Source organism: Podarcis vaucheri, assembly GCF_965113315.1.
Source record: "Podarcis vaucheri genome assembly, chromosome: 1".
In the NCBI taxonomy this organism is placed as follows: domain Eukaryota; kingdom Metazoa; phylum Chordata; class Lepidosauria; order Squamata; family Lacertidae; genus Podarcis; species Podarcis vaucheri.
In genome coordinates, this window is record NC_138759.1 from 15,606,172 (window position 1) to 15,678,260 (window position 72,089).

The 72,089-nt window shown below is 45.2% G+C and overlaps 1 protein-coding gene across 1 annotated transcript; it reads right to left on the reverse strand.

Moving 5' to 3' along the window:
- Positions 1–21,410: 21,410 nt before the first annotated feature.
- Positions 21,411–51,496, reverse strand: TNFAIP2 (TNF alpha induced protein 2). Its single transcript, XM_082217749.1, has 12 exons — positions 51,371–51,496; positions 45,901–46,270; positions 42,748–43,387; positions 39,951–40,065; positions 35,699–35,821; positions 33,791–33,891; positions 33,133–33,231; positions 31,251–31,371; positions 29,155–29,277; positions 27,557–27,712; positions 25,076–25,197; positions 21,411–22,738 (listed from the first exon to the last, which is right to left on the reverse strand). The coding sequence occupies exons 2-12, from the start codon at positions 46,259–46,261 to the stop codon at positions 22,600–22,602; spliced, it is 2,100 nt and encodes a 699-aa protein (XP_082073875.1). The 5' UTR covers positions 46,262–46,270; positions 51,371–51,496; the 3' UTR covers positions 21,411–22,599.
- Positions 51,497–72,089: the final 20,593 nt, after the last annotated feature.

A 72,089-nucleotide genomic window follows, 5' to 3' on the forward strand; every position in this document is an offset into this window, starting at 1 on the left:
AGTATGGGGGAAGAAGGTGAACCCACCAAATTTTCAATTTCTGAAATAGATATGTGAACCGAAGCCCAGCCCCCCTTTAAGGCAGCACAGCAGGGAGTTGGGTTTGCAGGCAGATAAGCACAGAGGGAGACAGATGCATGGATGGGATTTTCCACCCAGCAGTCACAAGACGCTTACTGGGGCAACCGAAAAGCAAGAGAAAACAAAGCTAATGCCTAATGATAGCAGCAGTCATATTGTGCGGCAAAACTTTGGAACGGTTGTCAGGAGTTTGCTGAATTTTTATTTTTGTAAAAAACCCCAACCAACGACGTTATTGCCTCAACAGATTTGCTGACAGACTACTGTACACTTATTTACATAGGGCTGCTTGTCACAAAAGATTTATCCCCCAAAGGACTTTGCAGAAGAGAGCCTTCTGCACACACACAGTGTACGCACCAGTGCTCTGGCAAAGAGGCACTGACACGACTGATGTGGCTCTTTATCCACTGCCCACACAGTGTGCCTGCAATACTGTTTTGCCCTGTCAGTGGAGAACCTCTGGTCTAATCCAGCCTGCCTGACCCCACCAGGCGATTTCTAGCCAACTCTGCCCTACCACCAATAAGGTGACACCATTTTGATCTGCCCCACAACTTTCAGTCAGCTCTGCCCTGCTACTTCCTTTGTGCCAGGCCTACTGTTTTGTGGGTGAGGGACTGACTATTAAACCACTCTGAGAAGTGTAGCTCTCCGCTGTAAACTGCTATAATAATAATAATAATAATAATAATAATAATAATAATAATAATAATAATAATTTATTTATACCTCACCCATCTGGCTGGGTTTCCCCAGCCACTCTGGGCAGCTCCCAACAGAATATTAAAAACACAATAAAACATCAGGCATTAATAGTTTCCCTAAACAGGGCTGCCTTCAGGTGTCTTCTATAAGTCAGAAAAGGGGGTGGGCAGGAAAATGTTGACAGCTATGCTTCTGGGTTAGCGGAGTTTGTAACCTGAAGCATTTGTAGCCCAAGGTACAACAGGCCCAGGAATACCATGTTGTAAATTAAAAAAGACATTTTCTTTGGGGGGGGGGCATTTATCTAAAAATGTAAACTGGCTTGCTTAAGCCCTGCAGTTCTCTTCATTGCTGTCACTGGTCGTCTTCAGAACATCTCTCCAGCTTCAGACATACCTGGAAGGGAAAAAACCCCAGGACAATTAGTGGGATAACTACCATCTGGCAGCATCACCTCATTTGGCTTCTTCCTGGTGACTTCATCTGCTAACTTCATCCATTCATGAATATTCACCAGTTTCCTTTCTCACACACCCTGTTTTGTCTTTCACATATCACATCAGCAAACACCAGTCACCTCAAAGCCTCCCATGCCCTCACACATACAACATTAAAAAAACCTTCCCTATACAGGGCTGCCTTCAGATGTTTTCTAAAGGTTGTACAGTGGTGCCCCGCAAGATGAACGCCTCGCGAGACGAAAAACTCGCAAGACGAAAGGTTTTTTCGTTTTTGAGTTGCTTCGCAAGACGAATTTCCCTATGGGCTTGCTTAGCAAAACGAAGCTTGCCCCCGCACCCCGGACCTCTTTTGAAGCAAGGGGCGGCGGGGAGAAGATTGCTTCTCCCCGTTGCCAGCCCCGCAATTTCCGGGGACAGAGGGGAAGGCGCGCACGCGCCTTCCCCTCTGCCCCCGGACCCCTTTTGAACCAAGGGGCGGCAACGGGGAGAAGCGATCTTCTCCCCTCCACCCCTTCCCTTGCTTTAAAACAGGTCCCCTCTGTCCCCGGACGGTCTCCATAGGAACGCATTGATTGATTTTCAATGCATTCCTATGGGAAACCGTGCTTCACAAGACAAAAAACTCGCAAGAAGAAAAAAACTTGCGGAACGAATTAATTTCGTCTTGCGAGGCACCACTGTATAGTTACTTCTCTCCATGTCTCGGGGGTCAAATAACCTCCATACGCTCCAACATTTCCCCAGTGAAAATGGGGACATCCTAGGGAAAAGTGGGATCAAATCAGAAACCGTGACGGCTTCTGTAAATCTGGGACCATACTTGGAAAACAGGGACACTAGGAGGGTCTGTGGCTTCAATCCACAAATATAGCCACTGGCTTCTGTTGACTGGCTTCTGAACTTCAGCCAGCTGAGATCCACAAACATCAGTTTGCTTCTGCAGCATTCACTGGCTTCCAAATGCAAACGCCACCAGCTTCCACCCACCAACTCCTGCCTGCTTCCATGAGGTCCATCGCTAGGCACCAGCCAGCTTCTGACGATGGTTATCAGCAGCCTTCAAGCCACAATCTCCCACTCAGCAAGCGAACTTGCCCTGTTATCACACCGCAGCATCCCATTGCCGGATGATCACCTCCTTCCATTCACAGGTTCACCTCTTCCAAGTGGAAGGAAATTGGGCACAACTGATGGTCACTGTCGTTGCCAGCTTTGTCCTGCTGGGGAGGGAGAAAAATGTCTTTCTCCTTGGCCTGCCTTTTTATCAACTCAGCTGCCAAGTGCAATGGCAGCAGCTTGGCCTTCATCTCTTTGGGCATCGCAGTTGTGGGAGCATCTCAGTAGCAATTTAACTGTCTGCTTGTTTATTATGGAAAGAAATTACAGCCCACTCTTCATCTACCCTGATAACGGGCCGGGGGACATCATAAAACTGGGGCAGGGCATGTTTTCCAGCACAAGGGCCACATTCCTTTGCAGGGAACTTTCCAGGGGCCGTATGCAATGACACACAGAGTGGGTGTCATTCCAGCTTTGCAGAAGCCAGAGGTTTCCATGCTCCCTATAATCTCTCAATCCAGTTAAGCAAGAAGCATCATCACAGTTGAAGGAAACTTTCCAAGCAGGCATCAACATACCCAAGGAAGAATCTATGCTTCCTGCCTCGTGACATCTTAACCCACATGTCAGACCCATCCATTGGCATCCTGGCTTTTCCCAGGTTTATCTTGTCATAGTTCCCATCAGAAACTCTGTCTGAATCTGAAACTATGTTTGCTGAGCATATCGCTCTGTGACTTTTGAACTCACATGTCCGATCCAATCATTAGCATCTTGGCTTTTTCCGTGTTTGCCTTGTCACTGTCATCATCACCAATAGGTGCCTTTGCCAAATACCCATATTGCCTCCCCCTTTTGCTTTGCCCTGAGCACTGGTACACCTGACCATCTTCGTGTCAGACATCAGCAATCTGGAAGACCCAGGCACACATCCTGCATGAAAAGAATGGTTATCAGACATAACGTCACACATCCCTCCAACCTTCCCACCACCCCCTATGTTAACATCACAACAGAGTAAGAAGAAGAAGCCATTTATAATGTCGCTTTCGTTCTTCTGGATGGTTTCACTCTGTTTGCAGCCTGAAACAGAACAGCCATGCTGCATCAGCTGGGCTTCTCGACCTGGAATGAAAAACACGTTAGACATCACAACGTTCATAGCCGTCAACTGTCCCTTATTTGGTGGGAAAGTCCCTTATCCCAGCGCTTTGTCCTGCTGCTGTCCCTTATTGATGATGTCCCTTAAATTTCCTGGGTTTCAAAGGAAGCAGCTCCTCTCCCTCCCTCCCTGCCAGAGGAGGGAGGCTCCAACTGTGTTTCTTGGCTGCGTTGCTCACCCAATAAGGAGTTTAAGAACGACTGGGGGGGTGGAGCTTGCATGCCTTGTGCCGATCAAATCGGCTGCGTTGCCTGGGGACTCACTTTTGCTCAGCGCTTCCCAGCAGAGAGGTGATGGTGGTTTTCCTAGCTGCATCCCCTTTGCCTGGTTGCTGCGCTGTGGGAACCACCGCTTGAGGCTTCATTTGGCTGCTGGCTGGGCTTTCTGCCTTTAGCTCGGAGGGGCTCAGAAGTTGAACATACCTGTGCTCTGAAAATCCCTTATTTTGGCTGCTAGTCCCTTATTTTCAAATCTGTAAGTTGACAGCTATGCACAACGTTACAGCTTTTCAGTTCCACGGTCCTGGTGCTGCTATGCACCTCCACGTAAGAAAGGCTGGTGAGGGACACGGCGTGAGGAGCAACCTGAGGAGAAGAAAGAGTGGCCTCTGTCTCACAGGCTAAAGTTTCCTACCGCTGCCATAAAATAAATGATAACTCTACCTTGTTCTGGTCGCTGAGAGTTGTTGGGAGATGCCTTTACCCCTCGCAGAGCTACATTTTCCAGATTTCCCCAGGAAGAGGGATCGATTGAAAAACCAATCAGGGAATTGTAGCTCTGTGAGGGGAACAGGGATCTCCTAACAACTCTCAGTGCCCTTAATAAACTAGAGTTCCCAGGAAGCCGTGATTGTTTAAAGTGGACTCTCCTTCCTTGGAGGTTTTTAAGCAGAGGTTGGGTGGCCACCTCTCATGGATGCTTTAGTTGAGATTCCTGCATTGCAGGGGGGCTGGACCGGATGACCCTTAGGGTCCCTTCCAACTCTACAGTTCTATGATTCTATGAAATTTGATTGTATTTACAGGGATCCTGTCAGCTGCAGGAGGGTGAAAACATCCAGAGAAAATGCACCAAGTGCCATCTAGTGGAAAAACAAAGGCATACAAGGATGAATGAAAGAAATTGAAAAGTTGGTGCTTTCATTTTGCATGGGTAGCCTTCTCGACATTGTGGACTATGTTCTGCAGTGTTCCTGGCACTGGGTAATGGGGACACATTAAGTATTCTGCTGGTTTACCACCGGTCTTGCTGCCCTGCAGTCTCCCTGGCTCAGCTGACAGAGCTGGTCTCAGAGGAGATATGGATGACTCCCAGACTGCTGGTTTTGGGGAGACTTCAACATCTATGCCAAGATGACTGGCTTTGGGGTAGCTCAGGACTTCATGGCTACCATGACAACCATGGGGCTGTCTCAACACATCATCGACCACACTCTAGACCTTGCTTTCTCTCTCTCTCTTTTTTGTATAATTTTAGTAAGTTTTCCTATTTGACATTTTAGAATATTCATTTAAACAACCTTCAGTCAATGACTTCCCTTCTTCTCTTTCCGTGGATCAGTTTACATACCATAAATCCCTGCATATTTTACATAAGCTAAACCATTCAGTATTCCATTATTACATCCATCAAAACTTATCTACACTGGTTTTTTGTGCACTGTTCCTGGAGGTACTGCAATCCCAGGTCGATGCATGGAGTGGATGGAGCAAGCCCCTATTCCAGGGGTCTGCAACCTGCAGCTCCGGAGCCGCATGCGGCTCTTTTACACCTTTGCCGCGGCTCCGGGGCGGATACTAGCGAGGGGAGGAGGCGCATTGTGCGCCCTGACACTCCCCACTGTGGTGGGCGCTGTACTGGCTGTGATGTTGCATGGGGGCGGTGCGTGCATTAGTCACGCACCGTCCCAACGTCACCTTCCCGCCCGCTGTCAGATTGGAGGGCAGCGGCGTGCATGTTTTAAATGTCACAATGGTTTTGCGGCTCCCAGGTGTTTTTTTTCCTTCGGAAACGGGTCCAAGTGGCTCTTTTTGTCTTAAAGGTTGCAGACCCCTGCCCTATTCCATCTTCCAGCTCTAAAAATCCATTTAATATATAGTCCTCAAACAGAGGACATATCAGATATTAAACTGATAAGAACAGATACTACACTTGATCCTAGCCAAAACTTATCTACACTGTTGAATTGATCTTAATGCTGCCAGCGTTTTTAAATGTACACATGTCCACCCATATATTCAATAAACATTTTCCAATGTTCTTCATGTTCTCTTATTTTATATGTTAAATCAGCAAGCTGCATATATTCCATCAATTTAAGTTGCCATTCTTCTTTGGTTGGGACCTCGCTTGTTTTCCATTTTTGGGCTAACAAAACACAGGCTGCAGTAACGGCATACATAAATAACCTTTTTTGACACTTGGGAATTTCCATCTGAATTATCCCCAACAAAATGGACTCTGTTTTTTTTGTTTTTTTTTTAAAGTACTTTAAAACATTTTTTTTTCAATTCATTATAAATTATTTCCCAATACATCCTGGACCTTGCATTCTCATCTGAGCAGGAAGAGGATGATCTGAAATTGACATCAGTCCCTTGTCATGGTCAGATCACTTCCTGTTGAGCCAGTTATTGAATAATGGACTGTCTGTTGGACCCATTGTTCAAGAAATGCTGGGTAGACAACCAAATGTATATAGCATGTTCTTGGGTCAAGGGCAAATACCTGAAGAGGGAACTTCCTCTTGGAGTGTGTGGGAGGAGAAACCAAATGTGGTTTCCATAGGCTGAGGACCACACCATAATATGCCCAGTTCTGGGTGTCACAAGTCAAGAAGGATATTGACAAATTGGACTGTGTTCAGAGGAGGGCAACCAAGATGAACAAGGGTCTGGAAGCAACATTTGAAAACGTTTGTAGGTCTGAGCTGAAATATTTTGTAATGTTAATATTGGGAGCTGGTTTACATTTAATGAGGTGAATTTTATTAAGAAAGAAAGAAGGTAAATAAGTGGTTACAGAAATGCTAAGATGTAAGGGATTATTTATGAAAGCCAGAGAGTGGGATGGGGGGAAGTCGAAGCTCAGTTTGAGCATTGTTTTTTGGTTATGAGATTATGGAATGGAATGCGATTATGGTACAGTGGTGCCCCGCAAGACGAATGCCTCGCAAGATGAAAAACCCGCTAGACGAAAGGGTTTTCCATTTTTTGATGCGCTTTGCAAGACGAATTTCCCTATCGGGGACGTTTCCCTAAAAGTCTTGCGAGTCTTGCGATTTTTTTCACTCCCCCCCTTTTTCTAAGCTGTTAAGCCGCTAATAGCCTTTTAGCCGCTAAGCCACTAAGCCTTTAATAGCTGCTAAACCACTAATAGCGCTAATCCGCTAATAGGGTTGCTTCGCAAGACGAAAAAACCGCTAGATGAAGAGACTCGCGGAACGGATTATTTTCGTCTTGCGAGGCACCACTGTAAAATGTAAACTCAATAAAGTTTACATTTACATTGAGTAAATGTAACTCAATAAATGTAAACTCAGTAAAGGGACGCAGGTGGCGCTGTGGGTTAAACCACAGAACCTAGGGCTTGCTGATCAGAAGGTCGGTGTTTCGAATCCCCGCAATGGGGTGAGCTCCCGTTGCTCGGTCCCTGCTCCTGCCCACCTAGCAGTTCGAAAGCCCATCAAAGTTCAAGTAGATAAATAGGTACCGCTCCGGCGGGAAGGTAAACGGTGTTTCCGTGTGCTGCTCTGGTTCGCCAGAAGCGGCTTAGTCATGCTGGCCACATGACCCGGAAGCTGTACGCCGGCTCCCTCGGCCAATAAAGCGAGATGAGAGCCGCAACCCTAGAGTCGGTCACGACTCGACCTTAATGGTCAGGGGCCTCTTTACCTTTAAACTCAATAAAAATTATTATTAAAAAAAAGAGCAAGGTTCTGGAAGCCAAGCCTTATGAGGCGCTTTGTATGTTTAGCCTGGTAAAGAGGAGACTGAGAGGAGATATTATAGGCATCTTCAGATATCTCAAGGGCTGTCACATGGAAGAGAGAGCTAGCTTGTTATCTCCTGCTCTGGACAGTAGGACTTGAACTCATGGCTTCAAGTTACAAGAAAGGAGATTCTGACTAAACATCAGGAAGAACTGACAGGAAGAACTGTTCGACCGTAGAATGGTCTCCCTCAGGAGGTCGTGGACTCTCCTTCCTTGGAGGTTTTCAAGCAGAGGTTGGATGGCCATCTGTCGTGGATGCTTTAGCTGAGATTTCTGCATCGCAGGGGGTTGGACTAGATGGCCCTTGGCGTCCCTTCCAACTCTGCAGTTTTATGATTCTGTCCTTCTATGAGTAAGCAAGGATCCCTGGCTACTGGACTTAAATAAAGCCAAAGTGCCTGGAACCTGTTTCAAAGACAGACGGCCCTGCTGAGCAATGACACAGATAATGAGCCAGATGGATCAATCTTCTGACTCAGTATAAGGAATTTCCTGTGTTCCTGCGCAATGGGGCCTCAGATCCTGCTCTCAACTTTATGCTGCTATAGAAACCTAGCAAACTGCCTTATGCCAAGGGCACTGCACAGACTCCTGCCTCCTAAATACAGCACATCGGACCATTTCCAAACATTTTGCTCAGCGTTGCCCAGCCATGCTGCAGTGTGAGCACATTTGAAATCGAAAGCATGGAAAAAGAGTGGCTGACTTCATGAACAGCAGTGAAAGATAATCCCTCGTGGTGCAAATAAAAGGTCACTTGGCTTATTTATTTACTTAAAAAAAGAACAAGACCCTGAAGTTATGTCATGGTTCAAGTAGAAGAAAGACTGATGTTGCCTTTCATGGGGTTCTCACAGACATCTGCAGCTCTTTAAAGAGATGATTATAAGACGTAAGGACGATGCCCTTTAACTCTCCGTAGGACTTTCCCCAAATTAGCAAAGGGTAATATCTGTGGTTTCCAGAGCTGGCTGGTTTCAGTTTTGGTTCTCTGAAGGGAGGCCATACAGTGGTACTTCAGGTTAAGAACTTAATTTGACCTGGAGGTCCGTTCTTAACCTGAAACTGTTCTTAACCTGAGGTACCACTTTAGCTAATGGGGCCTCCCGCTGCTGCTGTGCCGCTGTCATGCGATTTCTGTTCTCATCCTGAAGCAAAGTTTTTAACCTGAGGTACTATTTCTGGGTTAGTGGAGTCTGTAACTTGAAGTGTCTGTAACCTGAAGCATCTGTAATCCGAGGTACCACTGTATATGCAAAGCGAGCGAACAGTTTGGTGGGCTCAAAGAGAATTTCACCGTGCTCCAGGGACAGGAACTATGTCAATTCATATGTGTGAACCCCCATTGTATACAGACGTCTGGCCCCCAGAAGCCATTTTGCTGTCTGAGGTGACGACCAAGATGACATTCTTCTTCCCATCCCCCAGTGCAATTTATTCTTTGTAAAATCCATTTTCTAACAAATACAGTGGTACCTCGGGTTAAGTACTTAATTCATTCCAGAGGTCCGTTCTTAACCTGAAGCACCACTTTAGCTAATGGGGCCTCCTGCTGCCGCCATGCCACCGGAGCACAATATCTGTTCTCATCCTGAAGCAAAGTTCTTAACCCGAGGTACTATTTCTGGGTTAGCAGAGTCTGTAACCTGAAGCGTATGTAACCTGAAGCGTATGTAACCCGAGGTACCACTGTACAGTACAAATGCTAACAGACTCAGACTCCTGCATCTCTGGCAAGGAAAGGCTATGGATTCAGAGAGCATCTTGGTCCAGGAGGAGACCTTCTTAGAAGTTCCAGCTCAATGCCAGCTCTTCTCCACCCTGAAAACATTGCATTAGCATCTTCAGGCCCTTGACCCATAGTACAAGACTGGGGGGACAGGGTAGCTCTAGCTGGCAGGCCTGAACATGACCCCCACCCCTGCAGCTGGGCTAAAGTGAATTTGGAGGCACTGCTAGAAAAGCCCTGGTCACTCAGCCGGCTTTGGGTGTTTGCATAATTCCAGAAACGGCTCTGCAGGAAAAAAATGAGTCACTTGATGCAGTTGTGATGTCAGGTGATTGACAGGGGACGGGCAGCCCTGCCCTCATGCCAGACCTGACTTGGCAGTTGTGGGGGAGATAAGGATCCAGCTTAGCGATCACCTATGCAATAGACTGTGTGTGTATTTGTGTGTATGCGGAGAGGTAAATGATGCAGATCTGTTGTTGTTTTGCAATAGCCCCTCATTTTCTGCAGAGTCAAATTCCAGCGTCAAAGGCACATGCCAGGGCAGGAAAGATTTTTCAGTTGGGCGGTCTGCTATCTCCAGAGTTAAAAGCGCCCCTCTTTCCTGCACCTTTGAGCACGTGGGTGGTGCTGTGGTCTAAACCACTGAGCCTAGGGCTTGCTGATCAGAAGGTCGGCGGTTTGAATCCCCATGACGGGGTGAGCTCCCATTGCTCGGTCCCTGCTCCTGCCAACCTAGCAGTTTGAAAGCATGTCAAAGTGCAAGTAGATAAATAGGTATCTGGCGGGAAGGTAAACGGTGTTGCTGTGCACTGCTATGGTTTGCCAGAAGCGGCTTAGTCATGCTGGCCACATGACCCAGAAGCTGTACGCCGGCTCCCTCGGCCAATAAAGCGAGATGAGCGCCCCAACCCCAGAGTCGTCCATGACTGGACCTAATGGTCAGGGGTCCCTTTACCTTTACCTGCTGCCTGTGTGGGCTTGCAATGTGACCTTTCTCTCAATGCAGTTGACTACACAGCAAAATGAAATGGCACGTTTCCCACTAGGTGGTGCTCCAGGATGCCGGCAAAACTCTTTCAGCTTGAATTTTCTGCTTGCCGTCTTTACGCTGCTCTTGTGTGGCTTCTTTGCCTCTGTCTCAGAGTGATTTTGGATGTTGCGATGCTATTTTATTGTGATTTTGTTTGTTTGGTTTTCATCTTCGTGTGGCTCCCTGGGGTGGCCTATTGATTGTATAAATAAATAAATACCGCTCCAGCATTGCTGTCAGATAACCTTTAGGTAATAAAAAGTTAAAATGCCAATGAAGCGCTATGACTTAACAACACACTTGATGGTCAAGAGAGGGGGGGCACTCACCCGGACTTCCATGTTTGTGCCTTGTTTCTAGGCCCAGTGTCTGAGCAAGGATTGATAACCGCCTCTTTCAGCAGGTGTGGGAGAAGCATTCACCACCCCGTGAAGCCCATCGCCCAGTCCTTCCCGGCTAGCTTTTATAAGCCAGAATGGGCAAGGATCAAGGAGACAGGTGGTTGGTTTCACTCGTCCAAGCAGCCTGTCCACATCCTCAGAGGTAACAAATTGGAACTGATCCCACGCAACTTGACTAGACAGGACTCTAGCACTCTCCAGCCCCGGCCCTGCTCCCATGGTGGAGTCTACCTCTTTCCAAATCTGAGTGACTTTATCTGCAAAAAACTTTGCAAAATCATTGCAGGAGATCATGTGGCCTGTACTGGGCCCTGATGGAGCAGGTGGTTCCGCTAAATTGTGAACCACCTGAAAGAGTCTCCTGCTGCTGTTTTCTGCAGATGCAATAGAGGCGGTGAAGAAGGTCTTCTTCGCCATTGCTATTGCCTCTTGGTAGGCTCGACATTGAGCTCTAACCTGTGTCCGGTCAGATTCAGAATGAGTTATTTGCCACCGGCGCTCTAGCCGTTTCATTGCCCTCAGATCCATGGAAAACCATGGGGCTGTCCGGGCTCCATGCAAGCGGAGAGGGCGCTTCGGAACCAAACAGTCAATAGCCCTGGTTAACTCCACATTCCAGCGGACCACCAGGGAATCAGCTGAAAGGCCATCAACATGGGATAAAGCATCCCCTACCACTCTCTGGAAACCATTTGGATCCAAAGGGGAAGGGTTAGGAGAAGTCCAGTTGCACCAGGAAGTGATCTGACCATGGCACTTCTTTTGTTTCGCTTTTACTTAGTGTCAGATCACCAACATCCATAGAGGTGAACACCAGGTCTAAGGCATGTCCGTGGCTATGGGTTGGGCCAGACGTATTCAGGGACAGCCCCATGGAGGCCATACTTTCCACGAAGTCCCGAGCGGCCCCTTGTAAGATTGTGTCGGTGTGGATGTTAAAATCCCCTAGGACAACCAAACTAGGTGGTGGTTAAACGTTTGAAACACACCCAAAATTCAAGAAAAACATTCTAGGAAATCACATGGTTTCTTGAAAGCTGTTGCCTTTCTTAGCTGTGAGGCAGGCTGCAAATCACAAATGCACACAGACAAAAATATAGAGGCAAGAGCTAGTTCTGAGTCACGCACTTGGCAGAGATGGGTTTTTCCCTAGAGAGCATTTGCATCTCTGCAGCTGTCATTCTGGACCTTCAGGCTTTGCATGTAGGTAAAATCCCCATGTTACAGACTGAAGTGCTTGAGAACTGCTATCCCACATAGATATGGAGCCTCCTATTTCACCTCATAAGGGGTTTTCTTTACCTTTAGGTGAAATACAATCAGAGTGCTTCAGTTCAGGTCAAGACTGGAGTACCATCATTGAAAGCAATGTTTTCCCACTTTTAAGCCATTATGGCTTCCCTCAAAGAATCCTGGGAGTTTCTTAAGGGTGCTGAGAGTTGTTAAATGATCCCTGTAGGATCCCCAAAAGAGGATGTATCTGGGAATTCCCAGACATGGAATTCCCAGACATATGGCAACCCTACACTAGCTACAGTGTCTGAACCGACCTCAAGGGTAGCCCAATGTAGAATGCATTGCAGTAGTCCAGTCAAGCTATTCCTGTCCAGGAGCAGCTATGAAGCTGGAGAAAAGTTCTCTTGGCCACTGAGGAAATCTGTGCCCGCAGTCACAAGGATAGACCTAGGAATATTCCCAAGCCATATACCTGTGTCAGTCAAGAAGGGCAAGGGTTGAGAGTGCATGCAGACAGCTGCATACTGAGAAGCACCTTCTCCAGGGCCAGGTTTAGGTTTGATAAGGCCCTAAGCTACTGAAGGTAATGGGGTCCTTTATATATGTCCAGCTGCCCTTTGTCAACAACAAATTGTCACTGTTTTTTGTGTTGAATATGGCTATATGGTGATTTATGGACCTAATAGGTATCTAAAGCCATTTGCACATGTTGCCATGCAATCAGTCCATGTAGGATGTAGGCTCCCTATATATAGAAATGAGCAAAGCAGTTATATTTTAGGGAGCAGGCTAACAGGCGGGGCCCATTACTTACATCATAGGAGCCTACACAACACAAAACACTGTTGCTGTATGTAGGTTTTATTTGTTTTTTATCTTATATTTTGGAAATGTACATCCAGGTGTTTTTTCCTTTAATTTTTTTTGGGGCCCCCAAGAGATTGGGGCCCTAAGCTATAGCTTGTTTAGCTTATACATAAATCCGGCACTGTCCATGTCCCTGGGCAGCATCAACAGAAACTGATCCCAGGAAACTCAAGTAGATGGAATGTTGAAATCCTCATCTGGACATGCTATAATTTGCGGCTGATGGATCTGGGGTCATGCCTGAGCATTGAGCGGTGTAAGAGTCGCTCCGAAAGAAAGTGAAAGAAAAATCCCTTAATGTAAGTTGCACTGGTGAACTTTACACAACCCCAACGGGGGAAAACCCAGATTCCCAAATGACACTGGTTGAGCCAGATGAATACATAGGATGGTTTGTGATTCTTACTGAATAAACAAAGCAAACTGACTGTTGCCAGGAGTAAATAAAGAGGCCTTGCCTCTTTAGAATGCAATTTGTTCTTTCCCCCGTTTAGTATCTCTGCTGCTTTTTTTCATCGAGTTTGGAATTTCCACTCTTCTGCAAGAGTTTTGTGTTGTGGTTTGCAAGAATAACGTGCCATTTTAGAGAATGCCTTTTGGCTCGTAAAAGCTCCCTTATTCTCGCAAATGAATTTCTGTGGCCCAGATGCTTCATAGAATCATAGAATCATAGAGTTGGAAGAGACCACAAGGGCCATCGAGTCCAACCCCCTGCCAAGCAGGAAACACCATCAGAGCACTCCTGACATATGGTTGTCAAGCCTCTGCTTAAAGACCTCCAAAGTAGGAGACTCCACCACACTCCTTGGCAGCAAATTCCACTGTCGAACAGCTCTTACTGTCAGGAAGTTCTTCCTAATGTTTAGGTGGAATCTTCTTTCTTGTAGTTTGGATCCATTGCTCCGTGTCCGCTTCTGTGGAGCAGCAGAAAATAACCTTTCTCCCTCCTCTATGTGACATCCTTTTATATATTTGAACATGGCTATCATATCACCCCTTAACCTCCTCTTCTCCATTCTTCATTCTGCACTTTCCTTGCAAATTAAGACAGTTCTGCCAGATCAGAAGAAGAAGAGTTTGGATTTGATATCCCACTTTATCACTACCCGAAGGAGTCTCAAAGCAGCTAACATTCTCCTTTCCCTTCCTCCACCACAACAAACACTCTGTGAGGTGAGTGAGGCTGAGAGACTTCAGAGAAGAGTGACTAGCCCAAGGTCACCCAGCAGCTGCATGTGGAGGAGCGGAGACGCGAACCCGGTTCACCAGATTACGAGTCTACCGCTCTTAACCACTATACCACACCAACTCTATCCAAAGATCTATCTATCCAGCTTCCTGTTTGTCACTGTGGCCAGCCAGATGCCTCCACAAAGCTCACAAGCAGGGCATGAGAGAAGTAGCCCCCCTCTGATTGTTAGTTTTCCAGCGGCTGGAGTCATTTTGAGCTTTGCTGGAGGTAGCATAAAGCCAGAATGACTCCATGGGCTGAGCACCTGTTTGGCCCACAGATGGTCCCTGCTTGGGTCCCCAGCATCTCAAGCAGGATGTCCCCTCTCTGAAATTCAGGAGAATCCATGCCAGTCATTGTAGACAATACTCAGCTAGATGGAAAAGCTGTGTGGGCAGGATTCAGCTAACTAGTCCTGCTAGCAGAAGCCCATGCAAGGGGTTTTTCTAGTGCAATGGGGCTTCCTCACTCTTTCCTTCTGCGTGTCTCCCATGTCTGTGCTGCCCCTCTGCTGAGGACTGCAGATTCCTAGGTCCCTATCTACCAAAGACTTTAATGCATAAATCAGGTTGGCACATGGGCAACGTGCAATGACCCTTTACAGTCAATGAACTGCTTGCCAGCATAGGAGAAAAGTATTTGATCAGCCAAGTACATTTATCTAGCATTCTTTCTCTTGATGTGTGTGCTTGTATTTGCTTCTCTTTGGATGTAATAATACAGTGGTAGCTTGTTTCTCAAACGCCTTGGTACTCAAACAACTTGGAACCCAAACACTGCAAACCCAGAAGCAAGTATTCCAGTTTGGAACTTTTTTCGGAAGCCGAACGTGCTCCGTTTTGAGTGTTATGCTGAGGTCCGTCTGTTTAGGCTTTTTCTTTTGGTTTTTGGTTTTTGCGGCTCTTTTTTGTTTTGTTTTTGTGACTGTGTGGAACCCAGTTCAGCTACTGATTGATTGATTGTGTGACTGCAGTGCATTGTTTATTGCTTTCATTTTATGGCTCAATGGTCTCGTTAGATAGTAAAATTCATGTTAAATTTTTTTTTTTAAGAGGTTGTTTCTAAAAGTCTGGAATGGATCAATCCATTTTGCATTACTTTCTATGGGAAAACACACCTTGGTTTTGGAACTCTTTGGTTTTGGAACGGACTTCCGGAACGGATTAAGTTTGAGAACCAAGGTACCACTGTAGATCTGTACGCCATATGGGCTTGGGGATCATTGCGTTTGTTCTGCAGAACCTTTAAGAACTGGATGTTGGATGGCACCAGAAGTTGGTGTGGATATCTTTTTTCTTTTCTTTTTTGTGGGAGTGTTGAGAGTTTGTTGTTACATTTTTGCATACATTTACTAGCTTATGAGCACATTCCAGCTGCTGCCTCCACTGGGTTCTACACGGCAACTTCATTGAGAGTTGGAAACATTGGGAGCAAGGTTTTCAAAGTTATCTCACTGCATCTGGAGCAGAAAATGTCAGAAAGAAATGGCAATTAGCAATTCTGCTAATTGTTGGGTGGTGCTGTGGTCTAAACCACTGAGCCTAGGGCTTGCTGGTCAGAAGGTTGGCAGTTCGGATCCCCACAATGGGGTGAGCTCCTGTTGCTCAGTCCCTGCTCCTGCCAACCTAACAGTCTGAAAGCACGTCAAAGTGCAAGTAGATACAGTGGTACCTCGGGTTAAGTACTTAATTCGTTCTGGAGGTCCGTTCTTAACCTGAAACTGTTCTTAACCTGAAGCACCACTTTAGCTAATGGGGCCTCCTGCTGCCGCCGCACTGCAGGAGCACGATTTCTGTTCTCATCCTGAAGCAAAGTTCTTAACCTGAGGTACTATTTCTGGGTTAGCGGAGTCTATAATCTGTAGCGTATGTAACCTGAAGCGTATGTAACCTGAGGTACCACTGTAAATAGGTACTGCTCTGGTGGGAAGGTAAACAGTGTTTCCGTGCACTGCTCTGGTTTCTCCAGAAGCAGCTTAGTCATGCTGGCCACATGACTTGGAAAAACTGTCTGCGGGCAAACGTCGACTCCCTCAGCCAGTAAAGCGAGATGAGAGCCGCAACCCCAGAGTCATTCGCAACTGGACTTAACTGTCAGGGGTCCTTTACCTTTTTAATTCTGCTGAAGATTTGGTGGTTTTCCTCATGAAAGGGCAGAAGATATAGCAGAAGTCCTTGATTCAGGATATACTTCACTTCTCGTGAGAATGTGGTGCCTGAACCATTTGGAAGCATTCACAGATACAGTGGTACCTCGGGTTACATACGCTTCAGGTTACAGACTCCGCTAACCCAGAAATAGTGCTTCAGGTTAAGAACTTTGTTTCAGGATGAGAACAGAAATCATGCTCCGGCGGCGCGGCAGCAGCGGGGGGCCCCATTAGCTAAAGTGGTGCTTCAGGTTAAGAACAGTTTCAGGTTAAGAACGGGCCTCCGGAACGAATTAAGTACTTAACCCGAGGTACCACTGTACATGGAGACACTATGGAAAAGTTTGTCGATGAACTCAAAGCAAGTAACTGAGCGATAAATTTGCATTCAGTGCAAAAGAGCAGAAATTAGAGGAAAGACTTTGGAGGGATCCTACTCTGGAGAAAGCAATTGGACTATGTCATGCAGCATCCCTACCAGAGAGGAATGGCAAACCAAGCTGATGGAGTACGCCGAAATGGCAAAATTGACCGGAAAGCTCAGGAACCAAGAAGACAAAAACTTCAATAAAGAATGGGAAAAAATAGGAGACCACTGTAAGCAGATGAAAACATTAGCAAGATTGCAATAACGCTTGTAATGTAGCAATTACCATGGACAATATGGAGAGATATAAAACATGGATTATGGAATAATATGCAGCTGAAAAGGTTGACAAAAGGACCCATGGAGGGGATGGTAGGAAGTCCGGAGATTCAGAGAAATCTTTAAATATGAATATGCATATTTTCTTTAAAAATGTTTAGGGGCACTCTCATTTTGACTCAAGAAAATCACTGTTTTATAGGCTACCATCGGGGGTAGCAAGGAAACTGAAGATTCGAAGAAACTATTTTTTTGTTTTGTTTCTTCTCTTGTTAAATTCACAAAATGTTTAGGGGTATGCTTACCCTTGCGCCCCCCCCGAAAAAAGCACTGTGAATATTTATTTTGTGCTGTTATAATTCCACACTTATCAAATCAAATTTATTTCGAAAATAAAAGAAATATGTCATACAGCTGAAGCAGCAAGAGCTCAGTTACAGACTATGACAACTATGAGCTTTGGGGGGGGGCAAAGTTGTTGAGCTTTTTTGGGGGACACCACTGTGGTGTAGTGGTTAAGAGCGATAGACTCATAATCTGGTGAACCAGGTTCGCTTCCCCGCTCCTCCACATGCAGCTGCAGGGTGACCTTGGGTTAATCACACTTCTCTAAAGTCTCTCAGCCTCATTCACAGAGTGTTTGTTGTGGGGGAGGAAGGGAAAGGAGAATGTTAGCCACTTTGAGACTCTTTAGGGTAGTGATAAAGCGGGATATCAAATCCAAACTCTTCTTCTTCTTCTTCTTTTCACAGCTCAATTCTAGGACACGTATAGCAGCCCAAAGGAGGTCCCATATTTATAGGTTGCAAGGTGCAGTGAGTACTTAAAGAGTTATAGACCCAAGCTTTGATCCAACAGGCAACATGCTCCTTGCCCCTTCCTTTTGAAGAGTGGGGTGGGCACAGTGTGGCAAGCAGCCAGAGTTCCAGAAGTGGGCAAGCAAATGGGCACTCCCTTGCGTGGGTTTTGTCTGCAAGGCTTGCTTGTGTTGGGACTGGCGTCTCAACATCCTTGAACCCCAAGTTCCAGACCTGTTGAGAGCTGAGAGCAGCAATTTCTTCCTGCTCCTAAATGCCAAGTCAATTTGCCTTAAACTAACACAGTATACAAATGGATCTTTATTCAGTGATCCAGGGTGGAGGAGTGGAACTTCCTATGCAAAGACAACCTGAGCTTCTGGGGAAAATTGACAAGGGGAGTGGTGGAGGGGCTAAAATCTAAGATCAGCATCTGATGGGAGGAAATGGGACTGCATGATTCATGCATTCCCCAGTGTTAATTTGCTGTTTTAGTTTAAGTGAATGAATAAATGAGCCTCCATCAGGCAGCTGAACAAAGACAGGTTTTAAAATCTGCAATAAACACAAGAAGAATGCTCTGAAGGCAGCACTTCCTGTGATATGGTATTCGCTTACACAGGCCTGTTTCTGTAGGGCAACTCCTCTGTTTGTTCACGCTAGCTAAGACTTCTCCCCAAGTACTTTGTTGTTGCTGTTTAGTCATTTAGTCGTGTCTGACTCTTCGTGACCCCATGGACCAGAGCACGCAAGGCACTCCTGTCTTCCACTGTCTCCCACAGTTTGGTCAAACTCATGCTGGTAGCTTCGAGAACACTGTCCAACCATCTCATCCTCTGTCATCCCCTTCTCTTTGTGCCCTCCATCTTTCCCAACATCAGGGTCTTTTCCAGAGAGTCTTCTCATGAGGTGGCCAAAGTATTGGAGCCTCAGCTTCAGGACCTGTCCTTCCAGTGAGCACTCAGGGCTGATTTCCTTAAAAATGGAGAGGTTTGATCTTCTTGCAGTCCATGGGACTCTCAAGAGTCTCCTCCAGCACCATAATTCAAAAGCATCAATTCTTCAGCGATCAGCCTTTATTATGGTCCAGCTCTCACTTCCATACATCACTACTGGGAAAACCAAAGATTTAACTTTACGAACCTTTGTTGGCAAGGTGATGTCTCTGCTTTTTAGGATGCTAAATGCCAGATTAACCATCCAATGTTCTGCTGACATCGATATGGTTCCCACCGAGGTCACGGGCACCATGGTGGAGTGGAACTAACTTGTGCTTCCTCTGTTTAGGACTGGCCAGATCTTGCTTCAGTCGTAGGCAAACTGCTCTCCTTTTGGTCTAATTTCTTTTTGTAAGTAGCCAGGTCACCTGCTTGGAGTTTTTCTCATTTTTATTTCAGCTCAGTGGTATTCCACATGGTGCGCCTTTTATGATCATGGGGTCCGATTCCTCATCTTCAGAAGATAAGACCATGGACTTGGAGGGAGGTCAAGAAGGAATTGTCCACAGAGCCAACCAAACAGGTCCTCACTGCCCCAAAAGCTCCAACTAGGAATGGGTAAGGGAAGAATTTCAATTTGCATTCAAAGGCAAACTAACCTAATTCACATTTCCCGAAACAATGAATGAATGAGAACACAGCCATTCTTCAAAAGTCACACTTCTCTGAATTCTGCAATGCAGTTCTCCAGGCAAGTAATGTGTAAAAAAAAACCCCACACAAATAAATGCATATATTAAAGTGTGGATAAAAACGTATATAGTTGTGAAGTGAAATTTGTGTATGGAAATGGACTGTAGGAGGCGATATGCTTTGCAAAAATGTAATACATTAGGAAAAAATGTATTCAGAAATGTGTCTGTTATGAGAAATTCTCACTAAAATGCTGATGCACTTTCATGAGAACTGAAGAAATAAATGAATCACTAACTGATGTGGAAATGTGGAGAACTTAAAACATGAAAAATGAGAAACAGAGAGCAACTGATTTGCCCATTCCTACATATAGCACATTAGCCATACACTGTGCCCTGTAAACTCTCTCTCTTCTCTCTCTCTCTCTCTCTCTCTCTCTCTCTCTCTCTCTCTCTCTCTCTCTCTCATATTCTGCTTTCCCCCCAGACAGGGACTTGAGTTACCTTATAGGAAACACAGAAACAGCTAAAAGATACCACACACACAAACGCAAACAAGCAAGTAAACAGACACACACCACTCTTGTTTATTTAATATCCTAAAGCTGGATCATGTGACTCCTCATTCTTCCTTCATCCACCAACCATGAGCAGCAGCAGTGGGAGAACATGCTGCTGGTGGGATGTTCTCTTCCATGGGACCCTCCTAGACATAACAGCCCTTGTCTGGACCTGAAAAACCCTGATTGTGACTTTCCATAGTTGATCCAGCTTATCCACATATTTGGGGTTTGCATGCCATCTCCAAGGTATTCTTAAGACGCTCCAGAAGCAATATTTTCATGTTTGGGGAAAGTAGCCACCCCCATCCTTTCTCACCAAATAGTTTTCGGCATCTCCGAAGCACTTTTGAAAGCTCAGCCGTTCTACAGGAAGTCCATTTTCTTCTCACTTTAGGCCGGCTGCTATGATAGACCCTGGCACATGGCCTTCGTTAGCTCTCTGGCTCGGTTACACAAATATTATCTGGCCCAACAGTATGTGTTCTCCTTCTACAGTTATGCTTTTCACTCTTGAAATATACTCAGAGTCGAGTGTGGATTTCATGCTCTTTATTCAGCTCATAGTAGTGAGGAATGAAAGTTCCCCCCAAATATCTGCTTTATATACATTATTTACACAATGTGATTGGCTAATTCCAGGATTCTCCTGTAGGCTAATCAGATTGCGGATTCACTTCCACCTGGAGCTGGATTGGGTGGCTCCTGCGGACCAATCAGACTGCTGCATTCTGAATCCTATTGTTCTAGGACCAATCCGACTGCTGAATTTTGGATCCTATTCAACTTAGTACATATCAACTCTGTCGCCTGACACATTTCTTTCACTGGAGCCACAACAGGCAGTCGTTGCAAGAGGGATGTGAAAAGCAGTGGCGTGGCGTGGGTTGTCAGCACCCGGGGCAAGGCAAGTAATTTGCGCCCCCTAACCCGTGGATTTGCGCCCCCTAACCCTAACCCCCAGATGTTGCGCCCGTGCGGCTGGCCCCCCTGCACCCCCCACGCTACGCCACTGGTGAAAAGGCCAGGAAGAACAGCGGACAGGAAGGATTGCTAGAGAACACAACTCCTCGGGTGTTCTCTATTGCTTGACAACACACCTGTCAGAAGCAGGATGTCTCTGATGGCCAGTTATAGAGAATCACAAGTGGGGGAAGTGCTCCTGCACTCAAGTACTTTCTTCAGGTTCCCATCGGCATCTGATTGGCCATCCTAACAACAGGATGGGGGGTCTAGAAAGGCCATTGGCCGGATCCAAGAAAGCTTCGAGCTTCCAGACTTTCCCCCTCTCCTGTCTTACTTCTAGCATTAACTACATATCTGAGCCAGCGTGGTGTAGTGGTTAAGAGCGGTAGACTCATAATCTGGGGAACCGGGTTCACGTCTCTGCTCCTCCACATGCAGCTGCTGGGTGACCTTGGGCCAGTCACACTTCTTTGAAGTCTCTCAGCCCCACTCACCTCACAGAGTGTTTGTTGTGGGGGAGGAAGGGAAAGGAGATTGTTAGCCGCTTGGAGACTCCTGAAGGGGAGTGAAAGGCGGGATATCAAATCCAAACTCTTCTTTTCTTCTTGCTTCCCACTTTCTCTAGGAGGCAAATTCTAACCCTTGGCTTTCAAAACATGCTCCTAAAAGCTGGAGGATGGGAAGAGATCAACGACACCTTTACTAAATATTATAAGTGCACCTTTATTTTGTACAACTTGGTATACAATGACAACTTGGGATGCTTTAACTAAAAAAAACCCCCGACAACCACTGGATAGCAAAACAATGACTATGGACCAGGAGACTCACAAGCAGAAACTGAAGCAACATCTGTACAGTGGTATATTTACACTCTTTTTATAGATACATTAACAATATTATTATTATTATTAATATTACTATTATTAACATTTGTATCCTGCTTGTTCCAAGCAGCTCAAGGCAGCATACATGAAAATACTTCATTGATTTTATCACAATAAGCTTGTGAGGCTGGCTGTTTATCTTATATACAAACTGCTCCACAGACTGATGCCATCAAAGTGGTTTCCAGAAAGGTTAAAAAAAGAGAAATACAAAAAGAAAAAGAAAAAAGAGAGAGGGTGGGACAGAGTGACTTGCCTGAAAACCATCGTTTGTGGCCGAAGCAGAAACTTGAACCCAGGTCCAAGTGTAGCACCTAATCCCTAAGCCACACCAACAGCAATCCTGATATCACACAGACTGTCATCAAGATGCTAGTACATTATCAATACATACTATCGAGCAAAACATCACAATTTTACATGTGGTTTTCACAGCCATCTACCTAGAGCCCAAAAGGGCTTTTCACAGAAGAAGCAGCTTCTGGGAGTTTTTACTTCATTTTGTTTTTAATAAAAAAATCAAGACAACATTCCAAGTGCTATTTACATTTTGAGGACTTTTCCATTTCCGTCCATCCATTTTACAAAGGATCCTTTCTATTTAAGGAAGAAACGTGTGCAAACAGCTACTGCGCTTTTCTTTCAAGTGCTTTAATAAGGAACAGGAAACGAAGGCTTCCCTTTGGCATCACACCAGCACCACCCAGGTGAGGTAGCCTGACAGAGATCCCATCCCATTTTCGAGATGGGGAAAACTGAGGCAGCAGAGGAAATGCTGGAGACTTCACAGGCCCTTGAATCTGGTGGGACCTCTAAGCCAACTTCCATTTTATCCTGGCATTCTGGTAGCGGCGTAAAGATCAAGCCGCTTTTTCCAAAACTAGGACCTGGGGTTGGTTTTTGAACTATGTGGCTGAGTCTGGAAGGAGGCTGGAGCTGAATTCAGGTCTCCCATGAACGGCAGCTGTTTGAGTCAATCAAGAGGCAACAGGCAAGCTCATCACACCCTGATTGTCGAAAACAAGTGTTTGTGGGGTAAGGTAGCAGTTACACCAATGTCCAGCACACTCAGGATGCTTCTGGTTTCATTGCGGGACAAGTTTCCTTTGATGTACAAGATGGCGGACAGGTGCTCCTTGCTGTCAAAGAGGAAACACGGAGCGTCAGAATTTGAAAGGATACAGCAACACAGAGGCAGTAGAAATATTCAACGAAAGAGAGCAAATCTGGGACTCCCAACTCTCTGAACTCGACTGCTGTCCCTGATTTATCTAAGAACCTAAGAAGAGGCTGCAGGAATCAGGCCAATGGCCGATCTAGTTCAGCATTCTGTTCCCACAGGGGCTGACCAAGATACCTGTGGGAAGTCTGCAAGTAGGCCGCCGAGACCACATAACACCAGTCCTGAAAGACCTACATTGGCTCCCAGTACATTTCCAAGCACAATTCAAAGTGTTGGTGCTGACCTTTAAAGCCCTAAATGGCCTTGGTCCAGTATACCTGAAGGAGCATCTCCACCCCCATCGTTCAGCCCGGACACTGAGGTCCAGCACTGAGGGCCTTCTGGCAGCTCCCTCACTGCGTCAAGTGCAGTTGCAGGGCCTTCTTGGTAGTGGCGCCCCCTCTTCAGATGTCAAGGAAAAACAACTACCTGACTTTGAGTAGATATCTGAAGGCAGCCCTGTTTAGGGAAGTTTTTAATGTGTGATGTTTCATCACGTTTTTAATATTCTGTTGGGAGCCGCCCAGAGTGGCTGGGGAAACCAGAACTCTGCAACTTTTCTTCATAGGGAAGTTAATCTACCCCCTTGATCAATTTGGTTGCCCTGCAGATGAGAATATTAAAAGATACACGCATTGAATAGTGTTTCTACATGTCTTTCCTAGCAGGAAAGGCAGCAAGTGACGGGATGTGACTAAAAGAGGTCCTTACCTTGTTGTTCAACAGGTATTTCCTGTCTGGGGAGTTTACAGCCAACATTGCAGTTCTCTTGACATTAACTCTGCCTCCTGTGCTCCTGTACTCATGAGGACTAGTGGCAATCAGTATGAGAGGCACCCTTTTAATGCATGGGATGGGAGGGATTGGCACTCTAATTTAGAGTATCAATTCGCCAGCAAAATGCCAGGTGTGGAAGTGTTTCATTGAAGTGGGAATAGATTCCCAACCTGCAGCTAAAGCACTGTGATACCACTTTAAATAGACATAGCTTCCACAGAGCTTGCAATTCCCAGAGTTCCCTGGGAAGAGGGATTGATTGTTAAACTGGGAATTGTACCTCTGTGAAGGTAATAGGGGTCGCCTAGCAACTCTCAGCAGCTACAACTCCCAGAATTCTTTGGGGGAAACCATGACTGCTGCTAGATGTTGGAAAACTGGCATTGGGCTGGACACAGATACTAGAGTACGGTCAACAGCATTGACTGGGAAATTAATAAGCCAGGCCAGAGTGGCAAAGGGAAGACACAACCCCTTTTCCTTTTATAACATGTAGCGAATGTTTATTGAATATGTAAATTGTTCAGACGGAGGCAGGAATCCACCCAACACTCATGGGAAAATGTGGCGTGATCTCTTAGACCAATCAAACAAAACTTTATTACACAGCATGACAAAAGTCTGTAATTTTATCAGGGCAAGTTATTTGTTGTTTACTGTTGTAACAATTGCTTTCTCAAAATGTATCGCCTGTACCATGAAAAATAAATAAAAACATTACAAAAAAGGTATGATTGTGCTTTAAAGGTGCTATAGTGAACATATGGCCTAATTTTGGCTTTGCCAGGCTATGTCTGGAAGAAGCGAGAGAAGCGAGAAGCGTTTGTTGAGGGAGCAATCTCATGCTTTCACTGCTCTAGACCAGGCATAGGCAAACTCGGCCCTCCAGATGTTTTGGGACTACAACTCCCATCATCCCTAGCTAACAGGACCAGTGGTCAGGGATGATGGGAATTATAGTCTCAAAAACATCTGGAGGGCCGAGTTTGCCTATGCCTGCTCTTGACGATGTGAAGATGGCAGGCATGTGATTATATCAGCAGTTATGTCTGCCTGCTGCAAAAACTTCCTAGCTGGATTATATTATTCAAATTTATGAAATCTGTGGTGTCTTATTTCATGGGGGTGGTGCTATCTTACCCAAGTGTGGCACTGCTGCCACACTGGCTCAAAGTTTCCATGTAACCCAGGAGTTGCCAACCTTTTGGGGCCCATGGGTACATTTGGGCACCACCACAAATTGGCTGCCATGGGGCGCAAACCCAACCCAACATGCACACTGGACTTCACAAAGCACAATAAAATACCCATTTCACAGAAGGCAAACTGGTGAGGCTCAGGGATGAGGAACCTGTCCAAGAAACTGAATGAATGGCTGCAATTCTATGTAAGCCCCAATTACATCTGAGGAGACCTACATAGGGTGGCTCTGTGTTGGCAGCCCGAGAAGTGAGGTCATAAATTCTTTTCCTCTTACCTGATATCTGGATATTTACTGGCAAGCATTCCGACTTCAACCATGACAGTATCTGTACCTTGGAGTTTGATGATTTCAGCCAGGCTTGGGAGAGCATAACCCAGCCATTTGGCAGTGGACCCCTATCAAGTTAAAAAGACCACATTGAGTCAGTCAACATGCAAAACCCCAGATAAAAATTAGGCCATCCATATACTCAAAATATAGAATCACAAGGCAGGAAAGGACTAGACTGCTATGGAGACCCTGAGACCCTCAAGGCAGAGTCCCCACCATATTCACAGAAATCTGCTCAGGAGATTTTTGGCAGACAAGCCATATTAGAAACATGTCCCATGAAGGCAAACAGGTTGAAAACTACGTTGCTATTTATTTATTCTGCTAAAGAACATTTCAAAACACACACTTCAACTTTTGCCAGATGTCGAATATCTGGCACGCTCAAAATGTCCCCACCTCTTCAGCTCATGTTTCTTGCATCTCAATACCCTGCCCTATAAAAGTACACAGAAATTCTAGACTGCGGCACTCTACATTTCACACCGAAGACATGTGGATATGAAGATAGACATCTGGCTCCATTATAACCATGATACCAGATTATACATCTTAAATAATATTTTAACAGCTTAATATACAGATGTGATGTGGTATATATCTTGCCAGAGATATGTTTTGCTAAAATTTGTTCGCTGGAAGCCAAGAGTTGTGAGTCCCGAGACATTGCTGGGCTCAAAGATGAAGCAGAAGGCTGAGATGGAGGAGGAGGAATCAGAGAATGACCTGAGGGGGTTGAGGCCAGGGCACAGAGGCTGGAAGAGATGGAATGTGGCAGCCCTGGCTGGGGAAGCAGGCATCTCAGTTCCCTTCTTCAGCCCTGGAGACTGGAGCACAGCAACAGAGGGAGAGCACCAGCCCACCGTTAGAGGTAGAGGAACCAGGAGCTGCAGTGGGGGGCACAGCCTGGGTGGCGCATCCGTCACTGGGAAGAGATGCACCCACCTCAGTTTAGTCTGCACACTCAACAGTCTCGCAAGGCCCAGGAGCCTCATGAGGAAGTTCACCTTGGAAGCTTGGTGGTTGGGCATGCCAACTTGTTGGGACAACTGTGTGGCTTTCATGCAGTTCTGACCTCTTCCTTGCCCTGATCTTGGACTCCTTAAACTTGGACTATGGGTTCTGGTCCGGCTAGCCTCCCCTTTCCTGCCATTTTTGTTTGTCAACTCTCTTGCCTGTGCATGTGTCGAGATGATCCACACCACAAGCAAATGGCTTCCCCAAAGAATCATGGGAACTGTAGTTTGTTAAGAGTACAGAGAACGACAGTTCCCAGGATTCTTTTGGAGAAGGCATGTGCTTTAAATATGTGTTGGATGTGCTTTAAATGTATGATTTGGACCTGCCCTTATTTTGAAATGAGGATGTCAAACATGGCTTATTCCCAACCATACGTGCTGAGCATTATGCACAAAAAATGCTTCATAGCACCTAGCGATGGGTGACTATCAATTTTGATTTTTTCTAATCTTCAGTCCTCCACATTTGCCCATCAGTTTGTGATTACTTTTATACATATATATATATATATATATATATATCCTCACAAAAATTCACCGACACTCTGGTGTGAATTTCTCCTAATATATAGATTTGTAAGCGATTTTGCCCAACACAGGAATTTTTGCAAATAGTCTTCCCCAAGGCAATGCAATTTTGTACATTCTTTTCACAAAGATGTGTATTCTTATGCACACACTACATGGTAACATGCATTTCTGTACACATTGCTTGGCTGGAGAACTGCATGGCAACATCTGGAGAAGGGTAAGATTCGAAGGATGGCTGTGCTTTATTTCGTGCATTGTTTCAGAAAGTGAAAATTAGGTAGGTTCATCTTTAAATGCAAACTGAATCACATTTCTCTCTCATCCTTTAAACCCCTATATGGCCTAGGACCCTCGTACCTACGGGACCGCCTCTCCTGGTATGTCCCACAGAGGAACTTACAGTCTTCAAACAAAAATATCCTAAAGGTCCCAGGCCACAGAGAGGTTAGGCTGGCCTCAACTAGAGCCAGGGCCTTCTCAGTGATGGCCCCAATCTGGTGGAATGCTCTGTCACAAGAGACTAGGGCCCCGCGGGACTTGACATCTTTCCGCAGGGCCTGGAAGACAGAGCTGTTCCACCAGGCCTTTGGTTAGGGCGCAGCCTGACTCCCTCCTTTGGCAAACTTCACAGAACTTTAGCCTAATGGTTGCCATCAATTTGAGTTGAATTAATTTTAATGAAATGATTTTAGAATGTTGTATTATTTTATTGTTGTTAGCCGCCCTGAGCCTGGCTTCGGCTGGGGAGGGCAGGATATAAATAAAATTTATTATTATTATTATTATTATCCCTAACAGCATGCAGCAGTAGCTTGTTAAATGTCAGGGGCTGCATGTCGAGACCGAAAAGCCCATGGTGAAAAACAAGACTTACATTCTCTAAGCAAAATGTGCACAGAATAGAGGCATGCTGTTGGACAAGCTCAGACAGGTTCTTTTGCAGTTCTGGGGTCCTCAAGCTAACCTTCTTCTTCATAAGCCTTGAAATGTACTCTTGGACCAGAAAGAAGTGAATTTTCTCAATGACAGCCTACAGCAAAAGAAGCAAAAGTAGTTAGTCCTTTGCGATCAGACGAAGGAGACAGAAGACACACACAAATCAATATAGCTTGAATTCTAAAAATACCAAGAGAAAGACTTTCCAAACTTGCCTAACTGGTTATTCTGAAAACAAACTGGTTTTTATAATTATCTAGAGCAGGAATGGGTAGAAGGCAGATTGGGGTTTACTGGAAGATCTCCTGAGTGATCTATACTGGATTGCAAAGAATTTTTGTTCCCATTTGTTTAATGATAGCAGCAACAAAACATCTTCTTTCTAAATTATATAGCTGAAATGCAGAAAACTTTTTTTGGGGGGGGTATGTGTTATTGAACTGTAACCATGTTAGCTTATGGGCTCTCTTAATAGGCCATAATTTGTTCCAAAAAGATTTCAGAAAAAATAAACATTGAGTGAGTTATGATCGCGAACAATGTACAAAGCATAAGAACTATCAGATGGGAACCATAAACTCCCCCCCCCCCAAGAGTTCCTGCTGCACGTTGACTGTTGGTTCTCATAATTAACTCCATTAGCTGGGTAGATTATTTTAAGAAGACAAAAGTAGGAAATTTGAATGCATGACCCTTCCCTTGTGAGTTTACATTGGCTTTTTGGAATGAAAAGCAAGCTTTCAAAGGAAAAGGGCTCTTGTGGTTTGGTCAAGCCCTTGAGCCTCTGAAACTGGAAAAAGGTCAAGGACTACAAGCAGTAGAGAATGATAAGTGAGCGCAGCTGGTTTGGTAGGCCAAGGAATTGAAACGGAGGAAGTCTCTTTTTTGAGCCAAACTTAAGACGCTCGGCAGACAGACTGGAACTGTGAATGCTGGATCCCTGTAGAACATCAACAAAGGGTGGTTTAAACCCTTTCCCCAGCCTTTCACTTCTCCCCTGAATTTCAATATATTTTCACCTAGTGCCTCCATCCTTTTCTTTTGGGTTTCTGGGAGCGATACCTCCAGTCCAGGAAGCCTTTTAAAATTTCTCCAACACTATACGGTGCATACACTCATACATAAGGGAAATGTGTGCGTACAGCATCAAAAGCAAAGCCTTTCTCAGGTTTAAACTCTCTTATAAACTACAGTGGTACCTTTGTTTATGAACTTAATCCATTCCAGAAGTCCACTCTTAAACCAAAGCGTTCTTAAACCAAGGCCTGCTTTCTCATAGCAGCGGGGGACTCAATTTACAAATGGAACACACTCAACAGGAAGAGGAACATGTTCTGCTTCCAAGGCAAAGTTCACAAACCAAAACACCTACTTCTGGGTTTGCAGCGTTCTTAATCCAAGTTGTTCATAAACTAAGCTGTTCTTAAACCAAGGTACCACTGTACTGCCCATTTTCAGCCTTAGGCTACAGGAGCTGATTAATCCCAGTGCCGGTCTTTGAAAAAACATAAAACTTCCTCCTTTTCATTAGCTTACCTGGCGAAGAGGGTCTTTGAGAGCTCTCAGTGTAGAAACATGATGTATGGCGGTTGCTATGATTTCATCAATAATATCAGTGCAGGAAGCCCATCTTCTCTGGGTAAACTTTCTAAAAATAGGCTGGGGGAAAGTTCAACACAAGAGCAACAGTTCAGGTTTTGGAACAGAATTTCCTACATTTGCATTTTTCTACTTTTGCACATTAGGAAAAAGGAACGGAAAAGTCTTTCAAAATATGGTATGCTACATTACTAAGACTGGAGAGGGCAGGGCAGCCAGTAACCTCAGACAATTCTCACTAACCCTTCTTCTTCCAGGCTGGGTCCATCACAACAAGGGTGGCCAGATGCAAAGAGGGGACAGGACTCCTGCACTGTTCACAGTTGTGCAGAAGAGGGAATTTTAGCAGGTGCTATTAAAGGCCCAGGAACCCCTTCCTCTTTTTCACCTGGCGGTGCTGGCTCCAGATTTGGGGTGGAGGCATTGGGCAATAAGGCCCTCGCCCTCCGTCTTATTCCCCTATCAGTCTGTTGTTGCCAGCTCCTCCTCCTCTGCCACAACTTGCTTCCCAGACAGAGACAATGAGCAAGAAGGCAGTGGAAGCTCCTTCTCACTTCCATCCAGTACGGTTGTTTCCTTGCTCATCCCATATCCTCACCAGATCAAGAGGCAGCAGAGCAAGCCGGCTGCAGTGGCGAAGAGGAACAGCAAGAACAGGCTGACCTTCTCCAGGCTTGTGGGCGGTGCCGGCCCCATCATTAGGCAAAGTGAAGCAGCCGCCTTAGGCGGCAGATGCTGGGGGACGGCAGCAATAGCAGCCTCCCGGCTATTCCTCCTAAGCCCTGGGGCTGCTCCTCTCTGTTGGAGGACAGAGACTAAGCTGCCTGTCAGTAGAGTGGAGGATCTTGCCAGGGTTGAAGTAAGATTCAGCCACTGGGGCAGTGGGAATAAGGAGAGGGTGCCATCGTGCCTGTTATGTACTGAGTTGAATAGGATCCAAAATGCAGCAGTCTGATTGGTCCTAGAACAATAGGATCCAGAATGCAGCAGTCTGATTGGTCCACAGGAGCCACCCAATCCAGCTCCAGGTGGAAGTGAATCCGCAACCTGATTGGCCCACAGGAGAATCCCGGACGTAGCCAATCACATGGGGCCCATTGTGTAAATAAGGTATATAAAGCAGATGTTTTGAGGGAACTTCCATTCCTCGCTACTATGAGCTGAATAAAGAGCATGAAATCCACACTCGACTCCGAGTATATTTCAGTGCCCTTTGCCTCAGACAATAAAAAACATTGGGCAACGGTTGATGCCCTGGCCCTGGTGCCTGAATGGCAGAAGGGAGGAGAAAAGCAAGAACCAAGTTCTTATTGCCCTTTTTGGATGCCTTATTCGTTCTAATTTGTTTTGTAATGTTTTATACTGCCCTCCGTATAAGTTTCCAGAGTGGTGAGTTATTTCTTTTAATCCTCTTTCTATGCACACCCTTTAACTGGCTGAGTGGCGTTGTCCTAGGAGCGGCAGTTCTGCCACCTCCAATATACTGTAGTAGAATCAGAGAATTGTAGAGTTGGAAGGGACATCGAGGGTCATCTAGTCCAGTGTTTTTCAACCACTGTTCCGTGGCACACTAGTGTGCCGCGAGATGTTGCCTGGTGTGCCGTGGGAAAAATTGAAAAATTCAAAAGATTTTTTTTATTTAAAAAATGTCAAATTTTCGCCCACTAGGCGGGCGCCGGACTGTGTCCACCCTATTTTCCATCCGTCCTGGGTGGGGATCAGATCGGATGGGATCGGATGAGAGTGGACAGGCGGTCCGCTGTCATCCGATTCCCCATAGAGAGCAGCGGGGCTCTGACATCTCCCTCTCCGCACACAGTGGTGGTGTGCCTCATGATTTTTTTCATGAAACAAGTGTGCCTTTGCCCAAAAAAGGTTGAAAAACACTGATCTAGTCCAACCCCTGCCTTGTAGGTGTTTTTTGCCCAACGTGGGGCTCAAACTCACAACCTTGAGGTTAAGAGTCTCATGCTCTGATGATTGAGCTATCCACAGGGCAAACCCAGAGGTGTATCACGCAGCTGTAGGGTTACCTGCAGTTCCTGAACCACACATTGAACGAGCACATCACAGCCACTGGTCTCAATGTCACTAAGGGCATTAACAATTTTCACTCGGATATAGTCCTGTCCTGATGTTTTTTCAGCGTGGGACCTGAAGGGAAGAAAGAAAGAAGCTGTGGTTTGTCCTGCCCTTGTTTCATGACGTCACCTGCTGCCTTTAACTCTGCTCTTGCAGCGGCAGTTGATGAACTCACAGAATGATAGAATTGTAGAATCCATGACCAGAAAGAAGAGGAACACCAAGAAGATTGGAAGAAATTTAAAGACTATTTGAATAAATATTGTAATATTAAAGATATGTAACCACTTGAAAGAAACAATTAGGCCTAGGATTAAAATGGAATTAAATTTATAAATAAGAAAATGTACAATAAGGAAAGTTATGTAATATGATTAGGACTGTGATATGGTCTTTTGAAACACTGATATTGGAAACTGCTACAAATAATTACTAAGAAATTCGGATGGAAGAGATTCGAGGAAGTCAAATACTATGTTTATGAAGATGGATGGCACTTAATTTTAATTAATTAAGTGGTAATATGTTTTTTCTTTTCTCTCTTTTTCTCCTATTTTTTGTTTGTCTTTATTATTGTTAATCTCTTCTTTTTTACTATGCTTATCTACTGAAAATTAAAAAAAAATTGGGAAAAAAAGAATTGTAGAGTCAGAAGGGACACCGAGGGTCATCTAGTCCAACCCCCTGCAAGGCAGGAATCTTTCACCCATAGTGGGGCTCAAACCCACAACCTTGAGATGAAGAGTCCCCTGCTTACCAACTGAGCCATCCTGGTAGGATGCAAATAAACCCAGTGCCATCAAATTCCTAAGCAATGATGCAAAAAACCCCCAAAAAACCCAGCATCAACAAATTAACAAATTATGTTTGCTTGCCTGTAAAGTGCCACAGGGCCCCTTATTTTTTGTTATAGCCGAGCAAGGGACACCTGCGCTGTGGGATGACCTTGTCATGTAAGTCTAGCAAACTAAATTAATGGATTTATGGCAGAGGTGGAGCTTCCCTCTTAGCCAATATACAACATCCAATAAATAATAATAATAATAATAATAATAATAATAATAATAATAATAATATATTTATATCCCACCCATCTGGCTGCGTCTCCCCAGCCACTCTGGGCAGCTTCCAACAAAATATTAAAATACAGTAGTCCATCAAACATTAGAAGCTTCCCTAAGCAGGGCTGCCTTCAGAAGTCCGGTAGTTGTTTTTCTCTTTGATATCTGGTGGGAGGGCGTTCCACAGGGTGGGTGCCACTACCGAGAAGGCCCTGTGCCTGGTTCCCTGTAACTTATGTAACAACATAGAATCACTCTGCATGTGCTCAGGGGCACCCTTAAAACGCCTGGTGTGGAAAACCATATTAGGGAAAGTGTTCCTCCCTATACTTGGGAGCTGCATGTTTGACTTGCATTCAAAATAGTAATTAAATATATATATAACTGGGTCCGCACTGAAACACTGCAGCCCGCCCTGCAGGGATGTAGTCTGGCACTGTACCATTGGTGAAGTTCATCCGTTTGACCATCTTCATTACATAAACAAAGCTTCCGTCTTCTGGAACTGGGTTGGACAACTGAAGTATGAATCATTTTATAGATGCTAGTCACTGATATGTCTGCAGAGGCACCCAGTACTGGCCACGGGGGAAACATGGGATTCTGGCCTAAATTAAGACTGGCGGACCCTCTGTGACAGCCTTTGCCAAGCTGGTGCCCACCAGAAGTTTTGGACTTCGACTCCCATCAGTCCCAGTTCTCACAGCTCCCATGAACCTGACCCGCCCACTATGCGTATTGCAAAACGACAGCGTTGCCATTCATTACTTACCGAAAACCCAAGCAACTGTTCATGTTTGTAACTACTGTCGCTTCAAAGTATTGGTTGTTCTTCTTCTCCCTCATGAAAATATCCAGTGCCTTCTTGTAGCTAGAGAGGCAGGGGAGGAATGAGGTAAGGATTAGAAAGTCTGTATATAATTCGGCATTGATATAATGAGGCTATTATTGGATTATGGTAATCAAAAACTAGGGACAGGGGTGGTGCTGTGGGTTAAACCACAGAGCCTAGGACTCGCTGATCAGAAGGTTGGCAGTTCGAATCCCTGTGACGGGGTGAGCTCCCATTGCTCGGTCCCTGCTCCTGCCAACCTAGCAGTTCGAAAGCATGTCAAAGTGCAAGTAGATAAATAGGTACCGCTCTGGCGGGAAGGTAGAGGGCGTTTCTGTGCACTGCTCTGGTTCGCCAGAAGCGGCTTAGTCATGCTGGCCACATGACCCGGAAGCTGTATGCCGGCTCCCTCAGCCAATAAAGCGAGATGAGCGCCGCAACCCCAGAGTTGGCCACGACTGGACCTAATGGTCAGGGGTCCCTTTACCTTTACCTAATCGAAAACTAATAAAAACTATTATCGAGAAAGCTGGCATCTGATTCAGAGCCTGCGCTGACATGATCTGAAACGCATTCCTTCGTGACCTTGCTATCCTACCTTTGCAGAAAGGCCAGGAGCTCTTCCAAAACTAGTGCTGACATTTGCTTGCCAAGCTGTGCGGAAATGCCTTCAGCTTCTTTCTGTTTGTTGTGGATAATCTAAAAAAACACACACACACAAAATTCCAAGAGTCACCACTGCAGCTCCTACTTTAATATCCGGCAATCCATAGTTAAGAACATAAGAATAGTGGTGGGCTGGAGTCCAAAGATTCCACAGATTTGCAGCGCTGGGAGGGACCCCAAGGGTCATCTAGTCTAACCCCCTTCAATGGAGGAATCTTTTTGCCCAACATGGGGCTCAAACCCATGAACCTGAGATTGAGAGCTGCATGCTCTACAGACAGAGGCATGGATGGACCAGTGGCAGCCTCCCCTCCTGCGGTTTCAAGCAACGTGTGTTCAGTTGCTCTGATTCTATGATCATTCTTTATTTATTAAATTTGTAAACAGCATGTTCTTCTTAACAGAGAGCACGTGTTGCGGTGGGGTCTAGCAAGCCACCCCACTGTTGCTGGGCAGATCTGTTTGGATGGCCACAGGCTATGATTGGGTACTTGTGTTTCTGGGGAGATTTCGATGTTACCAATTTGTGGGTTGGGCTCAAAGGTTTTAAATATCGGGCACACAGCTTTGGGCTTTCTCTTTTGCTGCATGCACCGGATCACCCACCCACCCTCCCTGAACTGGGGATTTTGCGCTTGACCTTGCTATGCCTGTCATGGGGTCGTCTGCTTTTGGGGCAGGGGCCTGGTAGGAATTTTGTCCATTTGGCTGATTGTATGGAATCATTTGGTTTTTGCCTACTGCATAGCAAATTGTCACAACTTGTAAGGTTTGCGGTTAGGCATTGGTTAAAAAATTGGTTGGTGGAGGAGTAAGTGCCTACCCCTCCAATGCTGGTGTTGCAAGGGAATTCCGTTAAAGGAATCCAGGGGCTTGCCATGCTTTTGTCCAAGTCCCTGGCATTGGGCTTGGGCCGTGCAAGCCTCTGGGAGTATGCGGGGAGAGGTGAGGGTCTGGTGCCCAGCTTCATGCAATTTATATCCTCAGCTGATCTCTGGCAAATGTAATCAGATAAATTTGAGGTGGCACAGTCAAATAGCATTTATTCCTGTTGCAGAAAATCTGTAGAATATGGCCTTCTAAGATGAGGGGTTTTTTTTTGGGGGGGGTGCTTCCGTATCTCAGGAGACAAATTTTATTGACTTCCAGGATCTGTTGGGATTGACTGACATAATACTAAATCCAAATTTTAATTCAGGCAAGGGCAAGTGAGATAAGTTCCCTACGAAGGAAAGTATTTACTGTATTTTTTGCTCTATAAGACTCACTTTTTCCCTCCTAAAAAGTAAGGGGAAATGTGTGCGCGTCTTATGGAACAAATGCAGGCTGAAGCCAGAACAGCAAGAGGGATTGCTGCTTTCACTGTGCAGTGATCCCTCTTGCTGTTCTGGCTTCTGAGATTCCGAATATTTTTTTTTCTTGTTTTCCTCCTCCAAAAACTAGGTGCGTCTTGTGGTCTGCTGCGTCTTATAGAGTGAAAAATACAGTATTTTAAACAGCTGGTGGTGTAACTCTGTGTACAGTGGTATCTTGGGTTACATACGCTTCAGGTTACATACGCTTCAGGTTACACACTCCACTAACCCAGAAATAGTGTTTCAAGTTAAGAACGTTGCTTCAGGATAAGAACAGAAATCGGGCTCCGGCGGTGTGGCGGCAGCAGAAAGCCCCATTAGCTAAAGTGGTGCTTCAGGTTAAGAACAGTTTCAGGTTAAGAACAGACCTCCGGAACGAATTAAGTACTTAACCCGAGGTACCACTGTATTTCTCTCTCTATGTGTATTTCATATATACCAAATGCACGCGCACGCGCCCACACACGTATGACATATTTTATTACCTGGATGGCATCTATATGAAGTTCACTGTGATAGTGACCAGCTAGTTTTGGTGGCTCGTTTCCCTCTGCCCACTTCTTGACTTCCAGTTGCAGACAGTTAGCCAGGGAGCGTTTAGCAGCATCCTTTATAAGGAAAGAAGAAAACACCAAAACACAGATTAGCAGCAGTGTTCACGTTTCAGTTACTCTGGGCCAATCAAAAGTGTCTGAAGGGTCTTAAGGTCTAGGATTCAACTTTAAGTTGGCCAGATGCAAAAAAGGGCGGGACTCCTACACATTTAGTTGCATCGAAAGGGACATTTCAGCACAAGTAGCTTCTACACAACTATTAAAGGGCCAGGCGCACTGTCCTCCTCTTCACCTGTCCAGCTGTCCCCTTTGGGAGGGAATGAGATTTGCCGCTATGAGCTGTTTCACCTGTCTTTTGTTTGCCTGTTCACATGGAATGCTGTTTGTGATTGTACACAGTGGTACCTCAGGTTACATACGCTTCAGGTTACATACGCTTCAGGTTACAGACTCCGCTAACCGAAAAATAGTGCTTCAGGTTAAGAACTTTGCTTCAGGATGGGAACAGAAATCATGCTCTGGCAGAGCGGCGGCAGCGGGAGGCCCCATTAGCTAAAGTGGTGCTTCAGGTTAAGAACAGTTTCAGGTTAAGAACGGACCTCCGGAACGAATTAAGTACTTAACCTGAGGTACCACTGTAATTATCATTTAATGTTCTGAATACTGATTTTAGAGTGTTGTTATTTCCTGTTTTATTGTGTGTTTCCCTAGCCTGGAACTATATACGGTGAAGGGCAGATTATAAACCCCATTTTAAAAAATTCTTCAAACAGTAATAACAAATTCTCACATAGAAAGGTGGCATTTGTATGCAGGTGTATTTTGATGCATTGAATAGAATGAAAGTTTATGAGTCATGTTGGAGGGGAGAGCACATGTACAAATTCAACACTTTGTTTGTTTTGTTGCTATTTTGTTAATGTTGTTAATATTGTTTTATAGATATGAATGCTGTTGTACTTTGTGAATCCTATAATATGATTTTTGATGTAACTGTGATGTTTAGCTTATTTTTTAGTTGTTTTGTTAATAGGGTTACATAAATGGTAATTGTTTTATTTGGGATTTGGGATTGTTTTACTGATGATTTGTTAAGTATTCTATACTGAAGGAAGGTGAGGACAGGTGACCCCACCTAGGCCCGAAGTCCCCCCCCCCAAAGCAGGCTCAAAGCTTCTCAAAGCTTTTCAAAATCATTTTCTCAGCAGCTAAGCATCTGCCCATTTGCTCTGCTCTTGCAAGGCAAACCGTTACTTTTATCACTACAAGAAGGCTTCAGAAGGCTAATGAATAGACTCTGTCAGAGCAGGCCTGAGAACTGACTTTTATCTCATTCTAGTTGCAACATCTTTGGACACGCTGAACCGCTCTCATTCCCCTTTCCTAGGAAGGGTGCCAAGAGTCCAAGAGTCCAAGACAGGAGCTTTCTGTACATGCTCAGGAAACCTCAACATGGGGCAGGACTCCTGAGGGAGGAGAAAGGGGAGGGAACTGGAAGGGGAATATATAATCTGTGCACATGACTGTGAACTCGTGCATGTTTTTGTGAACTATTGTAGCCTTATGAGGCTTTGCCCTCGGGTGGGAAAAATATTGCGCCTGGGAAAGGGAAGTGGGAGTCAACAGACACTCAAGGAATAGTTTCGGAGAAATGGCTTTTATTTCCACCATCCATGAACTGGTAGAAGGAGCAAGTGTGATAAGTCACAAAAAGCATGCACGAGTTCACAATCATGTGCACAAGCATATATAGCCCTTCCAGTTCCCTCCTCCTTTCTCCTCCCTCAGGAGTCCTGCCCCATATTGAGGTTCCTGAGCATGTACAGTGTTACCGGAAAAATCCGAGGGCTCCCTTGGACAAAATAAAGACACCAACCAGGATAACTTGGAGCAAAACAGCAGCCTGTAGGCTTGGCCTTTATTGAACTGTTGCAACAGGGTGTTCCCCTCACTTGCAGGAGAGAGGAAAAGACCCAGAAAGATGGTGTGCAAGACCTTATAAAAACTTTTGAAATTTCCATCCTCTAGGTCAAGCCCACCCCCAGAAACATATGCATACATTACAGAAAGGAGGGGTTGACATCATGCATACATTACAGAATGGAGGGGTTGAGGGAGGAGTTGTGGTGGTAACCTGAGTGTCCTGTCACCTGGCTGGTTCCTCCTTTCTCTCTCCCCATGAGTCACTTCCAGGAGACAAAGGGGAGTTGGCAGTTTCCTGCCCCCAGAGGGAAGATCTGATCATTGTCCTTTGTTTCAGTCCATGCTGAATCCACTCCCATATGCAAGTTCTTTGTGATCTTGATGGTCTTCTGTCTAGGACCATCAGGGTTGGCATAGCAACTGGGCAGGGCTCCTGTGGATGTGCTGGGATGGTGAAGGGATTATGGCTGACCAGAACCAAGCCACCCCCCTTTGATAGTCCTTGTCATATGGAGTAAAACAAAAATGGAACAGTGCAAATCCGATGTATGGTTGATTTTTCTATGAATTTATAACAGAAGTGTGGCGTATGTAGTGTGTGAGTGTGAGTGTGTGAAGTTTGTACAAACTGAATGATTGGGGTGGGGGGTTCCTGCTACAACAGAAAGCTGTCTTGGGACTATTGTGGACTCTTGGCAGGAAAGGGGGTGAGGGGGTTTTCAGAGTGTTCCCGTTGTTTCATTCTTGTGCTTTGGCATGGTTCCCGGAGAGAAAGCAAGTTGCAATGTGGTTCTGAGAAAGGCCTGAGAAGACAATGGGCTCTGTTCTCTACCTTGTTGCAATCTTTTTAGTTACAGCAAGCGGAATGTTTCTGATGCTTAGCTGCTGAGAAAATGATTTTGAGAAGCTTTGAGAAGCTTTGAGCGTGCTTTGGGGGGGGGTGTGTGACTTCGGGCCTAGGTGAGGTCACCTGTCCTCACCTTCCTTCACTATCACACTTGCTCCTTCTACCAGCTTTTTCTCCGAACTATTCCTTGAGTGTCTGTTGACTGTTGACTCCCATCTCCCTTTCCCGGGCGCAATATTTTTCTCACTCGAGGGCAAAGCCTCATAAGGCTACAATACGATTTATGTTATTTTTATATTTTGTTTGTAAGCTGCTTTGGAACAAAAAGTGGCATAAAAAAGAAGAAGAATTAAAAAGAATCCCTGCTTCCACAACCACTAACAAAAATAGAACATGGATAGTTGGGAAAAAGAAGAAAGAGAGATTTTCTTCCAATTAAGCTCCTGTGTGCTTGGGAGAATGTTTGCAAGGCATTTTGCAAATGAAAATGGTGCAATTTTCTGCAAGTCACCTCTTCCCCTTTAGACAGTCTTCCAAGTTCTTCTGCAGCAGGAGAGGTTGTGACCTTGCACAATCACAGCAGTTCCCAAGCTCCATCTCACAATTCTCCCTCCCCCCAACACATACTTTCATTTCACATACAAGATTAATAATAATAATAATAATAATAATAATAATAATAATAATAATAATAATAATTTGTATTTATACCCTGCTCTCCCTGGCCAGAGCTGGGCTCAGGGCAGCTAACATCAGTAAAATTACAGTAAAAACATAATAGGGGGAAAATGCAATTTAAAATGCAGCCTCATTTTAATAGTAGCCCATAGATCAAAACCATAAGGGGAGGGAAACATAAGGGTCAGACTGAGTCCAAACCAAAGGTCAGGCGGAACAGCTCTGTTTTGCAGGCCCTGCAGAAAGATGTCAAGTCCCACAGAGCCCTAGTCTCTTGTGACAGAGCGTTCCACCAAGTCGGGGCCAGCACTGAAAAGGCTCTGGCCCTAGTTGAGACCAATCTAACCACCTTGCAACCTGGGACCTCCAAAATGTTGTCATTTGTGGACCTTAAGGTGGGGCATACCAGGAGAGGCGGTCCCGTAGGAACGTGGGTCCTAGGCAGTCACATTATTTTAGCGCAGGGAATCTGAGCCTACCCTGAGCACCAGCTATGGCTGGACTCGAGCTCACATCAGCGGACAATTGTGCCTGCCTTGAATGAGGCCCGGCCAACTCCTGTATTGCATGACACACCCTCTTACTTTGGGATCTCCTATTACAACACAATAGGGGCCACAATGAACATAGCAGGAAGTGAAAAGGCACTCTTATTTGCTCAAACACAAATTGGGTGGACTACAAAAACCGTTTCGTAACAGCAGATTACGAATAAAAAACAAACAGGCCTCTTACCACTTCGTTAGTCAGGTACGCTGCTTCAAACTGTTTGATCTGCCTGAGCGGCAAAAGGCTTCCGAGATGGGCTTGGTCTAAGTCTTTCACTAAAATGGGGTGGTTTCTGATTTCACTGAAATGACAAAAGAAGATCACATTCACATCCCTTGCAGTTCATTGAAGCTGCTTATTCCGATTCCAATTCCCAAAGAAAAACAGATGTGAAAGCAGACTTGACTGCATAGCCACAGAATACTTGGCTCCAATGTGAAGCTGGTCTACGTTGTATAGCCAGTGTATTTACATTTCTGACTTGTTCACAGCCTTGAGTAAACAGTTGATCCAGCAAATTCTTTATTGGGGACTCAAGCACAGTACTTTGCATGAGGCACTGAAACAGTGGTGGGGAAAGGATTTTAAAGGACTCGTTAAGAGAGCTGAATGGAACTGCTTTTCAACACACAAGAAATCCGAAAGGGAATTGGAGTTCAAGTGAAGTACAGTGGTACCTCGGGTTACAGATGCTTCAGGTTACAGACGCTTTAGGTTACAGACTCCGCTGACCCAGAAACAGTACCTCAGGTTAAGAATTTTACTTCAGGATGAGAACAAAAATAGTGCAGCTGCAGCAGGAGGTTCCATTAGCTAAAGTGGTACCTCAGATTAAGAACGGTTTCAGGTTAAGAATGGACCTCCGGAACGAATTAAGTTTTTAACCCGAGATCCCCGAAAGTGCCCCATGAAAAGACCCCAGTGATCAAGGTGGAACACAAGGAATCAGGCAGTCTGTAAGGAACTTTGGGTCCAAGTTATATAGGGCTTTGCGAATTAACAGAAGTATTTTGAACCTGACCTGGTGGCAATTGGGTTACCAGAAATATTTGAAATGTTTAGCCATAACCCCATCTCGCTGCAAACCGTTGCTTAATGATTCCCATTAGAATCAAAATGGGTGTTATATATATATATACACACACACACACACCCCCCGTATTTTTCTGTTTATAAGACAATATTCCCCCCTATTTTTTCAAGTTTAAAATTGGGGGGTCGTCTTATTCACGGATAGTGCATATGGGGGATTTCTTTATTTGGAGTCCCCCCAAAATAGGGGGTATGTTATACACGGTGGCGTGTTATACAAGGAAAAATACGGTATATATTTTGTCATCATCATCAAAAGCATCCAAATGTGCAGCAGCAGAACATGCCACAGTCAATTGAGCCCTGTCTCCCCATTCTGATCAACGGAAGAAAGGAGACTGTTTCATATACTAGATCAGACTATGCACAGGAAGCTGTTCTGCTCAGTTCCTGTTCGCCCTGGTTCAGCCTCTCCTGCGTTGTACACCGCCCCCCCCCCACTGAAACATGCCTACATTTCATTGGATGCCTGGATTGTTGAAATTCTGCTTCTGCACTTCCTTAACCTTCAGCATTTTTCAAGGGTGTGGGACAAAAGCCTGCCATGCGGCAAAGGCAGCCTTAAAGCCCTAGTAAACATGCGAAACATGTTTTCGAATCCCATCCCTCAATTCCATTTTCTGCAGTGTTCCTTCAGCATTAAAGGATGTGAGGTGAGCACCATCAAGCAACTTTCCATCTCTTTTATTGGTTCGAGGAACATAGGAAGCTGCCATTTACTGAGTCAGACCATTGGGGCACCCGGCTCAGTTCTGTCTACGTTGACTGACAGAGCCTCTCCAGGATTTCTGACAGGGCACATTCCCAGCCCTGCCTGGAGAGGTTGGGGGTCAAAGCAGAGGATTTTGTATGCAAAGCAGATGCTCTGAGCCACAGCCTAGTCAACAGCACAACTCATTTTGAGAGCAGAGTGTAAAGGGGAAGGTCCAGAATACAGTGGTGCCCCGCAAGACGAATGCCTCGCAAGATGGAAAACTCGCTAGATGAAAGAGTTTTCCGTTTTGGAGGTGCTTCGCAAAACGAATTTCCTATGGGCTTGCTTCGCAAGACGACTATGTCTTGCGAGTTCCTGCTGGTTTTTTCCCCTCCCCCCTTTTTCTAAGCCGCTTATCAGCTGATCTGATCAGCACATAAGCCGCTAAAAGCCACTAATAGCGCTAATCCTTTAATCCGTCAATGGGCTTGCTTCACAAGACGAAAAAACCGCTAGACGAAGAGAATCACAGAACGGATTCTTTTCGTCTTGCGAGGCACCACTGTAGCTCGGTAGTAGAGCACACTCTTCGCATGCAAAAGGTAAAGGTAAAGGGACGCCTGACTGTTAGGTCCAGTCGTGGCCGACTTTGGGGTTGCAGCGCTCATCTCGCTTTACTGACTGAGGGAGCCGGCGTACAGCTTCTGGGTCATGTGGCCAGCATGACTAAGCCGCTTCTGGAGAACCAGAGCAGCGCACGAAAACACTGTTTACCTTCCCGCTGGAGCGGTCCCTATTTATCTACTTGCACTTTGACGTGCTTTCAAACTGCTAGGTTGGCAGGAGCAGGGAGCGAGCAATGGGAGCTCACCCCACTGCGGGGATTTGAACCGCCGACCTTCTGATCAGCAAGTCCTAGGCTCTGTGGTTTAACCCACAGCGCCACCAGCGTCCCTATGCAAAAGGTAGACCTGAGTAATATCTCTGTCTGAAACCCTGAGAGCAACTGACAGTTAGATGCACTAATGGGCTGACTCTTTATAAACCAGCTGTTTGTTTGATGCAGAATTTGGGTGGTAGATGTTGAGATGTGGAAAGAGGAAAAGGTTCAGCCAGTGAACAGAGAGGCACACTGTCTGCTTTTGGGCTGGCCAGACTTGCAGCGTAACCCGGACGCAGGGCAAAACCGCTACTTACTTTGGATAGATATTCTGCACCCAGGTGAGGAGGAGGTAAGTGTCCTTCCTGCCCAGTTCGAACTGGGCAACCATCTCAATCTGAGAAGAGAAGCACTTGTGGTAGAACTGCGCATAGGTGCTGCACACTTGGAAGTCCTCCGGGTAATGGCACTTGATGTATTTCACCACAGTGATCAGGTCATCTTTCATAGCCTTCCCCATGTGCAGGAAGCTGTGGGCAGTTGTCGAGAGGCCCTCGTTGCTGTCAAACGGAGGCTCTTTCATTCTGTCGGTTACAGACTCCTGGACTGTACTCCTCCACTCGTCCTTCCATCTTCTGGGCCGGCAATGCGCAGCTTTCCCAGATGCCTTTTCTTCCAACGTGCATCTCCTGTCCTCCTCCACCTGTTCTGCTACTGTCCTCACTGCATCCCTCAGGAGTTCTGGCTCAGCCTGCGCGATGCTAACGGACGACCGGATGATCCTGAGGACCTCTTGCTTCAAAAGTCCAAACAGGTCTTCAATTTCACTCTGATGGTCCACATGGTCCTCTTTGCGCTTGCTGCCAGAGTCACTGCTGCATTCCCTCTCCATGGCCAGGAGATGTTGGCTGGCTTCAAAGAATCTTTGATCTTTAATCAGTTCCCTGATTTGGTCAGCTGGCAAAACAAAAGGAAGAACAACTTGGTACCCAATAACATGGAGATTCAAATTTCATTTGTCCATGCATTTCCATCCTGCAGTAATAATAATAATAATAATAATAATAATAATAATTTTTATTTATACCCCACCTTCCCCAGCCAAGGCTGGGCTCAGGGCAGCTAACAAGCAATAATAAAAACAAGTTGAATGAATACAACTTAAAAACAAAATTAAAATACAACATTAAAATATTGAAACATTAAAATATTAAAATGCAGCCTCATCACAGGAGGAAAAAGAAAAAGGAAGAGGGGGAGGGAATCAAATTGGCTCCAAGCCAAAGGCCAGGCGGAACAGCTCTGTCTTACAGGCCCTGCGGAAAGAAATCAGATCCTGCAGGGCCCTGGTCTCATGAGACAGAGCGTTCCACCAGTGTTGAAAAGGCCCTGGCTCTGGTTGAAGCCAATCTAACTTCCTTAGGGCCCGGCACCACTAGGGTGTTGCTATTTATGGACCTGGAGGCTCTCCGTGGGGCATACCGGGAGTACGAGGGTCCTAGGCCGTAGACGTATGCACAGCTCATAATTTGAGAGCAGAAACGATAGATGTCTTGTCCCTGTTTCCAGCAATTTATATTATTGTTTCCAGCAACTGGTAGCCAGAGAGAATGTGATCTTGCCAGGACTCTTCCTCTGCCAAGGGAGTCTTCAGACATTACAATGAGCTCAAGACAGTGAACATGGGACTGTCATGCCCGACTTGGGGTGGGTGTTTGAGTTCCTGCCTTAGCGTACACCAGAGTTTCCCAAACTTGGGTCTCCAGATGTTTTGGGACTACAGCTCCCATCATCCCTGACGACTGGTCCTGCTAGCTAGGGATGATGGGAGTTGTAGTCCAAAAACAGCTGGAGGCCCAAGTTTGAGAAACCCTGGTGTACACTGAGGATGTGTACACATCACTAGCTTAAAACACAGCCGATGCTGCAGCAGCATTTCAAATCATTTCTGCTTATCATTATAATGGTCAGCGTGGCTGGATGTATTTACAAATTGCCCACTCTTTGTCCACACTAGTGGGCAGATAGAAGGCATGGATGGCTTCATATGCCTTAAGTTTTCATATGGGATAGAAGCTGATTTTAGGGGGGAATGCATCAAAACACACTATTTCTCAAGAAACTACACGACAAAGGCAGCTTGTGGCTCATGTCGTGAGCACATGCCTTCACAAACCAGCAGTGGGAGTGCCCTGGGTATATATACAGGAGAGCAAGGAGCCTCACTGATCGCCGAAGAATTGATGCTTTTGAATTGTGGTGCTGGAGGAGACTCTTGAGAGTCCCATGGACTGCAAGAAGATCAAACTTCTCCATTCTTAAGGAAATCAGCCCTGAGTGCTCACTGGAAGGACAGATCCTGAAGCTGAGACTCCAATATTTTGGCCACCTCATGAGAAGAGAAGACTCCCTGGAAAAGACCCTGATGTTGGGAAAAATTGAGGGCACAAGGAGAAGGGGACAACAGAGGACGAGATGGTTGGACAGTGTTCTTGAAGCTACCGGCATGAGTCGGACCAAGCTGCGGGAGGCAGTGGAAGACAGGAGTGCCTGGCGTGCTCTGGTCCATGGGGTCACAAAGAGTCGGACACGACTAAGCAACAACAAGGAGTCTCACAGTTTTCCAAGAGCCTTCAGAGCAGAATTGGTAGTGCCATTCTCTTATGCTTCTGAAAGCCTGGCATCATGGAGAGCCCTCACTCTTCTCCAGGCCTGGGAGAAGGGAAGAGTCTCTCTTTGTGCTCTCCCGAGCAAAAGTGGTGTTCGCCAATGGCGAGCGCATTTGTGGTTCCTTGCTTATTTATGTAAAGCACTTAAAACCGCTAAATGTGGCAGGCTGCAAGATCTTGGAAGGGGTGTTCACATAAATCCCTAAACTGCTTCCTGCCTCTAGCTTCAACACCTGGAGCTGTGGGTCCTAATGAGTCCTCACTCCCCTTGAGTCTATGATTCCCTGCAAGTATAAAATGAGCAAAGCAAGCAAAGGGTTGAGCTGGAAGATTTCCCCTGATGTGCTAGCTTTCTTTTTGCCATGCACGGGCTCTATTGCCTTCTCCTTTTGCATTTTTAGATCAGTGACACAGGAAGGATCAATACTCTTGATACCCAGGGATGGAGGGATCAGCCCATGCCAAGTTCACGTGTGTTCATTCATTATTCTGTCCTATCCTCTTTCCGCATCAGTCTTAGGTTGTTGTTTTTTTTAATTGCAGAAAAATCTATATTTAAATATGTATATAGGTACATGCATTTTCTTTATTATATGAGAAAACATTTTTTTCTCTGAGTATGCATTTCTAAATGTATTTTATACATTTGGAAACATATGTAAAAGGGCACCGTTGCGCCCATGAGACCATGTTGGAAGCCCCTGATCTAAGAGACCAATAAATTTGGTCAGAAGAGAATCTGAATTGATGGACAAATTTATCTTGGGGGGCAGGTGGTCCTTCGGGGTGGTCATTCTGTACCTGTAACTGGTTTGCTTTCCTTTTCATTTGGAGGGTCCTTCTCTGCTCTTAACGGTTTTATTCTGTTTTCCCCAAGTGCAAAGTACTTCAGAGCCCACTTCATTTTCTCCTTTTTCTTCTTGTTATTTTGCTCAGGAGTACAATGGCATGTGGCATTGTTTTCCGAAGGCAATCCTTGACTTTCAGTTTTCACCTTGTCCTTCCGTGGAGCTTCTTCTGTCGAGGATTCGATCGACGTGGAGTCAAATTCTGATTCGGAAGACGTTGAAGGCTTGGGAGCCTCACTTTGGACCTTAGGTTTTGAATCCTCGGCTTTTACAGGACCGCTAGAGAATATGGTGAACATTTTCATTCCCATCATCTTCTAAGCCTGCAAATGACAATTAAGAAGTTGTCAGGTTGAAGGATTTGCATTCAAGAAGCCAAAAAGGAAAACCATCCAAAGGTCAAAGGTTAGACAGAGGAAGAAAAGTTCAGTGACCAGCTCCTGTGTTTAACAAAACAGTGAAAAAAGCTGATACTTATTTAAATATTTAGTAGCACAACAGCACTTTTAGTGGACACCGTGTCATTTGTGACACATACAAGTTCACTTATCTGAGTGACGTTCTCATACCCTCCAAGTGTCCCTATTTTCCAGGGACAGTCCCGGATTTATAGACGCCGTCAAAGTTTCTGATTTAATTCTGGAATGTCCTGCTTTTCCTTAAGATGTCCCTATTTTCATCGGAGAGATGTTGGAGGGTATGGAGTTATGCAACCCCCCGAGCCAAGGAGATAAGTCACTATACAACATTTAGCAGACATCTGAACAGTATTTTTAATGTTTAATGGTTTGTTATGTTTTCAGATGGGACACGGGTGGCGCTGTGGGTTAAACCACAGAGCCTAGGGCTTGCCAATCAGAAGGTTGGTGGTTTGAATCCCTGCGACGGGGTTTAACCCACAGCGAATTAAGTTCTTAACCAGAGGTACCACTGTATATAGATGTAAATGTAAATTTCGAAGTAATCACTATAATGGAAAGAGCAACACATCTTACCATATTGGAGAAGAGAGTGGCCAACTGAGCTGTGTACATGCCCAGTCTGGTACCCAACTCCAAAGCCCATCTGCTCTTCCTCCCCACGATTCTTTATCTTTAAACCGCACATGGACCAGGCGGCCCTTCAGATAGAGAGGACTGTGAAGTGTGAGATAAGGCTACCCTTTCCACTTGAGTTTTTTTGTGCAAAATACTTTTGGGTCTGCCAGTGGAATGGACACCATTATTAGCAGAATGGGTTTCCCCTTCTCTGCAGTTCCCCTGACCCCTAAAAAAAAACATGCTCTGGAACAGTTTGAGAGTGGGGGCTGCAATGTGGGGGGGGGGGGAGGAAGGGAAAGTCTATCTGTACAATGATGATGCCCATAATCTCCCCCACAGTAATTCATGGAAAAATCACAGTGAGCATCAACTGATTTCATTGGTCCCAATGGAACATTTGTCACTGACTTCAGCCGAGTTTGTTTTTGTTTCTTTTACTCTTTTGAGATTTTCCAGTGAAGTGGAAAAAGTGTTCAATTACTTGTAGAAGAAGAAGAAATGATTCAGGGACATGTGAGTGACAGCAGCCTTGCCACTGGAACGGTCACATGGCACGGTTTCTGGAATAATGTGTTTTTAAAAAGGCAAACTCTCTTGTTTATTTTAGTGGTGACACGGAAGCTAGACAGGCGTCTCAAGGGAGGGATACATCTTTGATGCAGCACTAATTATATTTCAGAAACAATGGCTGTATAATTTTCCAAGTTTATGTTGCCCAAGAAGGATAGCGGAAACCATGCAATTCTCCCTTTGTTAAACTGCACTCCATAATTCCTTTTTTTAAAAAAACTTTTTAAAAAAAGTTTCACATGATATTTATTATTACTTGGTAGAATCACAGAATAATATGATTGTAGAGTTGGAAGGGACCCTGAGGATCGTCTAGCTGAATGCCCCTCAATGCAGGAATCTCAGTGTTTTTTAGTAGAGGATTATGCACGGGGACCTTGTAAAGCAGGGTGAGTTGGTTTGAAAACTTTAAATCAAGGCAATTCAAAACAGCAATTTATTTTTAAAAAACCATCATGAAAAAGGGGGGGGGGAAAGCAGATTTGAACAATTGATTATTATCAAGTTCCCCCAATGGCACACGGTCTATTTCCTAAACAACGATGAATGTAAGCATGCCTATGGACAACTAAATATACCACCTGCTGCTTGATTAAACTTCATGTTTATATTAGAGGATTACTGTATGTACAGGGTGAGTTAGTTTAAAAATCTTTGCATTGCCTTGATGAAGAGAAGAGTTTGGATTTGATATCCTGCTTTATCACTACCCGAAGGAGTCTCCAAGCGGCTAACATTCTCCTTTCCCTTCCTCCCCCACAACAAACACTCTGTGAGGTGAGTGGGGCTGAGAGACTTCAGAGAAGTGTGACTAGCCCAAGGTCACCCAGCAGCCACATGTGGAGGAGCGGGGACGCGAATCCAGTTCACCAGATTATGAGTCCACCGCTCTTAACCACTACACCACACTGATTTAAAGTCTGCAAACATATCATTATAAAAAAGGAAGGGAGCAGTTGATTTGAATCAGAATAAAATCAGGTTTCCCAATGACACACTGTAGATTTCCTAAATAATGGTCCATGCTAAGTGTACAATTAAATTTATTTATTATCATTATCCCATGTGTCGACTGCTCTTCCTCCCAAAGGAGCCCAGCATGGCATCTGCTATGATATGTTAACAGTATACAGTATACTCTTTCCAGTGCTGCTCCTTTCAGTTTCGTTTTCCGTTTTCCCCTAAATCATGTTTCAATCCCACCATTGCTCCCATTCCAAAACCTTTGCTCATGCGAGTCATCTGTTTTGGATTAGGGACAACTTCTTTGATTACAGACGGAACTTTTCTGAGGCAAACAGCTTGTGGCATTTACTTTCCTAAACTGAAAAGGAAATGCCTTTTGCTTATACAATTGATTTAAGAGAATCCAGGCTGCAATACAGTTTTATTCACAGTTCCTTGGGAGTGAGATGCATTGAACTCAAAGGGTTTTACTTCTGAGCATATAATATGTATAGTAAAGAGTATAAAAAGCAGGAGCACACACGATCACCCAGTTGGACACCGCAAATCTAGGGGGTCATGTAGTCAAACTCCTTGCTTAGTGTGAGACTCTTGCAACCACAGACTCCCTGCTCAGAGAAGGAACCTTGTAACTACTGAATCCCAGACAGACAGCCATCCAGAATTCCCTCCCCCCCCATATGATTGCTTCTATAGAAGTCCCTCATCCTGCTCTCACAGTGGCTAACCAGTTGACAGTAGGAAATCCACAAGCAGGACATGAGTGCGATAAAACACTTTTGATTTCCAAGTCATGAAATGAATGCACCATTTACATAAGAGCTTTTTAGGAACAGGAAAGGCACTATACTGTGCTTGACTCTTATTACTTTGGTTAGGTTGTCGGATTAGTAGATCCAAACCTATTAACAGCGTCTTCTTTTGGGTGCTTTGCATTTATTTTAGCAAGGCATCAGAGGCTCCTGAGACCTGGCCATGTATTGAGAGAAGCATGCCAGCCCACTCTCTTCTCCTGTGAGCAAACTGGATTTAAAGGTTGCAACTTTTTCTTTCTTAGTAACCTTTTCTTCTCAACAAGTGCAAAACAACGACTCCCAATGTCTTTTCGTCGGGTTTGCTTGGAAGAGCTGAGGCAGATTGTGTTATTTAAAGCCTGTGCAATAGCAGAAACTCCCTGTTGTTGAGTCATTTTCCTGATAAGCTTAAACTGCTCTTCGCTTACACTAAATAAAGTAATGCAAACATAAAACATTGGCCAGGTCTGCTTGTGAGTAAGTATGCTTAGGATCACTGAGACTACAGAATTCCACATTCAACATTGCAGTCACACGATCCACACACAGAGCATGCGAGAGGACATGTGCTTGTCTGTGTCACGTGTGAAAGAGGTACAGTATTTGACATTAGTGTGAACTAGCGTCAACAGTGTGAGACAAGCTCAAAGACTGCATGGAAACCTCTCTGTGCCCTTGTCTATTCTGTGCAATTCTGAGTTGAGCAGGAGTTCCAATTTGGATCACAGAATCATAGAATTGTAGAGCTGCAAGGGACCACGAGGGTCATCTCGTCCAAGCCCCCCTGCAATGGAGGGACCTTTCACCCTGAGATCATGAGTCTTATGCTCTGCTGACTTGAGTTACAGTCTAACCCAAAAATGCTAGTCAATGGATCTCAAAATTTAGGTCCCACCAGAGTCCCATAATCAGGAGCTGTATGCTAGATCCAGATGCATCAACATCTGGTTTACAGGGTGCAATAGTTACACCATGGGTAGGGAACCTGTGTCCTGCTTGATGTAACTGGACTACAACTCCCACCATCCCCCACTGACCATGCTGGCTGGGGCTGATAGGTGCTCAACATCAAGAGGGTCACAGGTCCTCCGCCCCAAGCTGCCCAAGTCACACATGCAAAGCAGCATCTAGCTGTGCTGGAGGAGACTCTTGAGAGTCCCATGGACTGCAAGAAGATCAAACCTATCCACTCTTAAGGAAGTCAGCCCTGAGTGCTCACTGGAAGGACAGATCCTGAAGCTGAGACTCCAATACTTTGGCCACCTCATGAGAAGAGAAGACTCCCTGGAAAAGACCCTGATGTTGGGAAAGATGGAGGGCACAAGGAGAAGGGGACGACAGAGGACGAGATGGTTGGATAGTGTTCTCGAAGCTACCAGCATGAGTTTGACCAAACTGCGGGAGGCAGTGGAAGACAGGCGTGCCTGGCGTGCTCTGGTCCATGGGGTCATGAAGAGTCGGACAACAACAACAGCAACAAAGCTGTGACCATCAGCCCACAGTTGCAAGTCTAAGCTCATTTACCTGGGAGTAAGCCCCACTGAATTCAGTGGGCTTTACTTCTGAGTAGATACAGTTAGACTTCCACAGCAAACCAGCACAGACCTTGCCAAACCCAGCCCTGCCCGGCTTAACTTAATTTTCATACATTGTTGCTGCAACGAAGTGACACAACACTCGGAAGCACCTGAACACCAGCCACCCTCTTCCCTCTTCCGGGAGCTCCAGGGGCAAATTTTGGATGAGCCTGTGAAGGCTGCAGCTAGAAGGGCATCAGTTCATCGGGGGGCATCAGCCAGAGGGGCGAAAAATAACAAGTCCTGGCTGGACTCACTTGGAGAGTTTGTTGTTGCACAAGACCAACCGGAGAGCTCGGTTTGCAGCAAGCTCCGGGGCTCCCAGCAGAGCGCAAGGCAGGCGGATCAAGCAGTAGACCAGCGAGGGGAAGAGGGGCTGGCGACCCCCTTAAGGCGGTCTGAGATCAGCCACGTGGAGGGAGAGAAGGACCCAGCCCTGAGATCAGTAGTTGGGGAGCGGGGCAAGAAGGACTTACAGCGGATTCTGGTTGACTTTGGATCGGGGATGACGGGATGGTTCCTCTTCCTCTCTCTCTGTCCCTCTCCCTGGGCTGGCTGCTGCGCGGTTTCTAATTTTCTAGAGAGCACCCAGGGTTATAAAGCAGGGAGGAGGAGGAAGAGGAGGGGAAAGACGAGGTTACCACGCCCGCCACCTTCCCCCGCTCCCGCGTGGGCGCCTTTGGAAACTCCGTCTAACTTGCATCAGGTTAGGTGGTTAGAGATGCGCAAGGAAATTCCAGAAGGCGGGTTTTCCTACTCGGGAGCGCAGGGAGAGAAGTCGAGGCAGAGCAAGAAAATGACCAGGACTTGTTCTCTCCTCAGTGGCAGCAAAAAGCCGGGGATAGGCATCGCAGGAGGTCTGCGCCAAATGATTTTCAAAGCGAGGGATTTATTTGAAGAAAAAGCCAGGAAGAGGAGACACGACGGAAGTTTATAAAAAAATCATGCGTGGCAGATTGGAGAAGGTGGGCAATGAACAGCTTTGGTCCCTTTCTCGTTGCGCTCAGTGAAGCTGAATGCTGGGAGAGCCAGGGCAGATAACAGAAAGGCGTAGCCAAGGAGGCGTGGGGAGCAGCTGCCCCCCTAAATCAAGTAAATGAATAAAAATACTTAACTCTCTGACCAATCGCTTCGTAGGTAGCTCGATTTTGTCGCGACCCCCTAACATAAATCCTGGCTGCGCCCAGGAACTTTGTTGTTGTTATTTAGTCGTTTAGTCGTGTCCGACTCTTCATGACCCCATGGACCAGAGCGGGCCAGGCACTCCTGTCTTCCACTGCCTCCCGCAGTTTGGTCAAACACATGCTGGTAGTTTTGAGAACACTGTCCAACCATCTCGTCCTCTGTCATCCCCTTCTCCTTGTGCCCTCCATCTTTCCCAACATCAGGGTCTTTTCCAGGGAGTCTTCTCTTCTCATGAGGTGGCCAAAGTATTGGAGCCTCAGCTTCAGGATCTGTCCTTCCAGTGAACACTCAAGGCCGATTTCCTTAAGAATGGATAGGTTTGATCTTCTTGCAGTCCACGGGACTCTCAGGAGTCTCCTCCAGCACCATAATTCAAAAGCATCAATTCTTTGGCGATCAGCCTTCTTTCTGGTCCAGCTCTCACTTCCATACATCACTACTGGGAAAACCATGTCTTTAACTATACGGACCTTTGTCGGCAAGGTAATGTCTCTGCTTTTTAAGATGCTGTCTAGGTTTGTCATTGCTTTTCTCCCAAGAAGCAGGCGTCTTTTTAATTTCGTGGCTGCTGTCACCATCTGCAGTGATCATGGAGCCCAAGACTTGGGTGGCTTTAAAAGAGGTTTGGACAAATTCATGGAGGAGTGGGCCATGAATGGCTATACAATGCTTCTGAATAGCGGTTGCTGGAAACCACAGGAGGGGAGAGTCGCTCTTGCACTCAGGTCTTGCTTGAGAGTGCCAGGCAGGCACCTGGCTGGCCACTGTGAGAACAGGATGCTGGACTAGATGGGACATGGGCCTGATCCAGCAGGCTTTCCTTCTGTTCTTATGCACAGGAGACAACTCCAAGCCACTGAGGTCTCTTCGGCCTCCTCAGTAAAATATTTGAGGATGGGCACTGTCATTCAAAAGGGACGCGGGTGGTGCTGTGGTCTAAACCACAGAGCCTAGGACTTGCCGATCAGAAAGTTGGCGGTTCGAATCCCCACGGCGGGGTGAGCTCCCGTTGCTCGGTCCCTGCTCCTGCCAACCTAGCAGTTCAAAAGCACGTCAAAGTGCAAGTAGATAAATAGGTACCGCTCCAGCGGGAAGGTAAAAAGTGTTTCTGTGCGCTACTCTGGTTCTCCAGAAGCAGCTTAGTCATGCTGGCCACATAACCCGGAAGCTGTGCGCCGGCTCCCTCAGCCAGTAAAGCGAGATGAGCACCGCAACCCCAGAGTCGGCCATGACTGGACCTAATGGTCAGGGGTCCCTTTACCTTTACTGTCATTCAAATGGTGTGTGCGTGCCATGTCATGTGATTGATTATACAGGGGAGGGCTCACCTGTCTCTCCCCCTCCATATTTTATTCAAGTTGGCAACCCTGTTCTTGTGATTGGTACTTCAGAGTAATGCCGCAGAATGCCCAGAGTTTGATGATTAGCTGGTAGAGCCTAGGAGTTCTGGAGGACATCGCAGCAACAACAACAACAACAAAAACCAAATCCTTTTTCTTTTTTTGAAAATGCACAGCATGAAGGGTGGAGTTCAAACAACAGCCCTGTGTCTACCTCCCAGCCCCGCAGGTGTATTGGGAGCAGTGAGGCCTCACCTGCTGGTCCTGCCTTCAACCACTGCCCATATCTGGTGTCTAGGTGTTCCCAGCAAAACCTGAAAGGCGACACCTATAATTGTGCAGTTTTTTAATTGGGTGGAGCTTGCACACATGAAACTGTACCCAGGAAACATCTCCTTTGTCACCTTGATGCATGCCTTTATTGTGGCCTAGGGTCTGTTGGTGCTGGAGGAGTCTCTTGAGAGTCCCATGGACTGCAAGAAGAACAAACCTATCCATTCTTAAGGAAATCAGCCCTGCGTGCTCACTGCAAGGACAGATCCTAAAGCTGAGGCTCTAATACTTTGGCCACCTCATGAGAAGAGAAGACTCTGTGGAAAAGACCCTGATGTTGGGAAAGATGGAGGGCACAAGGAGAAGGGGACGACAGAGGATGAGATGGTGGGACAGTGTTCTTGAAGCTACCAGCATGAGTTTGACCAAACTGCGGGAGGCAGTAGAAGACAGAAGTGCCTGGCGTGCTCTGGTCCATGGGGTCATGAAGAGTCGGACACGACTAAACGACTAAACAACAACAACAAGGTTCTGTTAGCGTGTCCTTATCTCCATGGTCCTTCACTTGGAAGAAGTTCAGCCCTGTATGGGGAAGTGTATTTTAATATTCCAGAACTTCTTTTTTTAAAGTCTAAGTGACTTCTTCTTTTTAACAAGAAGATGAATATCACCATTGAAATAGGCATACCTTCCCTTTCTCATTTAGCATTGTCCTTTAAATAAATTCCATAGCAGGTTTGGCAAAATGAGGTTGTCTGGTAATGTATGTGCTTTTGTTACAGGGTGTGCTTCCTTCCAAGTTGTCATTCATTCAAAGTGTCTGTTCATTCAACCGATTTTGTTAACTGCGTTTTCAACACTAGTTTAGCTGTTCGGACTTTCCAAGGAAGGGTTATTCTTTTCCGTCTGGGGTTTTCCACGAGTAAGTTAAAAACATCCTGGTTTTGCTAAAACTGTAGATGCCTTTTTAGTTCTGTTGACTCCTGTAAATATGGAGAAGTGAAGGGGCAACAATGGAACGCAGAAGTGGAAAATACATTCGTCCAGGGAGGTCAAAGCTCAAAACAAGCTGGAAAGGGGGAAAGGATTTGGGCTCATGCTCTGCTTATGAGCTTCCCACAGGACTCTGGAGGACGACTGTGAGAAGAGAATGCTTTGATATGATCCACCAAAGTTCTTCTTCTTAGGACTTCTCTACAAATTCATCTAGCGTCCTTCCGGATTGGGATCCTGTATCACAATTGGGTCTTTAATTCCAGTTTTTCTATGTGCACATTTGGCCTGTTAGATCCCACGCATTCCTGTTTTCCCACTCATTGCTGCTGAGACACATTGCTGTCTACAGCAGCTTGATGGAATGTATCCGCAGGTTGACACACTGCAGGAACAAGGTCAATTTGTAGCTCAACAGCAGAGCAAGGTTGTTTGTTTTTGCTACAATAGGTACTCTGCATTGGGTTCCCAAACTGTGGTCCGTGGGCTGCCTGTGGTCCTTAAGCTTCATGCAGGTGGTCCATGGTAGGTGTGTGAGGAATGGGGGGAGCAGCAGCTGTGAATGGCAGGCACAAGTCATTCATTCATTCATTCATTCATTCATTCATTCATTCATTCATTCTATTTACATACCAGCCTCCCTCCCAAAGGAGCTCAAGGCATTCTGAAGTCTTGAATGCTGAATCTGACCTCAGACTCATACTGACAAATATTACACTGAACATCAGAGAACTTTGTTTAACACAAAGCCACTTCCGAGCTAGGGAGGAGGTGGGGTTGTGGGCTTCATGCCCCTTACCCACACTCACGGGGGCTGGCTTCAGCCCCTGCGATACCAGGGGAATCCTCGGGGTAAGAGGTAAGTAGTTCATCGAAATCCCTAAACGTGTGCCATTGCATGTCTACGGCTTTACGGTAGGCTAAATAATTTCCCCCAAGCTGTATAACTAAGGCATCAGGAGGGCCTTCGATCGCAATTCTGGACTTGATGACCGGCATCAGCTCAGCCCAGCGCACCCCTCTCTTAGCAATCCGAGCCGTGTGCACATCTGAAGGTAAGTTCAGCCCTCGCCCTAAGCCAGCTGCAGCTGCCCGCTTCGCTGCCCAATGAACGATGGTAGGAATTTTCCCAACTGGCAGATTGGCACCACACCAGCCACTTGGTTTTCGCCTACCTCGTAGCAAACCGTCACAACTTCGCGGTATTGGCGGTTAGGCATTGGTAGGGGTATTGTTCTATTGTTGTGCAGATGAAGAGGGAAAAGGAAGCGCCATCACCTTCCCCCAAACATAAGGGTAGTCCGTTAAAGGATTCCAGGGGGGGGCATGGCCTTGTCCTAAGCCTATGGAGGTGAGGGCCTAAGGCACGCCCCCAAGCGGTAACTCCTTTGGGAGCTCCTAGTTGACGTGCCTCAGCAGTACTCCCCCTACTGGTGGTTAACCGTCACCAGACTTCAAGCAACCGGGCTGAAGCCGGTTAGTTGTTAGGACCAATGCCTAAGCCAATACCACTCGATTCCTGTAATCAATAAAGTTGTGGCCTAATTTGACCCATTAATGCGAATTCTTGTGTCTCGTGTCTTTATTTCTGAGGGGGGAGGCGGGAACTCGCCACGCAACAGGCACATCCTGTGTGGTGTGAGACCCGGATTGGTATACAGGTAGGTAGCCATGTTGGTCTGCCATAGTCAAAATAAAAAAAATCCTTCCAGTAGCACTTTTCTTGCCCATGAGCCTGTTGACAACTCTGAGTTGCAATTCAAACTCAAAACCACGGAGAGACCTGGTTTGAACAAAGACATTGGCTTCTTATCTCATTATACATGACTAAGCCATTTCTCACCTTCTCACCCCTTGCCTTTTCCTGTAAGACCTATTGCAGTCGTTAAGAGTCGTCAACAGGCTCATCTCAGCTATCTGCCAATCTCCCATTCCCACCACCCTTCTGAGTAATACCCCTCCCCACCTTCTCACTATATAGAAGGATCTGGCAACTTCTGTTTCAGTGTATCTGAAGAAGTGTGCATGCACACGAAAGCTCATACCAAGAACTAACTTAGTTGGTCTTTAAGGTGCTACTGGAAGGAATTTTTTTATTTGGATTAGTATAGTGAGAGCCAGTGTGATGCAGTTGCTGGAACATTATTACCAGAAGGCAGGAACTGAAGCTGACTTGGTGACTTTGGACCAGTCAAAGAACTCTCAGTCTACCCTTCCTCACAGGGCTGTTGTGAGGATTTATATGGAGAAATGGGAAGAGAGGCAGGATATAAATGCAAATAAATAAATAAAATATTCCTATTGGTTTTTAATTGTATTTCTATTGCTTCTTCTTTTTTCTTGTGTTGCATTGGTATTGCAGTTCTATGGAGTTCATGCCGCAATGCAATCAAATGCAACATATAATAAATCAAACTGTAGAACTGTAGAATTGGAAGGGTGCCCCAAGGGTCATCCAGTCCAACCCAATACAATGCAGGGATCTCAAGAACTTGATTGTTTAACGTGGCAGCACCTGCGCTTTTGAACTCGCAGCCTATTGATATCAATCAGGCACCTTCTCTGTATTCTTTTTGGTGCTTGCTGAAAACATCCTTGTTTAGACAAGCCTACCCAGATGCTTAGAAACGCGGATGTGGATTTTAATCTGTTTTTAATAGTGGTACCTCGGGTTAAGAACTTAATTCATTCTGGAGGTCTGTTCTTAACCTGAAACTGTTCTTAACCTGAAGCACCACTTTAGCTAATGGGGCCTCCTGCTGCCGCTGCGCCGCTGCTGCTCGATTTCTGTTCTCATCCTGAAGCAAAGTTCTTAACCCGAGGTAATATTTCTGGGTTAGCGGAGTCTGTAACCTGAAGCGTATGTAACCTGAAGCATATGTAACCCAAGGTACCACTGTACTGTAATTTTGTTCTGTAATTTTGTTTTACCTTCTCGTAAACTTTTTTTTTTTTACAGTCAAGCCGTGTATAAAGTTTATGAAATAAATTAATTAAAAATCATACAGCATCTAGCACAATGCCTTATAATTGTTACAACAAGCAGGAAAAAAAGCCATGAAGCGGCCTGCCAAGACCCTCAGCCATTTTCAAGTGGTCTGTAGGGACATTGCACTGTGTGCGGATTGATTTTAAAACATTTATATCCTGCTTTTCCTAAAATGTTCAGGGCAGCTAGCAAGACAACAACGACAACAACAAACACTTAAAAAGAACAACCCAGCAATTCTCTTCTAAACAAATGTGATTTTTGTTTCTAGCACTGAAATTAGAAATCTTTTGTTTTGTAAGGTAACCACAATCTTCCACAAGCTTCCATAAAAGGTTGTCTTATCCGTATAGCATACCTTAGTTGTGCATTGCCCGCAAATACCACATCCTTGCATTTCACACTCATGGCAGAGGGGCACGAGATTAAACCACAAACATGGGCACCGCCTTCAACACAAATTTAAGGGCGAGGGTATCCAGCCAACTGCAGAAAGGGAAGGGCCATAGCTTAGTGGTAGAACACATTCTTGGCATGCAAATGGCAAAATGTCTTGACTTCAGTCCTGGCTATCTCTAGACAGGGCAGGGAAAGATTCCTCCTGAAACCATTGGGAACTGCTGCCAGCCAGTTTAAATCAAGAGTGGGGAAACTTTGGCTCCCCAGACACTGCTGAACCACAGAGGCCAAGGATGATGGCAATGTGGTTCAGCAACATCCGTAAATAAAGTAAAAAGGTAAAGGGACCCCTGACCATTAGGTGCAGAAGAAGAAGCTAGATCGAAGCTTTCAAAACTGATGGTTTTAGCCGTCAGTTTCAAAACCACATCAATTTTTTGGGTGTCTTGGAATTTCTGAGCATGTATGAGGCTACTAGAATGCTACAGAAAACCATCTAGCTGGTTTTACTGCTTTTGGTTTTATGATTTGTTTGAGGTTTTCCCTGCTGTTTAAATGGTTGGTTTTACTATCATTTTATTGTTTTTATCGTGCTCCTTCATCATCTTTGATATGTTTATCTAATCTATTTAAACGGTTTCACTTTTATGAAACAATTTAAGCTGTGTTGGAAGTCTTTGTGCCTAACCCCATCTGACAGATTTGATAGATGGAGTTTTATTTTAAATTACAGCTTGGTGAGAAGGGCACCGTTCAGAGCTTTTCTTCAACCACAACTCGATAAAACTCGGTTCCAGCACCTCTCAGGTGGGCACCATTGCCATTATAAGAGAACAAGGGAGGTGTTCATGGTGAGTTCTGGCACCTCTTTTTCTAGAAAAATAACACTTGAATAGGATTGATTAGAAGAGGGCATAAAAGAACAAGTATCAGAGTGAATAATAATAATAATAATAATAATAATAATAATAATAATAATAATAATTTATTATTTACACCCCACCCATCTGACTGAGTTTCCCCAGCCACTCTGGGCGGCTTCCAATTAAGTGTTAAAAACAATACAGCATTAAATATTAAAAACTTCCCTAAACAAGGCTGCCTTCAGATGTCTTTTAAAGAGAAGATACAGTGGTACCTCAGGTTACATACACTTCAGGTTCCAGACTCCACTAACCCAGAAATAGTGCTTTAGGTTAAGAAATTTGCTTCAGGATGAGAACAGAAATCGTGCTCCGGCGGCACGGCAGCAGCAGGAGGCCCCATTAGCTAAAGTGATGCTTCAGGTTAAGAACAGTTTCAGGTTAAGTACAGACCTCTGGAACGAATTAAGTACTTAACCTGAGGTACCACTGTAGCTGCTTATTTCCTTCACATCTGAAGGGAGGGCGTTCCACAGGGCGGGTGCCACTACTGAGAAGGCCCTCTGTCCAGTTCCCTGTAACGTCACTTCTGTCAATGAGGGAACTGCCAGAAGGCCCTCGGCGCTGGATCTCAGAGTAGCTTCCTATAGATTGGTGACATATCCAGATTTGGAATGCTGCATGTGGTTTTGGGTTCCTGGTCACTTCCTATCACAAAAAAGGGTATTACAAGGGCTTGTATACAAAATGACCCCTAAAATTATCAACAGAATGAAGTAGCTTTCTTTGGAAGAAAGGCTTTAAAAACTGGGGGTTTCCATTCCCCAAAGAAGTTGAGTCCTGCCCCCTTCTCCCAGCTGCCCTTCTTGTTATGCAGGACTAGACAACAGACACAACAGGTGTTTATTAAATCATTAACAGTAAAAAAAAGAGAAGTTATTCTTCTTCAACAGAATCAGACTCATTCAGTAAAATTTCTGGCGAGTTCAGGGCAATCAAAGGAAGCTGCTTCATATAATAAAATCTTAAAATACGGAATCTATATTATTAATGGTCACACACACATAAATGTCCTTAAAGAGAAATTCTGTGTCTGATGAGTTTAGGGGTGTGGTCTGCATGTGTGCTGTATGCCCTCCAACATTTCTCTGATGAAAATACAGTCATACCTCTTGTTATGTTCGCTTCAGGTTACATCTTTTCAGGTTGCGTCCCACAGCGACTCGGAAGTACCAGAAAGGGTAACTCTCGGGTTTCGCACTTGCGCATGTGCAGATGCACAAAATGATATCGCATGCATGTGCAGAAGTGGTGAATCGCAACCCGTGAGTGCGCAGATGCGGGGTGCGTTCCTTTCAGGTTGCGAACGGGGCTCCGGAATGGATCCCGTTCGCAACCAGAGTGTTATGTACTGAGTTGAATAGGATCCAAAATGCAGCAGTCTGATTGGTCCTAGTACAATAGTACTCAGAATGCAGCAGTCTGATGGGTCCACAGGAGCCACCCAATCCAGCTCCAGGTGGAAGTGAATCCGCAACCTGATTGGCCTACAGGAGAATCCCGGAATTAGCCAATCATGTGGGGCCCATTGTGTAAATAATGTATATAAAGCAGACATTCTGGGGGAACTTCCATTCCTCCTCGCCACTATGAGCTGAATAGAGAGCATGAAATCCACTCTCGACTCCGAGTATATTTCACAGAGGTACCACTGTAGAGACGGGACATTCTGGGATCAAATCAGAAACCAGGATAGCTTTTGTAAATCTGGGACTGTCCCCGGAAAATAGGGACACTTGGAGGGTCTAGTACTGCATGTGTGTATACGCATGGGGGGAAATGTTGCCATGCGATCCTTGGAGGGGTGGCTGCCTGCCAATGTAGCCCTCTTAACCTCCCCCCCCCCCGCTGTATACAGACAGTTACGTCACTGTGAGTCAATAATCTAGAACCAAGTGCTACTGCTTAAGCTGCCCATTTTGCCTGGGGGAAACACACAACGCCTTGGATTAATGGCGTTGGCTCTCTCAGCAGAGCCCCCGGCAAACACTTGCACAAAGAATTTCTTTCAGTGCTGGAAATGTCACCTTCCATCTGACAATAAGCTTCTTGGCTGCCGTGGAGCAGGCTGGCGCTTGAGTACCTTGGGTGTGTAGATATCTGCTAACAAAGGAAAGGATTTATGCTTTTTCTCCTCCCCCTTGGGAGGCCTGATAATGATCTGGGACGCAGATGCCGGTTTCATCCGGAAGGGAGCAAAGGCCCATCACAGGAAAATGGGTAGACATTTCTCAGCCTTCCCTTGTCCGTCAAATAAGGAAAATTCCAAAACGCGTATTACGGCAATAATGCTTTTATTAGGCCAAACGAAACGTCACCAAATAGTGTGCAAGGTTTCCAGTACAAAACAAGGAAGTCCTTACAATAGGAGACACACGGTATTTATGGTAGTCCGCTTTGAACTTTGGGTGTATAGATATATTTTGTTGCTTGAAGATAATTTTGTGTGGTTGTAGCAACCGAGGCCACATACTGCTTTTTCGTTTAGGAGGGAAAGGCAAGTAAAGGGTGACTGCAGGGAAGTGAATAAAATTATGAACAGGAAGAAGGACTCTTCTTATCCTAGAACCTGGAATCATTTGATTATTGGAGGATACAGGACAGACTGAAGAAAGCACTTCTTCATAACAGGCAACTCCCATTTTAGGTGCAACCAATATGTGCACGATTGCGCACACGAGCACAGTGCCGAACACTGAAGTGACTCATAAGGACATCAATGAAACATCACTAAAAGGGCAGGACAGGGTGTTTGCAGGATTTATCAACGGGTTTCTGATTTCACGTAATTGCATGCAAGTGCACAATGACCCGGAATGCAAGCCCTGTATACAAATAGGGAGTTGCCTGTATCGTCATTGCTAAGTGATGCCCCTTGATCTGGTGGGGCAGAAGGCAGGGAGCTCAGCTGCAGTTGGAACAGAGCCTATGGCAGGTAAAGGTAAAGGAAGAGGGACCCCTGACCATTAGGTTCAATCGTGGCCGACTCTGGGGTTGCGGTGCTCATCTCGCTTTATTGGCCGAGGGAGCCGGCGTACAGCTTCCGGGTCATGTGGCCAGCATGACTAAGCCTCTTCTGGCGAACCAGAGCAGTGCACGGAAACGCCGTTTACCTTCCCACCGGAGCGGTACCTATTTATCTACTTGCACTTTGACATGCTTTCAAACTGCTACCTAGGTTGGCAGGAGCTGGGACAGAGCAACGGGAGCTCACGCCGTCGCAGGGATTCGAACAGCCGACCTTCTGATCGGCAAGTCCTAGGCTCTGTGGTTTAACCCACAGCACCACCCGTGTCCCCTATGACAGGTAAAGGTAAAGGTACCCCTGACCATTAGGTCCAGACGTGGATGACTCTGGGGTTGTGGCGCTCATCTCGCTCCATAGGCCAAGGGAGCCAGCAATTGTCCACAGACAGCTTCCGGGTCATGTGGCCAGCATGACTAAGCCGCTTCTGGTGAACCAGAGCAGCGCACAGAAACACCGTTTACCTTCCCGCCGGAGCGGTACCTATTTATCTACTTGCACTGGTGTGCTTTCGAACTGCTAGGTGGGCAGGGACCAAACAACAGGAGCTCACCCCGTCGTGGGGATTCGAACCCCCGACCTTCCGATTGGCAAATCCTAGGATCAGTAGTTTAGACCACAGACCAACTAAATTCAAGTTTTGCTTTTTGCTGGTTGAAAGAGTGGATGCTCCTCGAGAATACAGATATCTTGGACTTGGAAGGTTTTAATAATGTATTTGGATGGCATGCATATTTATGGTATGATAAGGTTAAAGCGCACAAAGCTTTTAAAAATCACATTGTTAGGAAAGCATTATACAATGTCTGGACCAGATATAAAGATTTGTTGGAAAATAAAACCCCAAGGTGGCTGTCGCCAATGGAGGCTAAAGCTGGGAAAAAACTCAATATGGAGGCTAAATGGCCAAAATATTGGGAGATTTTGGAACAAGAGGGTGATAAATTGAAACTACAGAGTTATGAGAAATTGAAGACCAAAGTACGAGATTGGCTCCATTATTATCAAGTAATGGAGGTTTATAAACAAGACAGGCAAATTGGCTTCCAGATGGAGAAATCAAAACTAGAAACAGAATTGTTAGAACCCAATGCTAAGAATTTGTCTAGAATGTATAACTTGTTGCTGAAATGGAATACACAAGATGAAACAGTTAAATCAGCTATGATTAAGTGGGCACAAGACATTGGTCATAATATTATGTTTGCTGACTGGGAACAGTTGTGGACCACCGGTTTGAAATTTACGGCATGTAATGCCTTAAAGGAAAATATTATGAAAATGATTTATAGGTGGTACATGACCCCAGTCAAGCTAGCAAAAATTTACCATTTGCCTGACAATAAGTGTTGGAAATGTAAGGAAACTGAAGGTACTTTCTATCACCTTTGGTGGACGTGCCCAAAGATTAAGGCTTTCTGGGAAATGATATATAATGAAATTAAAAAGGTGCTTAAATGTACCTTCCCTAAGAAACCAGAGGCCTTTCTCTTGGGCATTGTCGGCCAATTGGTGTCAAAGAAAGATAGAATTTTTTTTATGTACGCCACCACAGCAGCAAGAGTACTCATTGCAAAGCATTGGAAGACCCAAGATCTACCCACTTTGGAAGAATGGCAGATGAAGGTGATTGACTACATGGGACTGGCTGAAATGACTGGCAGAATCCGTGACCAGGGGAAAGAGACGGCGGATGAAGATTGGAAGAAATTTAAAGTTTATCTTAAAAAACATTGTAAAATCAATGAATGCTAAAATGTCGTGGTTTTAAGGGGGAAAAAGGAGACTACAGCTGTAAAAGATTAAGTAAAAGAAAAGAATAAGGGAAAATTTGACAAAACTAAGTGTTAGGATTTGCTGAAATAATTTTGGAAATTGGGATGTAGAAAGGGGAGGTATGGGGAAGTCGGCGAAGTAAGGTTTAAGAAAAAGGGATATGAAATTATACATGTTTGTTTGTGTGTTTGTTTGTTTGTATTGTCTATTGTTTGTGTTTATAAAACCTGTGAAAAACCAATAAAATTTTTTATATAAAAAATAAATAAATTCAAGTTTTGTCCCCACCCTCCAATTGGTTGAGTTCTACAAGGGCAACACTGAGACGAAAGTGGAGGAGGCTTGCAGGCAACGCCACTCCTTTGGTCTGTGTGTGTGTGTGTAGAGAGAGAGAGAGAGCTGACTGTGGGCAAACTGAGGTTGGTGGAGCAGAACCCCATCTGCCCCCCTCAGACTGGCCTCTGCTGCATAGTCAAATGATAGCACTTGCTTCCACAAGATGACCACCAACTTACACAATTTCAAGAGGTGGTGAGACAACTCCATTTTGGATAAAGCTGCCAATGGCTTGTAAATGGCCTCGGTCCTGTATACCTGAAGGAGCGTCTCCACCCCATCATTCAGCCCGGACACTGAGATCCAGCGCCGAGGGCCTTCAGGTGGTTCCCTCATTGTGAGAAGTGAGGTTACAGGGAACCAGACAGAGGGCCTTCTCGGTAGTGGCGCCCACCCTGTGGAACGCCCTCCCTTCAGATGTGAAGGAAATAAGCAGCTATCCTATCTTTAAAAGACATCTGAAAGCAGCCCTGTTCAGGGAAGTTTTTAATATTTAATGCTGTATTGTTTTCAACACTTGATTGGAAGCCGCCCGGAGTGGCTGGGGAAACTCAGCCAGTTGGGCGGGGTATAAATAATAAATTATTATTATTATTATTATTATTATTATTATTATTATTTATTATTATTAGTGGGGATGGCTAAATGCTGCTTCCAGGACTGCAGGCAGCCTGAATCTGAGAGAATGCCAGGGGTGGAAATGTGCCATTGCCAGCTGCAAGTTCTGCTTGAGGGCTTCCCGCAGGCATTTATTTGTTTTGTCATTGTAGAAATCAGGATGCTGTGCTAAATAAGGCCTTTAGCCTGGTCCTCTTCCCATCCTCTCACTGTTCTGTGATCTTAATCACCCTTCGGGCATTTTTCCATGCCTGGAGTGTTTTGTGGAAACCTTTCAAGCTGCACTCCACCCCCGCCCCCAAATGTGGCACACAACCACTTGCTTCTGCCCAACCCGATGGGGAATGTGGTGTCGAATGTACTGGCAACGGTTGGTTAGTCACTGTGACATCTCTGAGGAGGAGAGGCAATGGACACTTGCCCCTGTGATAACACCACCGCGTAAGTGTCTGGGTTTCACGCTGAAAACAAATCCAATCAAAAACTAAGTGGGCGATGAACACAAGTGGAACAAGCAACCCCTCCACTCATTTTTAAAATTTATTTCTTTATATAGAAATGCAAGATATAGAACAAACACAGGCATAAAAAGTCATCTCGTAGCAGGAAAACCTAACAAAGCGAAAGCATAAATAAATATAGACTTACAGTAAGTGTAACCATATCAGATACTGCTCTTTAGTAGTATGGTTGGACATTTTCTCGAGTCTTATTACATCACCAAGATGCTCCACTTTTCTATAAACAAGTCACCCAGTTGTTTTTTTCTGAGACATATAATGTTTGTTAGCTGTCCTAGCTAGTTAGAAAGCCAGTAATCTATCTATCTGTAGAAGCTGAACACTCCCTGGCCGTATCACTCAAAAGCATGAATGCTGATATGCATAAAATTAATTATTATTATTGTAGCACCCTGCTTGTGGTTAACGCTTAGCTGGAATGAAATATTCAACGCAGCAATAGAGAAATTAAAATAATAATTTATTTGTCAGACAAATAAATGAGAGGCACAGTGGTATATGGTTACCAAGCTCTGGCCTGGCCTCCTGCCATTATGGCCAGCACTTATATTCCCTTAATCCAGCCCCCTTTGCTCCTCCTTTGGCTGCCTCTGTCCAATCAGCCTGGTTGAATTTCCTATTGGCTGATTGCTATAACCAATCCTAAAAGATACACCCATATCCTCCTGTCCTTATATGGAACACAAAGAGCTATATATTGTTACATCTATAAATGACAAATAAGTAGTAATATATCTTACATGTGTCTCAACAAGGAATCTTAATTACCAGCTCACCTCTTGCCCTCCTTGCCCTATTGCCTTCTAAAACAAATGGTTAATCTTAAAGTTTTATCTTAAACATATGTCAAGGATCTTGAGTTTCACATCAACATTGAAAGATCTCCTTCATTTGAAGGTTTCTAAACAAATGTCTGACAACTAATATATCAGGACTGCTTGGATGGCGTCTCTTGTCTGGCAGGGGGGCTAGACTGGTGGCTGACTTAATTTCAAAATACAACTCTTACAACTATATGAAATCTAGCATTTCTTAAATCCTTTGCATAATTACATCTATGCCAATACACTTAATACACAACACAGGTAGCCTCTTAAAAGGAATAAGGCCTTTGTAAAGTAGAAAAGGAACTCAGTAAAAAGGAACACAGTAAAAAACCGCTTTAAAAGAAGCCTCTTCAGTTTACAACCCCCCCTTTCAGCCAGTTGCTTTTCCCATTAGATCTTCCCAACATTTATTGCCCTTAAACTCTCTCAGTTTAAGAAAGAAACAGCTTTAAAAAGACTTCCCAAAAATGCTTTAAAAAGACTTCCAAAAATGCTTTAAAAAGACTTCCAAAAATGCTCTCTTTCTGCCAGCTAGATGCTTCTCCATTTGGTCTTGGCCTTTTAACCTTAGAAAGAAGATCTGGCTCATTTTACTGGGAGGCACATTGGTATTATTTTACTATTTACCAACTATTAATTATGTTCATCTCTGCCTTTTTTATCTTCTGTAACATGTAGGGTCAGTGTCCTCGTTCTCAGCCTGTAATTTCAGCTTTTACGACTTTGAGAATTGTTTTCTGCTATAAATCAAGGGGCCCCCTTGTCTAGGAGGAAAACATTGCCAGTGTTTTCTTAAGCAGCTGGTCTGCCTGGCATGAAACTTTTGAAAATCTTTAAGCTCTCTCTTTAATATACAAGCCCTGATCAAACATTAATAAAATGCAGGCTTATGCCTGATGCCTCATTATTATTATTATTTATTATTTATACCCCACCCATCTGGCTGGGTTTCCCCAGCCACTCTGGGCGGCTTCCAACATAATATTAAAATACAATAGTCTATTAAACATGAAAAGCTTCCCTAAACCGGGCTGCCTTCAGATGTCTTCTAAAAGCCTGGTAGTTGTTGTTCTCTTTGACATCTGGTGGGAGGGTGTTCCACAGGGAAGGCGCCACTACCGAGAAGGCCCTCTGCCTGGTTCCCCGTAACTTGGCTTCTCGCAGTGAGGGAACCGGCAGAAGGCCCTCGGCACTGGACCTCAGTGTCTTGAAATAAAAAAAATGTTGTCAAAACCAGCCCTGGGTTGGTTTTTTTTTTTGGGGGGGGTAGTTATGTTAATTTTAATGTAGGTTTTACAGAAGGGCCATAAAATACTGCACTACCTTGCAGGGCTTTTGTAATGGTCACTGAGATTATGCAGTTCGACTGTCCTAAAGCACTTTCAAAATGTTAAGTAGAATTATGCTCTCCGGCTGCCGTTTAGAAAGCATTTGCCCTCCCAACTGAGGACACTATGTTACCTGAAACCCTGCTGAAAATAGTTATGCAGCAAAGTCCATTTCACTTTCAACTTTCCTAAGTCACCTGCCCCTGTGCCGGAAACAAATTTGAATGTTAAATACTGAATGCTAATTTTAATATTGCGACATAGTTCACTCAGTAACTTCCCCTGCTGTCTTTGAACATTCAAAACACATGTACGCCGAAATGCTGCTGTTTATATAACTATCAAAGCCCTGCCTGCATTCTGAGGATGGTGGTGGTAAGGGAAACCTAAATTTAGAGCTGAGAAAAACCAAGTGCTGATTCAAAAAGGTCACTGAATCCTGTTTGGGCTACACAGCTTTGGCTGGGGAATCCCGCCAAATCCACGAGAACGTATTCCTGGCAGAAAGGTGTTGGGCCTTTAGAGAATTTAGAATCACAATGGGAAAGGGAAGGACGAGGGGGGGAAGACAGCAAGGGAGCGATGAAAGATGGTTGGCAAAGATGGGAGAGTCACTTAGCAATGAGCAGGAGGGGAGGGCTCCTTCCTAACATACATATGTGGAGTCCTCTGTAAATGCCCTTGTTCTATTAAGAGCGTTGCATTTGTGCTGTGGGAAACCACATGCCCTGTGGAAATGAACATGCACATGGCTGTGGTCCTGAAACGGCAGACCATCTAAAGGAGTTGAAGCGCCAGTCATATTGGACCGGGTCTGGATCTGGATATAACACTGGAGGAAGGACTCAATGGTCGGGTGAAGTGGCCTTTCACGAAGAAGGTCCTGTCATTAGAATTCTACTCAATATTGATTCAGAGCAGAACTCTAATGTATAGTTAGCAGAGTAACAACTTAAACACATTGCAGGACCCCCCCACACACAAATAGACCAGGGGTAATTATATTTCATCCAGCAGAGCTTTACTGCTACTGAAGGCAAATGAGCATAATGGTCACAAATCCAATACAGTCAGGATTGGCCCTGTCCATAAGATGTCCGGTTGCAGCAGACTTAACTTAAACTTACAATAACTTACAATAAGACTAAACCTTAACACTACATACAGTGGTACCTTGGGTTACAGACGCTTCAGGTTACATGTTTTTGGGTTGCGCACTGGGCCAAACATGGAAGTACTGGAATGGGTTACTTCCATGTTTTGGCGCTCGTGCATGCACAGAAACACTAAATTGCGCTTTGCACATGTGCAGAATCACCAAATTGCGACCTGCGTGTGTGCAAACACGCGCTGTGGGTTGCGAACACTGCAAGTTGTGAACGTGCCTCCTGCATGGATCATGTTAGCAAACCATGGTTCCACTGTACAGAACACCACACCAGACGGAAAAGAGATACAAACAGAAAATGTGAAACTGAGGCTCCTTCTGGCCTATTATTATAGTCAGCATGACCTTGACAGAAGAGATAACGGAACCAGTTTAAGCCAGCTGTACTCAGCTTCTCTGAAGGAATAACCCAAACATCATGAACCTTCTGCTTGTTTCACACAGAGAAGCTTCCAGAACCCTCTTGAATTAAGTAGAATAGAAAAGATCTCTACACATCAGATCAATACTTTCTGTACTAAGAAATGCAAACTGACAGACCCTGGGTTAAATCCTGGCATCTTCAGGTAGGGCTGGGAGTGTTCCTGCTCTGAAACCATGGAGAACCTCTACTAGTGACTGCGGATATTCATGACTGAGCTAGATGGACCAGGATAAGGCAGCTTCCTCTCTTCCTACGTCAACAGGAAGGCCACTCTGGAGACAGAGTCCACTGCAGGGCTGGGCCTAAGACATGGGCATGATGGTGGCATTGACATGATGGAGAGCAGGGTGGAGAAAGCAGAGCGACAGAGAGATAAAGGCCTGCTAGCAGAAGCAAGACCAGGGAGTCACTTGTGGAGGCCTAGAAGCCTACCTCATGGGCAGACTCAGAAAGTTGGGAGGCTTTAACAGAAGATTGGACAAATTCATAGAGGATAAGGCCCTCAATAAGGGACGTGGGTGGCACTGTGGGTTAAACCACAGAGCCTAGGACTTGCCAGTCAGAAGGTTGGTGGTTTAAATCCCCATGACGGGGTGAGCTCCCGTTGCTCGGTCCCTGCTCCTGCCAACCTAGCAGTTCAAAAGCATGTCAAAGTGCAAGTAGATAAATAGGTACCACTCCGGCGGGAAGGTAAACGGCATTTCCGTGCGCTGATCTGGTTTGCCAGAAGCGGCTTAGTCATGCTGGCCACATGACCCGGAAGCTGTACGCCGGCTCCCTCGGCCAATAAAGCGAGATGAGCGCCGCAACCCCGGAGTCAGTCACGACTGGACCTAATGGTCAGGGGTCCCCTTACCTTTACCTTTAAGGCTCTCAATGGCTGCTAGCCCTGATGGCTGTGTCATGCTTCCATGGTCAGAGGCAGTAATGTGTCTAAAAACCAGTTGCTGGAAGCCACAGGAGGGAAGAATCCTGCTTGCCAGTTTCCCAAGGGCCTCTGTTTGACCACAGGTTGCTGGACTAGATGGACCATATAAATATTATTTCTTTAGCCAAAGCCATCACAAAAAAATATGCAATCTCTTCTTAGCTTCTGACACTTGACGTGGAGTTTAATACTTATCACAAATGAAGTTTATTACACAAAATGCCATATCCCCAAGCACAGGCAATAAGGAGTGCAGCCATATTTATTCAAGGTATTGCACCGAGTTAAACTCATTCTTAAAGCCGACATTTACAGCACTGAATATAATTAACAACCTGAATCTAGTTGTTTTGTATTTTTGTTCCCTCACAGCCAGCCAAGAAGGAGAATTATGTTTATTCTGTTCCATCCCCTTTGTCAATGGGTTGGCTTCCCCTGTAGTTGCCAGGGTTAATCTAATTTTCCTGAGGAGTCAGTAATACCCATTTCCTGTCCTGTCCTCCTGAGTTTGTGTCAGCTCCTCAGAGTATTCAGGGAGAAAAAGGGTTATGGGTGCAAATATACAATCCTCATTCTCGCTTCCTCCAATAGCGAACTTAGCTGGTGAGGGCCGATGAGAAACAAGATGGGGTCAGCATATTCCACAGTTTACAGAATTAAGACACATATTGGGAAAGAAAACCTAACAAACAAAACCAAAAGTGGATGGGAAAAGAAGCTGGCTGACTCCAACAGCAAGTTTCCTTTTTTCATTCCTGTTCAGAATTTTTTGAATTCCTTCCATCTTGTTGAGTCCAGCAGGAGGGAAACAATTGCTGCAGGGCTAGTATAGTTAGTCCCCCATTTTGGAAGCATTTTGAGGAAAGAGGATGGCTTTGGATTCAGGGAGCCCACATCTTCTTCCAGTGGATCCCCTCCTGGCCAAAAACACCTTCCTTTCGCCCTCTCTGAGGGAATCTTTGAGACTGGCTCTCCTTCTCCCAAGGGTAGACCTTTCAGAGTGTGACTACAGTCAGAGTTCAACAAAGGAGAGGGATTTCTAAAAGCTGCTTGCTGAGTGGAGTGCAACTGCTACAAAAGTTTGCATGGCACAGACCTCCCCGTTGCATTGGTCTTCCCTCTCCTCTGGTCAGCAGCAGTGATTCATCTTCTGGGAAGGCAGTTCTGGATTATAACTGTGTTAAAAGTGGATTGTGACTCTGTTAAAGAAATAATCAAACAAAGAAGACTTGCCTGGTGCCCACTCAATGATCTTTTTGGCTTTCATTTTAAGACATACAGTGGTTCCTCACAAGACGAAATTAATTCGTTCTGCGAGGTTTTTCGTCTTGCGAATTTTTCATCTTGCGAAGCACGGTTTCCTGGGTATTAACGGTTTTAAGAAAAAGGAAACAAACTTGCAAGACGTTTTCATCTTGCGAAGCAAGCCCATAGGGAAATTCGTCTTGCAAAGCAACTCAAAAAACGAAAAACTCTTTCGTTTTGCGAGTTTTTCGTCTTGCGAGGCATTCGTCTTGCGAGGTACCACTGTACTTTATTCCCTCAAGCAGATTAATGATTTCTATTTAAAGCAGTGATGAGTGAAACCACCAATCTGGGCTTCTCTCAGTTTCTCATTCTTCCAATCATTAATTTAGTTCTTCAGTCTGCAGTACTTTTAAAGGCCTCATGAAGAGTCATCAACATTCTCCTAATACACACATTCTGTATGCAGTTTTGCCTAATGTAAATGTCCTTTGCAAAGCAATTTTTCCTAATATAATATATTGTTGGAGGTTGCTTTCACTTTTATATGCATTTTTTGTAGGTTATTGTCACCAATATATGCATTCTTAAGCACACTTTACCTCAGTAATAGGTATTTTTGTACCTGGCTGGAGAGTTCTTACAAAATTCAGAGAAGTGCAAATTTTGGAAGACATTTACGAATTAGTTCTCATTGTTTTAGAAGGTGTAAATTAGATCCACTCTATTTTTGGTGACTATTTTTTTAACTGCAAGTTTTTTAACTGTTTTAAACTGTATTTATTGGTTTTAAATTGGCTCACAATCCAATTCTATCCACATGTACACTGAAGCATATCCCATTGTTTCCAAAGGAGCTCTTTCACAGTCAAGTCACTTTATGTTTAGGATTTATTG

Bases quoted from the DNA above. Each gene is read 5' to 3' on its own strand.
- TNFAIP2 (XM_082217749.1), bottom strand. From the start codon at position 46,261: ATGATGGGAATGAAAATGTTCACCATATTCTCTAGCGGTCCTGTAAAA. The intron at 35,822-39,950 runs GTAAGAGGCCTG...TTCCTTATAAAG, and splicing joins CGTACCTGACTAACGAAGTG to GATGCTGCTAAACGCTCCCT. The intron at 33,892-35,698 runs GTAATAAAATAT...GTGTTTTTTTAG, and splicing joins TTCATATAGATGCCATCCAG to ATTATCCACAACAAACAGAA.